The sequence below is a fragment of the Pelodiscus sinensis genome, unplaced genomic scaffold (genome assembly GCF_049634645.1).
Source record: "Pelodiscus sinensis isolate JC-2024 unplaced genomic scaffold, ASM4963464v1 ctg44, whole genome shotgun sequence".
NCBI lineage: Eukaryota > Metazoa > Chordata > Testudines > Trionychidae > Pelodiscus > Pelodiscus sinensis.
This window is the reverse complement of record NW_027465914.1, coordinates 681,635-738,316: the sequence shown is the minus strand read 5'-3', so window position 1 is coordinate 738,316 and position 56,682 is coordinate 681,635. Positions and strand designations below refer to the sequence as shown.

At 45.5% G+C, this 56,682-nt stretch overlaps 2 protein-coding genes across 3 annotated transcripts; both read right to left on the bottom strand.

Annotated features, from left to right (window-relative positions):
• Window positions 1–12,437: 12,437 nt before the first annotated feature.
• Window positions 12,438–45,592, bottom strand: LOC142824842 (maestro heat-like repeat-containing protein family member 2B). 2 transcript variants are annotated; one of them, XR_012899410.1, is made up of 14 exons: window positions 45,100–45,592; window positions 44,835–44,930; window positions 43,882–43,986; window positions 39,054–39,177; window positions 37,553–37,662; window positions 35,304–35,456; window positions 33,914–34,068; window positions 32,214–32,376; window positions 31,574–31,770; window positions 26,754–26,891; window positions 26,495–26,545; window positions 22,637–22,702; window positions 19,148–20,541; window positions 12,438–19,049 (listed from the first exon to the last, which is right to left on the bottom strand). XR_012899410.1 is itself a non-coding variant. In XM_075916630.1 (13 exons), the coding sequence occupies exons 1-13, from the start codon at window positions 45,142–45,144 to the stop codon at window positions 20,520–20,522; spliced, it is 1,425 nt and encodes a 474-aa protein (XP_075772745.1). In that variant the 5' UTR covers window positions 45,145–45,592; the 3' UTR covers window positions 12,438–20,519. The 2 variants fall into 2 exon arrangements, 1 of the variants encoding a protein (XP_075772745.1); XM_075916630.1 differs by having other exon boundaries at window positions 12,438–20,541.
• Window positions 45,593–45,690: 98 nt separating this feature from the next.
• LOC142824849 (maestro heat-like repeat-containing protein family member 2B) lies at window positions 45,691–51,923 on the bottom strand. Its single transcript, XM_075916637.1, has 6 exons — window positions 49,973–51,923; window positions 49,516–49,635; window positions 49,134–49,256; window positions 47,826–47,978; window positions 46,189–46,311; window positions 45,691–45,774 (listed from the first exon to the last, which is right to left on the bottom strand). Exons 1-6 carry the CDS (start codon window positions 50,186–50,188, stop codon window positions 45,691–45,693), a joined length of 819 nt encoding a protein of 272 aa, XP_075772752.1. The 5' UTR covers window positions 50,189–51,923.
• Window positions 51,924–56,682: the final 4,759 nt, after the last annotated feature.

Here is a 56,682-nt window from a genome sequence, read left to right as displayed (position 1 = left end):
GTCTGAACTGTTTCCCTTTTATGACAGAGTACTGTGATTTTCTAGGGATCTAGTAATTGAAGTATAGTCAAGGATCTGGATCTTATACTTGCCGACAAATTGATTCTTTAAGGTATAAGAGAACACAACTGGAGATGAACCCTGAATCTAAAGTTTCTTTTTATTTTCAGGATTATCTGCACAGGTTCTTTCCATCTATTAATAAAGTAGGTGGTTGGGACTTAGAAGAGAAAATTAAAGAGATGCAGAAATTTTTCCACCTGACTGTAACAGGAAAATTAAATTCACAAACAGAAGAAATGATGGCACGGCCAAGGTGTGGAGTCCCCGATGTATTAGATTACAGCACATTTCCAGGAACTCCAAGATGGAGGAAGAATGTATTGACTTACAGCTTGGTTATATGCCACTTTTGTGCATTTTGTTTTGTTTTAATGCTGGCATATTATTCCATGCCTTAAATGACAATAATTTCTTTTCTTTTGCTGCTGAAAGGATTCTGAATTATACACCTGATCTGCCTCGTTCTATGGTGGTGAAAGCGATCAAAAAGGCATTTCAGGTATGGAGTGATGTGACTCCACTGAGATTTCAAAACGTTGCCAGGGGAGAAGCGGATATCCTAATTCGTTTTGCACATGGTGGTGAGGCTACTGCTATGTTTTTAAGAATCCATGAATTACATTTATTTAAAGTTGAAGCTATACTTTAAAAGCTTACATGTTTTCATACCCAAAGGCTGAAGAGAGAACAATTATTTTCATTCTGAGTTCATCCGATCTTTATCATGTCCTGCAGTTTTATATTTGTGTATCAGTTTAACTAATCAACCATCACAAAATCCCTTGGAAGTTCAAACTGTAAAATGAGGAAAATAGTGTCAACGTATATGTGATTGTAAAAGTACTCCTCTGCTAAGATCATTATTCCTATATATGAGCAAACAAGGAGTCTTCACACTTGTGAACGGTTTAAACACCTTGGTCATATGCCTCAAAACATTTTTTTTGCCTCATTAGAGACAAACACAAATACAACAGAGCTTCTTTCCACTGTAGTCCAACGCAAGGGGGACTATTTTGGATTACAGTTTTATTTTAGGCTTCTAAGAAGTCTGAAAGGGGGAGAATGTGTGTGTATACGCACACATGCACATACTTTAGTTCCTCTCTCACTACAACTACAGGGCACCCCTCTTTCACAAAAGCCTATGCAACTGAAGCACCGATTAGCATATTGTCATGCTTCATTTGCATAATTCATTAGTGGCCATTTTTGCGCAAGAGTCTTTGTGCAAAAAAGAGCCCTCTACACAGCTCCTTTTTGCACAAAAACACACTCTTGCGCAAGAGCTATTCTTTCTGAAAAAATTGAGAAGAATGGCTCTTGTGAAAGAGGGTGTTTTTGCCCAAAAAGGAGCTGTGTAGAGGGCTACTTTTTGTGCAAAAGCCTCTTGTGCAAAAATGTCCCCTGATTAATTATGCAAATGAAGCAGGGAAATATGCTAATCTGCACTTTGTTTGCATAGGCTTTTGTGCTAAAGAGATGCAGTGTAGACATACAAGTGTTAGTCCTCCTCTTAAGTGCTGTTTACACTAGATTTTTATTTTGATAAAGCTATGTCCCTCGGTCGGCCGTGTGAAAAATCCTGACCCTTGAGAGTCATCTATACTAGCCAGTGTAGACTAGTGCTAGGTCAAGAGGAGACTTCTCCCATTGACCTAGCTACCCCTTCTTGGGGAGGTGATGTACCTCCACCAAGGAGAGAACTCCTATTACTGTGGGCGCTACTTATGCTGAAGTGCTACAGTGGTGCAGCTGTAGCATTCTGAGTGTAGCCAAACCCTTAAAGATTCATTCCCAAACATCCAATAGTACAATAATGTTGTAGGCAGAAGAGGAGAGTCAACCTTTTCCATCCAACCTCCACTCCAGCTGAAGATCCAGACACCTCAGCCACTCTTACGGGAGATTCTAACAGAAGACACATTAAATTAGTTTACCAAATGAGAGGCTCAGTTTTTCAAAGCAGTGGTTCCCTAAAATCATTCACTTGAAGTAGCACAGGTAGTGCAGGTAGCATAATCTATCCTTATTATTGCCCAATGCTCTCAATTCTAGGACCTTGCCTTCAGATGCTTATAACTTTGCAAAACTTAAGCCAGACATTTTCTCACTTGGTTTCAGCCTCAGGCTGAAATTTTGGAAAGTTTCAGAGAAGATGATTCAGCCATTACTGAGAAAATGCCCTCCATAAGACAGAAGTCCATGGGAAAAAATAGTTTGCAATCATGGAATTAAAAACCGTACCATAATGTGCACACACATGGGAGCTGAGTTCATTGAACAGGCAATCTTAAGTGTGACATTTCCTACCTTTTGAATGTTTGACTTTGCAACCTTAACATTATTTTAGTCTCATTTTAATATATTATTATCTACAATGAATAAAAGCAAATTCTAAACTTCAAGATATGTAACTGTGTTTAAAATGAATCATTGTGTTAATTGATGACATATTAATTTCCTTTCCTATGCAGCACACGGCGACCAATCTCCCTTTGATGGAAGGGGAGGAGTACTGGCTCATGCCTTTGCACCAAGCCCAGGGATAGGAGGAGATGCTCATTTTGATGAAGCTGAGAAATGGTCACAAAATCATATAGGTAAAGTATTTCCTGTGCCCGTCGCAACAAATTCAGCATTTTCTTCCTATAACTGTTTGTCCCTCTCTCTTATATATAATGTAACATACTTACCTTTGCCTGCCAGAGCATATATATAAGGTCTGTATTCTGTGGAGCTCAAATCACTTTACAAAAGTGGGAGAGCAATATTATCCTGGTGTTTTTGTAAGTTAGACACAACTTTAAGTGATTGTCAAAAGTGATCTCCATTAACAAAAGGAGAGTCAGGAATAGATTGCAGGTTTCCTGACTTCCCATTCATGGCCTCTGAAAAATTCTTACTAAAACATGGGAGAGCAGATAAACTTAAATTAAACCTATAGGATTTCATCACAATGAAAAGATGTGAATTCTTCTGCTTGTGATTCTCCGTTCCATTGTATGTTAACAATTCTTTTCCTCTTTTTATTATATGAAAAATTTAGGAACAAATTTGTTCCTTGTTGCTGCTCATGAATTTGGCCATTCTTTGGGACTGGGTCATTCAAATGTTCAAGGTGCTCTGACGTACCCTATTTATCGCTACTGGGATCCAAACACCTTCGTCCTTCCAGATGACGACAGACAAGGAATTCAGCAATTATATGGTAATTTCAGTGTCAGATGTTAATTTTGATATAAAAAAATACCAAAAAGGGATAGATTTTGTCATACTTTAAGTACCTTACTCAGACAGCCAAACTGATTTGAATGGTCTACTCTCTGAGCAAGGTACTACTCAGTGAGAGTACCTAAACTTAGATCAAGCCAACATGATATACTTTATCCCTTCCGCCTATTCTTTCTGGAGTCTAAGAGCAAGCTGTCCATATCGCAAAACCACCTAATGGAGTTATAGACCGGGACTGACAAAGGGTCCCCTACACACCAGTGCTTTGCAGAAATCAATGATGGCATGCTGCTAACCTAACTGCCAGTGAGTAGTACCTTGCTCTACCAAAGAGGATATTGAAAGCAGTATGGCTGCTTGCTGAATGTGAGATTGTGCAATGTGGCTGTGTCTAGACTGGCCAGTTTTTCCGCAAAAACAGCTGCTTTTGCGGAAAAACTTGCTAGCTGTCTACACTGGCTGCTTGAATTTCTGCAAGAACACTGACGATCTCATGTAAGATTGTCATTGTTCTTGCGGAAATACTATGCTGCTCCAGTTTGGGCAAAAGCCCTCTTGCGCAAATCATTTGCGCAAGAGGGCCAGTGTAGACAGCACAGTACTGTTTTGCACAAAAAAGCCCTGATGGCTAAAATGGCGATCGGGGCTTTTTTGCGCAAAAGCGCGTCTAGATTGGCACAGATGCTTTTCCGCAAAAAGTGCTTTTGCGGAAAAGCGTCCACGCCAATCTAGATGCTCTTTTCTGAAAATGCTTTTAACAGAAAACTTTTCCATTAAAAGCATTTCCGGAAATCATGCCAGTCTAGACGTAGCCTGTAAGTATGGCAGAATCTGGCCCTCACATCACTGTTCTCGGAGTCAGGACCTACTCATTCTAAGTTACAGTGGCAAAACTATGCTCTAAAACTATGGCACTTGTGTGTGAACATTTGCTTCCATCAGACACTTCACAAAGGGACAGCAATCATGGTACATATTTCTCTGAATTTTGTCTCAAACAAATACCTTATTATTTCCGTATTTCTATTCCACAGGCAGAAAAAGAGAAAACTTCTAAAGAACCATGGTGTTTTTAAAGAGAATGAAGAAGTCAGCAAGTGTACTTTTCTTTCACACCAGAAATGTTTCATTTTATTTCTTTAAATGGCAAATGTTTGAAGATCAATTTCTGCTCCTATACATTTAGGCTACGTCTAGACAGCAGTTCTATTTTGGGATATCAAAAGTATCCACAAATAGCTATTTCGCATCTTTAAATGCACCCATTACTTCGGAATATATTCCGGTGTCCCTGTAGCCCTCGTTCCATGAAGGTTAAGGGACTTGCTGGAATAGCGCTTTATTCTGAAATTTCAAAATAATCTATTTCAAAATTAGATTGAAATAAGATATGCAATTTGCGTAGCTCAAATTGCGTAGCTTATTTTGACCTACGGGTGCAGTGGAGATGCACCTTTACTGAGATTTGAAAACCTCTTTAAATGTATTCAGTAGTTTCTATGAAAATAAAAATTCTCCCAGCACTATTCTGCCATCCTACATTCCTGTCTGTCAAACGCTGGTGGTTTGCATTTCACTGGGGGGCTCGGTGACTACTATATGGTCAATGCATGCAGGACAAAAATTGTCAGGTGGGTGCTTGAAGTGCATCTAACATCACGACTTAGGCTCTCTGTTCCCAGCCCATTCCCTTCTCCTCCTTACTGCATATACATACCCAGACTCTGAGTACCCTCCACAAGGCCCAGAGAAAGCATGTAAGGCAGTGAGTGGTTCACAAAGTGTGGTCTGCAACCATCTTGCAGGTAAGCTGCAGGCTCTGGGTTCACACACCCCTATACTGGGGAGCCTACACTGGTGCTCCAGCTCTGCAGCTCCCCTCTTGGGGGAGGATCCTCATGGGCCAGATCTAGCTCATGGGGACAGGAAGCAGCTCCATGCACTCCCACTCCTCCTCCTCTGAGCAGGGGGATTGGCAGTCCAAGAAACTGTTCACCTGAAAGCTTTCCCTGCTGCTTCCATTGGCCAGATTCATGGTGCCTGAGAGCGACAGGAGGTACAGAGCCAGGTAAGTGTCGTCCCCTCCGCCCCACCTTCATATCCAAACTTCACACTCCCATTCCCGTCAGGCACCATTACTTTTTACCCTGCAAGGTAAAGTAAGGGCTGGCAGAGCCTTGAGAAGATTGGATGGGTGGCTCACGGACTGGTGGTGTTATCGAGTTAACATCAAGTCAACTCAGAGATGGTCTAGACAGTATGTGGACTGAAAGTAGGAGAAGTAGCAATCAGCTTAATCTGCAGCAAGGGAGATTTAGGTTCAATATTAGGAGAAACTTTCTAAGTAACTATAAAAACAGTTAAGCTACGGAGTAGGCTTCAAAGGGAGGTTCTGGAATCTCCATCACTGGAGGTTTTTAAGAACCAGTTAGACAAAAGTGTGTAGGAATACTTGGTCCTGCCTCAGCACAGGGAGCTGGACTAGGGGGTCTTTCTAGGTCACTTCCACCCTGCATTTCTATGATTCTCTGTAGAGCTTAACTGGTGATCATCACAGCGAAACTGACCCTCCAGCCTTCACCCAGCTCCCGTCCAACGTGAATTATTAACAAATGAGCTGGTCCCTGATATAGAGAAGTCATAAGACCAGTGAGCCTAGCAGCCCTGTCAGTGATATCTCAGGACAGCCATTCCCTCATAGAACAGTGGGGGAAGCTAGGGGATCCAATCGTTCCTCCCTGATAAAGGTCTGCAAAGCACAAACAGGGACTTAGCTTAAAAAAGCAGAGATGCCTTCCCTCAATCACTATTACAGGCACCTATCCTAAGTCTGTAAGTAAACACATGGGCTACGTCTACATTGGCCCCTTTTCTGGAAGGGGCATGTTAATTTCAGAGGTCGTAATAGGGAAATCCGCGGGGGATTTAAATATCCCCCGCGGCATTTAAATAAAAATGTCCGCTGCTTTTTTCCAGCTTTTAGAAAAGACGGAAAAGAGCGTCTACACTGGCCCCGATCCTCCGGAAAAAGCGCCCTTTTTTGAATAAGTAGGAATAAGATCCTCCGGAAAAGGGTGCTTTTTCCGGAGGATCGGGGCCAGTGTAGACGCTCTTTTCCGGCTTTTCTAAAAGCCGGAAAAAAGCGGCGGACATTTTTATTTAAATGCCGCGGGGGATATTTAAATCCCCCGCGGATTTCCCTATTACGACCTCTGAAATTAACATGCCCCTTCCGGAAAAGGGGCCAATGTAGACGAGCCCATGCAGTTCTCAGATAGCCTTCTGACCCAGAAAGAGGCTAGACAAGAGGGAGGGTAACACACCTGAACAGTCAATGCCACTTACAGCCCAGAATTCATCAGCAACACTGAATTCCCAGAAAGACAAAGTGAAGATGATAAAAAAAACCAGACCCCATATCACTAGCTATAGGGTTTAGATCTAGCTTGGTGTGTATCACAGAAGAGTGGTTAGAGACCCCCAAGAGGCACTGGACTGAGGGTCTTCTACCATCTTAGTGGAGAAAGGGCAAGGGAGAAACCCTGCATACTGGTTACTTACAGTGGATCTTCTGGAAACCTCAACTTCTCTGAGGATATGTCTTCGCAGCAAAGTTATTTTGAAAAAACAGCCATTATTTCAAAATAACTTCACTAGCATCTACACAGCCAAACTGCTATTTTGAAATTCATTTGAAATAGCGGAGCACTTATTCCAAATTTGGTAAACCTCATTCCATGAGGAATAAAGCCAAATTCAAAATAGCTATTTCATAATAAGTGCTGTGTAGACACATCGAAATAGGGGGCCTCCAGCCTTCCCAGGGTGCCCTGGTGGCCACTCCAGTCTCAACCAAGATCACTCCTCTCCTTCCTCCCTCCCCGGAGCCTTTAGGGGTTGACTCTGGCCACAGTGTCTGTGCCAGTTCCAAGCCTGCCAGGCCAGAGCCAGCAGTCACTACCCCTGACCCAGTGGCCCCAAAACATGAGCCAGCAAAGACTGGCAGCCAGCCCTCCACCACTCGCCAGGAGCAGTCTGCCAGCTCCCAGGAGCCTGACAGGGGCTGGAGAAGGCGGGCGCCTTCCTGGTCCAGGGTGGAGATCATGGACCTTATTCAGGTTTGGGGGGATTGCCCCCAATGTCCATGATCTCTGCACTAGAGAGAGGAATGCGGCCATCAATGGCAGGATAGCTGCCAGCCTGGCCCTAAAGGCCACATGTGAACCCAGGAGCAAGTTTGCATGAAAATCAAGTTGGTCTGGAGAGCACCCCAACCCTGAGCCTTGACCTTCTCCTCCCCTTTCTTCCTCCCCCCAAGTTTTCCCCCTTCCCTCTCCCCCCCTCTCTTCTCCCCTCTCCCACCTCCTTTCCCCAGTCTCACCAGAGTTTCATTCTCCCCCCTCTCCCCCGGGGTTTTGTTAAATAAAGATAGTTTGTGTTCATGAAAATACGTGTATTTTATTTGACATCAGGAAGGGGGCAGAGGGAGAGGTAAGTGGAAGGACGTGAGGGAGGAATGAGGCACAAGCCCCCAGTGGGGCAGACCAGAGAGGCTCTGAGGGCTCCTCAGGATGGAAGCTCTCCCGCAGGGCCTCCTGGATACTGACAGCCCCCTGATGGACCTCTCAGATGGCAGCCTGCAGAAAGTTCAGACAGGTCCGCAGCAACGCGTCCACGAAAAGCACCAGAGTGCCCAGGGGCAGCTCTGGCTTCATGTCGCAGAGTGCTGTGATGTCCCGAGTGAAGGCAACCAGAGCACACAGAGACAAAATGGTTTCCTGTCCCTCATGGAGGTAGGCAAGCAAGCAGGGAAACCTGAGAACTGGCTGTCCAGGGGGGTGCCTTTAAGCACAGGCCTCAGACAGCCTCAGGCAGCAGCCACACAAAGTAACTCCTGACCTGATGCCCTGCCGGACCTGGTTCTGTCCGGCCTTAAATGCGATTCACCGTACACTCAGTGTGGACGCGCTATTTCGAAATAGCAAAACGCTATTTCAAAATGCATTTTGTGTGTAGACGCGCTATTTCGAAATAAGATAGTTTGAAATAATGCTGTAGTGTAGACATACTCTGAAAGAAGAAATCAGGCCCCTGAGTAATTGAAACAGATACTTCAAAGAGTTTAATTGGAAACATGTGCACAGTAAATACAAACACTATATTATTTACAGGGGAGGGTTATTTACAGGTGACTGTTTGTGAGACACAGCATGGCCAGCACCTGAGAAATAAACTTAAAGAGTCATCAGCATTTGTACAATGCCCCTTAATAAATATAATAATATGGGTTGGGATTAAGCTGCTGGATATGGAATGGAAAACAATCTCCAAAACAGGAAACACCACAAGATTAGGGGAACTCCTATTACCTAATATAGTGAATTATCAGAAAGTGTCAATTCAACAGGGGAAAACACTGATCCCCTTCCCATATTCAGCCATCACAGGAAGATTCTCTCCCCATTGAGAACCACAGACAATGATATCCCAGACCCCCTCAGCCTTTTACCCTCCTTTGCTAACTGTTGTCTGGTGACTCCTCATAGGCCCAGAACCCAGGAGGGCAAGAGTAAAGTGCTGAGAGAGACTAGAAACCTAACTATTCAGGAAACTTTTTCTATGAGGTGGAGGATCATAGCCTCTAAATTTGGAGGACGAATGATATCTGCTGAGTACCTTCTTTGAAGGGCAGAGTGTTCTGAACTCCCAATAACATCAGAGGGAGTTTGAGGACACTCAGCAACTTATGGGACTGGACAATACAAGCACAGTTAAAGGCCCTGGATATCTAAAGGAAATCACCAAAATCCACAGTTAGATGCTTAAATGCCAATTAAAGCCACCCTTAGTGAATTCCCCCGGCATGTGTAATCCCCTAAGTAGTATAAGGGCCCTACCATCAATCAAACGTTAGCCCTGCCCCCTGACCCCGGAAGTCCCGCCCCCTGACCGCCAGAATTCCCTTCTCCCCTGTCACCGGAAGGCCGGCCACTGGATGGTAGTACATCCGGGTCAAGAGGGACAGCTGACCGGGTGTCATGTGACCCCCGTTAGGCCCGTCCCCTGTCACCGGAAGTCCCGCCCTTTGGGGTAATTCATCCGGGGTCAAGAGGGGCAGGTGACCGGAAGTAAGGAGTGTCATGTGACCCCTCTAAGGACTCGCCCCGCCTCCCTCAACCAATCAGGAAGGGGTTTTCCCCTGTAGGACCGCCCCGCGAACCGCTTTAACCAAGCGGGGGGGCAGTTCTGGGACCCGATGACCCGCCCAGCAGTGGGTCGTGTGACCCCTCTAAGAACTTGTCCCGCCTCCCTCTACCAATCAGGAGGGGGTTTTTCCCTGTAGGACCGCCCCGCGAACCCCTTTGACCAAACGGGGGGCAGTTTTGGGACCGGATGACCCGCCCAGCAGTGGGTTGTGTGACCCCTCTAAGAACTCGCCCCACCTCCCTCTACCAATCAGGAGGGGTTTTTTCCCTGTATGACCGCCCCACGAATCGCTTTGACCAATCCGGGGAGTGCAGTTCCGGGACCCGTTGACCAGACCTGAGGCGGGTCGTGTGACCCCTCTAAGAGCTTCCCGTGACACCCTTTGCCAATCAGAGCATAGCACTTCCCCGTAAGTTCTAGCGCCACACAAAAGAGGCCATCTTGTTCCAAGAGCGCGTGTTTCAGAGAGCGTGCAAACGCTGAGCGGAAACATGGCTTCTTTCACCAACTTTGTTTTGGTGCCGAGAAGAAAGCGCTACATCAGCGACAGTTCCGAGGAGGAAGGAGAAGTTGAAGGGAGCCCTTTGGCCCAGCCGCTGATGGATACACCAATATCTGACGCCGAAACCCAACCGCTCACGATGCAGCCAGACAAGCTAGATGGCCTGGAGGAAGAAGGTGCCCATGGCTCTCAGGAGTCGGACAAGACGCTTGGAAAAGAAGCCAAATAGGTAAATGAAAGATCGAAGTTGGGGCATCATGGGGTTAGGAAACCGGGATTTTGTAAACTTTAAAAAAAAAATGACCAGAGCGTCTTACATTATTTCTTTCTGGCAATCTTTTGACAGCTTGACGATGCCTTTCTAGCTGACCGTCAGACCCGGGACAGCATTGCATCGGACGAGGAAGACGAACCGGGCCCACCTTGTTTTTGCTCAACACTGATACAAAGCATTGAAGAGAACGCCAAGGATGACGGCCATGAAGAATTCAGGAGGTGGCTGTGCATTGACCTAGTTGAGCCAGTGCCACATCATAAGCGTAAAAAAGTTATGCGCTCTATTGTACGCGTTGGTGTTTATACCGTCCTTAGTCACTGTCTTAGGGAAAAGCTTTTTGAGGATTGTGAGGGTTGTGTCATAAATGCGCCAGCCCAGCAGTACCATGACTGTTTGACTTGGACTCCAGAGGGTATAAACTGCAAGCTCCGGGGCCTATGTGCTGAACTGTGTTTGGAAAGCTTATTAAATACTGTTATTGCCGTAGGTCCGTGGTCCCCAACACGGTGCCCGCGGGCGCCATGGCGCCCGCAGGGGCATTTGCATGCACCTGCCAGGTGCTTGGGGTTGACCTGGCCCTGGGTACATAGCGTGTGGCGCTTGCGCGGGGGGGGGGGGGGCGCGCTGGCCCCGGGCGCGCGGTGCTTGAGGGTGGGGGTGCCGGCCCCGGGCGCGCGGTGCTTGGCGGAGATGAGCATTATTATGGGGTTCTGGATGTGAAAAAGTTGTTCGGAGCGAAAAATTATTGTGAGTTTTGCCACACAGTGTACAGTCATGACCACTCTTGCAGGTATTGTTGCCGCCTCTGCTTGAGCGGAACGTGCTCAGACAGCGTGGGCGTGCCGCTGCGGTGTCCTAGCTGTAGACTATTTTGTCGAGCCAAAGAGTGCTTAGTCAGACACATAGACTGCGCATCGAAAAAACAAGTTGAATGCCTGTCTAAAACTTTGTGTGATGTGTGTCAGTCTTACATGGACAAGCGGCACCGCTGTAAAGGGCGACGCTGTAAGCAGTGTAAGGGCTTGCTTGTTGGCAACATTGACAATCATTTCTGTTTTATGGACAGCCTTAGAAAGCCCGAAGCCTCAGAAAAGTATATTTTTTATGATTTCGAATGCACGCAGGAGACGGGGTTGCACACTCCCAATTACATTTTTGCTCTGGCCCTAAAGCCAGAAAAATCCTGGGAATTTAAGGGTAGCAAGTGTCTTTCTATGTTCATTAAGACCTTTATTGGCAAAGAGTTCCGTGACTACACATTCATAGCGCACAATTCCAAAGGTTACGATGCGTACTTTGTCGTGAGACAGCTACTGAAGGAAAAGATGTGCCTAGAGCTGATCACTCAGGGTAGTAAACTAATGTGTGTGAAAGTTAAGGCCCTGGACATTCGTTTTATAGACTCTTTAAACTTCTTGCCCATGAAGCTTAGCAAGCTACTGCAGGCGATGGGGTTTGAAGGGTGCAAAGGGTATTTTCCACATTTTTTTCACACCAAAATTACGTGGGGCCTATGCCTGGTGTGGGACACTATGGTGTAGACAGTATGATGCCCAGGGAAAAAGCAGAGTTTCTCGACTGGTATCGGGACCACAGCTATGAGACGTTTGACTTGCAGAAAGAGCTCGCGTATTACTGTCAACAGGATGTTAACATTTTGAGACAGGCTTGTATTCTATATAGAAAAGAGATTATGAACATGACAGAGATGGGGGATGTAGCAGAGAGAGGCCCTGGTAAATTCACTGAGATAAACCTGTATATCGATCCTTTCCAGTACATCACGCTGGCCTCCATCTGCATGGCGATGTACAGGTTTATGCTTTTGGAGCCTAACACGGTAGCTCTTCTCCCTCCAGACAATTACCACCGGCAGAAAAAGAGATATTCGACCCCATCTATTCAGTGGCTGCTGTATACCTCTTACAAAGAAAATATACAAATACGGCATGCTTTACAGGGTGGGGCACTACAGGTAGGCCCCTACTTTTTAGACGGTTATGCCAATGTTGACGGGGTACGCACGGCCTTTGAGTTTAACGGGTGTTTTTTCCATGGCTGTGTCACCTGTTATTGTGAAAAAGCACAAAACCCTATGACAGGGACAACTTTTGGGTTTCTTTATTACAAGACGCAGCTTAAGACTGACTATCTAAAATGACTTGGTTTTGTAGTGAGGACTCTCTGGGAGCACGAGTGGGAGGTGATGAAAGAAACAGACAGGGAGCTTGCAGGCTTTTTAAACCGAGCCCAGTTACCCCAGCCTCTCAGGCCTAGGGATGCTCTTTTCGGGGGGAGGACAAACGCTATCCGCCTATATTACAAGCCTAACCCCGGGGAAGAAATCCACTATTATGATTTTACCCTTTCGTAAACAAAACCAAAGAATACCCTATTGGACACCCCGATATAGTTTATGACAACTTTGGACCCCTTGCAAATTATTTTGGAATTGCAAAAGTTAAGGTGTACCCCCCGCGAGGCCTCTTTTTCCCATTGTTACCTGTCAGAGTGGGTGGCAAGCTTATGTTCCCGCTATGCCAAACATGTGCGGAAACCGAGCAGCGGGAGACGTGCACCCATACTGATGAGGAGAGAGCTATCCTGGGGACATGGTGCACGGTGGAATTGACTGTGGCCATAGCAAAGGGGTATACAGTGGCTAAAATCTGTGAAATCTGGCATTTCAGTGACAAATCTGACAAACTCTTGTCAGAGTATATCAAATTACACCTCCGTCAGGAACAAGAGGCTTCAGGGTATCCCGGCTGGTGCACAGACGAACAAAAACAAAATAAGTACGTTAACGATTTTTACCAAAAAGAAGGCGTGCGTTTACGCCAACACGAGATCAGGTCGAACCCAGCTAAACGCCAAATTGCTAAACTATTTTTAAATTCTCTGTGGGGTAAATTCGGCCAAAGAACAAACCTACCCAACACCAGCATCGTAAGAGACCCTGATGAACTCTTTCGGTACCTGTTTTCCCCCAATTACGAGGTTTCATCCTGCGAGTTTATCGACAATGAAACAGCATGCGTGTCTTGGAAGCACGCAAAAGACCGGTACTCTGTCTCTGGCAATACCAATGTTTTCATAGCCTGTTTCACCACCGCTTATGCCCACTTAGAATTATACAGTCTCCTAGATGGGTTGCAAGAGCGGTGCCTATACCATGACACTGACTCAGTGATATTTGTGAAAAGGGAAGGTGACTGGAATCCCCCTCTGGGGGATTATTTAGGGGACCTCACGAGCGAGATCCCGTCAGATCAACACATCACTGAGTTTGTGTCGGCAGGCCCGAAAACCTACGGGTATAAGCTGTCGGGAGGAAAGGCCTGTATGAAAGTCAAAGGAATTACCCTAAACGTAGCAAACTGTGAAAAGATCAACTTTGACAGTTTGAAAGATCTAGTCCTGGACTATTGCACGGGTCTGCAAGAAAACACCTCAAAAAAGATAGAGGTGCAACAGCCCTCGATTGTAAGAAACAAAAATCAGTGGCAAATAGAGACAAAAACCCTTAAAAAACACAAAGGTGTTTATAACAAGAGGGTCCTAGGAGAAGGGTTTAAAACCCGGCCCTTCGGCTTTTGAAAAATGGATACGAGGTGGAAACACCCCTTTTCTGCAATTCTCGCAGGGCCTAGCAACTGTGGGAAAAGTTACTTTATAAAAAACGTATTGGATAATGCCAAACACACACTGTCTGTTATGCCTGAGAATATTTTGTGGTGTTACAGTTGTTGGCAACCTCTGTATAAAGAACTGCTCTGTAAATATCCCTTTACTAATTTTGTGGAGGGTCTGCCTAATGCTTTTGACGATGACCATTTGTTTCCTACTAATAAAGTGAATCTGATTATCGTGGATGATCTGATGAACTCTGCTTGTGAAAGCGATGAAATTGAGAAAGCCTTTACCAAGTACGTGCACCACAGGAAATTGAGCATTATGTATATCGTTCAGAACGTATTTTGTCAGGGGAAAAAGAGCCGTACGATTAACCTAAACACTAAGTACATGGTTCTGTTCAAAAACCCCAGGGATAAACTGCAAATCGCTACGCTTGCTCGGCAAATTTACCCCGGCAAGGCTCAATTCTTTCTAGAAGCTTTTGAGGATGCTACCAAAAGACCTTATGGCTACCTGGTGGTGGATTTAAATGCGTCCACGCCAGAAGCTTATAGACTAAGAACTGGTCTTTTCCCTCCAGACTGGCCGGTGGCTTCTACTTTGAAAAGAACAACCGCCGGGTATAAAAAGAGATGATTTATCGGCAGACCCTTTTTAACAGCTGGGGGTTGCCGACCGAAAACATGTCTAGCTGCGTGAAGAGAAACCTGGCTCTTTTAAAATTACTTAGCAAATCACCCCCGCAGCAAAGGAAGGCTATACTGTGTTCGGCCTCTGACGATTTAGTAGCGGCCATCTCAGAACTAGCACTCAATACCTTAAAAGGAAACGTGCCTTTGACGCAGAATCAAGTGAGCGTGCTGAAAAAGAAACGCACGCTTATAAAAACATTGTCTAATAAAAGGGTCTCGCTTAAAAGAAAGAAGCATCTGGTGAAGCAGTCTGGGGGGTTTATCGGCCCTTTGTTAAGTTTTGCTGTCCCTCTGATAACGGGGCTTTTGAATAACCGATAATGGAGTATGCAGAAAAAATGTACCTGGTGCCCAGCCATCAGCTGGAGCAATTAAGGGCTCCCCCTCCAGTGGAGGAAAATATCAGAACAACTGCAACTCGCTTACTGGATGCTGAAATGAAGTCTGTTCTTCAAAGGACTGACTTAGCCGAATACGAAAAGGCTAAACTCTACAGCGCTGTGCTTCAGAGATACCTAACGTACGTGAAGCAAAGTGATGCAGATAAAAGGAAAATAAGTCTGTTTCTACCAGAACAGAGTGACACCGCCAAACCTCCAGAAACAGAAAACACCTCAGACTCTGTGGTTCAGGAGGTGTTGGATAACGTGAATAAGCGTTATAAGAAAAACGCCTCAGTGTTGCTAAATAAGCTGGGCCAGGATAAAACTATCGCTTCCTGGAATGATAAAGGTGCATTTGTGTACAAAGGCTCGGTGGTGAATGGTTCTAACATGCTTGACTTAGTCAGAGCCGTCACCCAGACGCGTTCTGTCCCTAGCAGACATGTACCTAAAGGATGGGATGTGTTTATCAATGCCATGGCAGAACTAAACGTTCCATCTTCCATCATGGGCAGTGCAGACAACAGAGTTCTTTTGGAACGCCTGAAGGCCTCAGCCACTGACGCTGGGATGGATCGAGAAACACCAACTCCTTTTTTGCCTTCTAAAAAACAAAAATTGGCTAAACTGTCTGACTGGCTCAGTGTGTGAAGTTTGTCATGTTCTAAAAATAATTTTTGAACTTGATCACATTTTGCTTTAAATAAAACACTTCTCTATATATAGAATATCTATTTAATATATATATATTATGTCTAGGTATTTTTTCTGAATTGTTCATTGTTTTTAAGAAGAAAAATTAAGAAAAACAACCATCAGTTGCCTTTAAACCCCTCACCTGGGGTGCTTTACTGCGTGTCAATTTAATTTTCACATCCACCCCGTTCAACAAAAGTTTTTCTTGAAAAAACAGGTCGCTGTGTAGATGACCCAACAACTCCATTGTCCTGCTCTGGGACGTCAGCCTTGCACACCTCACAAATCCTAGATTCTCACCATCCAGCTGTTTTTTCGTGTTGTCCAGGAGTGTCTTTGTAAAACAGTCAGGCGGAAAATTGCTTACTAGGCGGTCTCCCAATGTAACGTCCAATTGACTGAAAATAGAGGCCACTGGGTAATTCACCAGGCCTACCGCGGCATCCCTGGGGAGTGCAGTCCCATCGCCTTTTACTATCTTGCAACAAAGGTAGAGTAGGATGTTGTTTAAATCCATATAATCTATGCCATTCCCTGCTATAAAAAAGTCGATGGGGGCAGTTTCTGTCACGGCTGACAGAGGCGGCACCTCGATGTAGATGCTTTTCTCAATGCTGGTCTGAGTAGGGGCTATCTGAAACAAGTCTAGTTCAGATTTGGTGCACTCTTCCGACCCGCAGTGAACGAAAGCCATGTTGACTAAAATATATCTCTTTTACCAGGTACAGAGCGTGTCCTCTTTCTCCCTGGCTTCCTCTTGGACTTTTGCTTATGGCCTGTCCTGCGTGTCAAGGCTCTTCTTTTAAAGGGTTTCGGGGGTCCTGTGCGTCGCGGATATGACGCATTTCTCTTTCTCTTCCTCCTTTTAATATACATCAGCCCTGACCCTTCCTGTTTAGCCGGATTCCCCACCTTCTCCAAGACAGCCTGGGAAACGTGGCCTACCACATCTCTGGCTATGTTTTGAGCGGCTGTTTTTATGTGGGGTTTAATAATCTCTAGCCCTCTTCGCAAAAGCGGTACAGCTTTTCAAAAAAGGCTACGGAATATACCGCCCACGCCGGCCCCGTACATCACAGGGGCTCCATGATATCCAGGAAGGGCATATCCAGCCTGGGCTTTGTAATAGTTGCTGTAGACTTTGGAGTCACCGTAATTTTTTACGATCGCCATAATAGTGTTTTGCTTTTTAGAAACCTCGCTCTTTCCGGGAACGCAGGTGCAGCTTCACAATCACCTTGCCAAAGCAAAATGAAACGCATCTGTTTTGATCCGTCTTTATTTCAATGGTGATGGTGTCGATGTGGTGTTGACTGATGGGTACGTAATGAGGCTTATCGTAGGTGATGGTAACAAACTCATTGTTATTTCCTCTGACAGGGACGCAGCGTAACAGGGGGACAGAAAAGTCCCCCACAAACTGGTGTTCTACAATATCCGTGTATAGATACAAGGAGTTGAAACCCCCTGTGATGTCTGCTGAGAAGGGACTCTTCTGGACACTGTGCCCGGGGGCCAAACCCAGAATGTTAGCTAGCTCCCCGAGGGTAGAAAACGTAGCAGTAGCATCGGTGGATTTAAGTCTACATTTTCTACTCACAGGGTCATAATTCATGATAACATCAGGCGGTCCAGAATGACGTGCCACAATGCTATTCATATGTTCCAATAATTCGGGTATAGTTGAGTAATAACCTCGCCGTAGGATATAACTCCATGGTTTATCTCCAAAGGTGATTTGGAAAGGGGTGTCCTCAGTAATGTTGTTCCAGCTGTTTGGATATTGTATTTCCGCTAACCCCACTTCCTAGGCCCCCGGGAGATCCAACGACTTTATTAGCTGTATTGTAAAGGCCGAGCTGGTGTTTTGGGGAAAAACCCCAGAGCTGGCGTTGCTGGGCAGAGTGATGTAGAAGCCCCCGTCCTCCATTTCTCTCCTTGCAGGTGGGATTGTTTTTATTCTCGCTTAAACGTTACAGAGTTGAGAAGCTTCTACCCAACTGTTAAATTTGTTGGGCCACCCCAGCCATTTCACCAATAGCTGCTTTTTTCTTCCTTTCCCTTTCTCTGCTAGAACTTTTTCAATCCTGTAAATCCTGTCTTGTTTGGGGTTCACCTTTTGTAATTCTTCAGGGTAAAACGACCCCGTCACTGTCTCACCCTCGTAATCTTTTAATCGGTAGACAGGTCTCTCACCCCTGGTTAAGGCTTCATCCACTATGAATATCTCATCGGTAAATGTTTGTTCATAACCATTTTTAAAGGCACCTTTGGTTTTAGAGAGTCTCACGTGGTCCCCTTTTCTAAAAGGAACAACAGCCTGTTTTATTTTAACATCATCTCCATAAACAGTTTTCCAGACCTTCAGAGAATTTGCGGGGTTCACATCAGCAGGTCTGGTCCGTATAGTTCTGTGAAAGCTCCAGCTGTAACTCTTTATAAACTCAGATAATATGTCAATGTAGCGAAAGGTATTGTGGGCTGTAAAATATCTCCACATCCTAGATTTTAAAGTTCTGTTAAATCGCTCCACAACCCCCGCTTTGACTTCATTGTTAGGAACAAAATGGTGGACACCATGCCGCTTTAACAATCCACTTAAAGGTTTGTTTAAAAATTCTTTTCCCCGATCCGTTTGTAATTTTTGAGGCACGCGACCTTCGCTGAAAATAGCTTTAAAGGCCTTGGCTACCTCCTTGCCCGTCTTGTCCTTTAGGCCTAAGGCCCAGGCATATTTTGATAAAATGTCTATCACTGTTAAAATATACTTAAAACTGCTGTTGCGTTTGGAGAACCCGTGCATATCCACCAAATCTGCTTGCCATTGTGCATCCACGTCTGAGACAATGGTCTTGTCTCTTTTAAAATGTATTTGAGCAGGCTTGTGCAAAGAGTAAGCGTCTTGGTCCGAAAGCCATGATGTTACCTGTCTTCTGTTCAAAGTTTTACTGTGCTTTTTGACTGCTTGAAACAGAGGGTTCACCCCACCAAAGCTGCCAGCTTCCCTGGGGGTGTAATATATTTTCTCTAACAGAGCAATCTGCGTAGACATGACTGTTATTTGTGTTAGTAAAAGATGCTGTAAGTATGGAAGGAACACATTCACACCAGCACATTTCATACAAGTTTTATTAAGCATCTGGATTAACACACCCTTTTACAGCCATCTGCAAATGGGCACCATGACACCCCCACCACTATCGCTATTAGGGAGTCCGAGTTAATTCATTCTTGCACGTTTGTTCTCGAGATCCATGTGTCAGATATGAGCAAAAAAAGCGGGCACAAGATAGATTTACTCCCACAGGATTACCGATGTGCAATTTCTCAAAGGTTTCTAGAAAGTCATCGTCGACCTGGCAAGAGATTGTCAAAAAAGAGAATAAGCTACAGCTGCTGGTTTTTAGATTCACAAAACACCCATGATGCCCCCCACCTCGATTTTTTCATTTACCTGTTTGACTTCTTTTCCGTTCACCTTGTCCGACTCCTGGGAGAGATGGGCAGCATCCTCCACAGGGACAGATAACGAGAGGCCGTCTAGCTCGTCAGGCTGCCGTGGGAGGAGTTGGGTTTCGGGATCAGATTCTGGTGTATCCAATAGCAGAGGGGGCAAAGGGCCCCTTTTCGCCTCTCCCTCGTCCTCGGAACTGTTGCTGATGTGGCACTTTCTTCTCATGTGGTGGAAGGCCCTCGTCACCAAAACAAACTCCAAACTTCTGGTGGGGGTGGTGAAGGAGTCCATGTTTCCGCTCAGCGTTTGCACACTCTCTGAAACATGCGCTCTTGGAACAAGATGGCCTCTTTTGTGTGGCGCTAGAACTTATGGGGAAGTGCTATGCTCTGATTGACAGAGGGTGTCACGGGAAGCTCTTAGAGGGGTCACACGACCAGCTTCTGGTCTGGTCAACGGGTCCCGGAACTGCACCCCCCGAATGGTCAAAGCGATTTGTGGGGCGGTCCTACAGGGAAAAAAACCCTCCTGATTGGTAGAGGGAGGCAGGGTGAGTTCTTAGAGGGGTCACACAACCCACTGCTGGGCGGGTCATCCGGTCCCAGAACTGCCCCCTGATTGGTCAAAGCAGTTCACGAGGCGGTCCTACAGGGAAAAACCCCCTCCTGATTGGTGGAGGGAGGCGGGGCGAGTTCTTAGAGGGATCACACGACCCACTTCTGGGCGGGTCATCCGGTCCCGGAACTTCCCCCCGATTGGTCAAAGCGGTTCGCGGGGCGGTCCTACGGGGAAAGCCCTTCCTGATTGGTAGAGGGAGGCGGGGCAAGTCCTTAGAGGGGTCACATGACACCCCTTACTTCCGGTCACCTGCCCCTCTTGACCCCGGATGTATTACCCCCAAGGGCGGGACTTCCGGTGACAGGGGACGGGCCTAACGGGGGTCACATGACATCCTTTTTTTGCTTCCGGTCACCTGTCCCTCTCGACCCGGATGTACTACCCTCCAGGGGCGGGACTGCCGGTGACAAGGGAGAAGGAACTTCCGGGGAGTCGGGGGGGGGGGGACTTCCAGGGTCAGGTGGCGGGGCTAATGTTTGATTGATGGTAGGGCCCTTATACTACTCTCCTACCCCATAGCAGAGCTGGCCGCATACCACCAATGTCTAGCTTCCCACCGAAGTATATGAGGTGCAAGCTGGAAACAAGCTGGCACAGACAGAGCACATTGTCCTCCAGCAATCCCTCTCTTGTTCCCATTCAAGGTAGCAGGAGCTCTTTGATCTAGTTGTCTGTGCTTCATTCCCCGAGCACTCATCCAGGTCAGATGTCTCTTAGGACCTGAGTTGCCACCAGCTGGACAATGGGACTTGGGTCATTCTGTAGGACCTGGAGAGCTGGAATTACAGAGAATATGACTCACTTTTCATATAGTCACCTATGCCTGCAGTAGCTGGAGATTTAGTACCAGTGAGTACCAAGCTACAGCAGCTCTCTGTCCAAACAAAGCTTTAGGTTCCTCCATTGGGATCCTTCCAAGCTCCAAACTGAGATGGAGGAGGGGGGAGAGGGGAGACCCTGACCCTACCAGAAACTCATCCAATTGGAAGGTGCTCCATTGACTCAATAGCTTCTGCTTTTAAGTTATTTTACATCTCCTGACAGAAATAAATCTGATGGTGTGGAGTTTGGGGTAGCAAAAAGTGGCTCCCAGGGAGCCGATGGAGCCCAAAGAGTGGATCACACAGGTTGGGAAGAGGCATTGCCAGGATAGCCAGGAGATGCACTGACTTATATCACACTGGCTGCAGTTTCCTCCAGGTACGTCTACACCGCAAAGTTAATTCAAAATAACAGCTGTTATTTTGAATTAACTTTAATAGCATCTATACATGCAAACCGCTATTTCGAAATTAATTCGAAATAGCAGAGCGCTTAATTCAAATTTGGTAAACCTCATTCTACGAGGAGTAACACCAAATTTGAAATAGCTATTTCAAATTAAGTGCTGTGTAGACAATTAATTCAAAATAGGGGGCCTCCAGCCCTTCCCAGGGAGCCCTGGTGGCCACTCTGGGCACAACCAGGAAAACTTGCTCTCCTCTCCCTCTGGCCCCAGAGCCATTAAAGGGATAGACCCTGGCCCGTGCCAGATCCAAGCCTACCAGCCAAGAGCCAGCAGTGGCCACCGGGGCCCCTGAGCCAGTAGCCACAAAACGTGAGCCAGCAAGGCACTGGCAGCCAACCCTCCACTGCTCCTCAGGAGCAGTCTGCCAGCACCCAGGAGCCTGACAGGGGCTGGAGAAGGCGGGTGCCTTCCTGGTCCAGGGTGGAGATCATGGACCTTATTCAGGTTTGGGAGGGATGCCCCAGCATCCATGATCTCCGCACTAGACAGAGGAACACGGCCGTCAATGGCAGGATAGCTGCCAGCCTGGCCACCAAAGGCCACATGCGAACCCAGGAGCAGGTTTGCATGACAATCAAGTTGGTGCGGTGAGACCCCCAACCTTGGGCCCTGATCTTCCCTTCTCCTTTCTTCCCTTTGCTTCTCCCTTCCAACTTCCTCCTCCCAGGTTTCACCCTCCCCTCTCCCACCCACTCTATTCCTCTCTCCCACCTCCTTTTCCCAGTCTCCCCAGAGGTTCACCCTGTTGTTCAATAAACCCAGTTTCTATTTTTGAACATACATGTGTTTTATTTGACATCAGGAAGGGAGGCTAGGGAGGAGTAAGTAGATGGACGTGAGGGAGGAATGGGGCACGAGCCCCCGGTGGGGAGGACCGGGGTGGTTCTGAGGGCTCCTCGGGGTGGACACTCTCCTGCAGGGCCTCCTGGATCCTGACAGCCCCCCGATGGACTCCCCGGACGGTAGCCTGCAGCAAGTGCAGCTGGGCTGATGGCAACAACCCTACGAGACGCACCGGTGTGCCCAGGGGCAGCTCTGGCTCCATGTGGCCGAGTGCTGTGGTGTCCCGAGTGCAGGCACTCAGGGCACTCCAAGACAGGACTGCTTTGTTGTCCCTCATCGGGGTAGACAAGCGAGCGGGGAACCCTGAGAACTGTCTGTTCGGGGTGGGGGTAGGGTCCCGTGAAGCACGGAGCTCAGTTAGCCTGAGGCAGCAGCCCCACACACTATGTCCTAACCTGATGCCCTGCCAGCACTGGTTCCGGCCAGCCTGAACTTCGGTTCAGGGTCCACTCAGTGTGGACGCGCTATTTCAAAATAACAAAATGCTATTTTGAAATAGGTTTTGTGTATAGATGCATAATTCGAATTAGCTTAATTCAAATGAACAATTTCGAATTAAGTTAACTTGAATTAACGCTGTAGTGTAGACGTACCTCTTTCAGAGCAGACTAAAGCTGAATCTGTCCTTTGATGTGTGGCTGATGCACTTCACACCTGTGGTATCAGTTACTGCTTGCTTGTCAGCTAAATTTCTTTATAACTCACTAATGAATAGGATTTCACCTGTATTTGTTACTTACAGGTCAACAGATGTTCCATGTCCAGCCATTTCATATTTTTGGTGTCCGTATGTTCCAGGATGATGCCTAAATAAGCAGTGTAAAATAAACATCAATAAAAAACCTTCTCTTGTTAAGTGCAAGGTGATAACATTGGCCCTTTGGCTTCTATTGTGGGTCTAAGGTGAGCTGTAGGCAAGACAATACTAGAAAAGTTTAGCGTCCACACTGAAGAGAATAAGAGAAAAAAATTAAGAATGTTTACATAAAACCTCATTTGCTTTAAACAATCTATGTTCCTCTTGCCACTGCTGTCAGTTATTGGAGATATACTAGGATAGTGTATTAATCTAGTGGTGTGAACAAAGGGGCTGGGGCCAGGAATAAGTGCGTACTAAGCAAGGATCTCACCTGGATAAATTAATTAGGCCACACTGCTTGCCTGGCTTGCATGGGTGTGCTAAGGAAAGGATGGCACAGGGCCAAAGGGGAGGAATCTAGTGCTTCCTGGGCAAGGCAATCAGGAACCTGCAACAGCAGGCACTGTGTGGCGGTGGCCTGCCTACCTCCCAGTGATGAAGCACCAGTCAGGAACAGTGAACAACACTGAGCTTAGGTCTATAGTTTGAGTCCACACTAACTCTGACTACTAAAAATAGAGTGCAGGTAAGATGACAGAAGCAGTCGGAGGAGCTAGCCACCTTGAGAACAGACTTTTGGGTTTGGATGGGATCATCCTTGGAATAGTTAACCCCTCCTGCTACTCCTGCCACAGCTACTCTATTTTTAGCACACTAGTTTGATCGGAGAATAAACATACCCTACGTGACAGTGTGCCAGCCTCTGCTACTAAATGACTGCGCCATCTCAAAGCATTCTATTGCAAATTACAAATTCCTCCTAACACCACACTGGAGAAGTAGGAGAACATTAACATCTCCATTTATGCATGAGAAGTCACAGCACGGAGAGATTAATAGTAGCTCAGTGCTGCACACAGGGACTTTTTCTGTCTACCTCAAAGGGAATACCAAAAGGGACACGGCACACTTTCTCTCACCAGCTAACTTGGCTGCAACATTGGCATGATTTTGCGCAAAAGCAGCTGCCTGTCTACACTGGCGGGGAGTTCTTGCGCAAGAACACTGACATTCTAATGTATAAAATCAGTGCTTCTTGCTCAAAAACTATGATGCTCCCGCTCAGGAAAAAGCCCTCCTGTGCAACTGTTCTTGCGCAAGAGGGCAGTGTAGACAGGCCACATTAATTTCTTGTGCAAGAAAGCCCAATGGCTAAAATGGCCATCGGAGCTTTCTTGCGCAAGAGAGCGTCTACACTGGCACGGATGATTTTGCACAAAAGCGCCTCTTAGCGCAACAGCACATGCCAGTGTAGACGCTCTCTTGTGCAAATATTCTAACGCAAAAACTCTTGCGTTAAAAGTATGGGTATGTCTACACTACAAAGTTAATTCGAACTAACAGCCGTTAGTTCAAATTAACTTTAATAGCGGCTATACATATAAACTGCTAGTTCGAATTTCAATCGAACTAGCGTAGCGCTTAATTCGAACTAGGTAAACCTCATTCTACGAGGACTAACGCCTCGTTCGAATTAGGTAGTTCAAATTAAGGGCTGTGTAGCCACTAAATTCAAACTAGTGGGAGGCTAACCTTAATCGGGTTGCCCTGATGGCCACTCTGGGCCAAGCCAGGGAAACTTTTCTGCCCCTCTCCTAGCCCCAGAGCCCTTAAAGGGGCACGGTCTGGCTACAGTGCCTGTGCCAGTTGCAAGCCTGCCAGCACCCAGCCAGCAGACCCTGCACCTGGCATGGCATGAGCCAGCCACCCGCTGCCACCCAGCCCTCCGCCTCTTCCCAGGACCAGGCTGGCGGCTCCTAGGAGCCTGCCCAGGGCCACAAGAGGCAGGTGCCCACCTGGTCTAGTGCGGAGATCGTGGACATTATCGAGGTTTGGGGGGGAGGCCTCCAGCGTCCATGACCTCCACACTAGGCACAGGAATGCAGCCGTCTAGGGCAGGATAGCTGCAGCCTGGCCACCAAAGGCCACATCCAAAACCAGGAGCAGGTTTGCATGAAAATCAAGTTGTTCCAGTGAGACCCCCGACCCTGAGCCTTGCGCTTAGAACATAAGAACATAAGAATGGCCGTACTGAGTCAGACCAAAGGTCCATCTAGTCCAGTAGCCTGTCTGCCGACAGCGGCCAACACCAGGTACCCCAGAGGGGATGGACCGAAGACAATGACCAAGCGATTTGTCTCGTGCCATCCATCTTCAGCCTTCCACAAACAGAGTCCAGGGACACCATTCCTACCCCCTGGCTAATAGCACTCCACGGAACCAACCTCCATGAATTTATCTAACTTCTCTTTAAACTCTGTTATAGTTCTAGGCTTCACAGCCTCCTGTGGCAAGGAGTTCCACAGGTTGACTATAAGAAGAACTTTGTGTGAAGAAGAACTTTCTTTTATTAGTTTTAAACCTGATGTCCATTCATTTCATTTGGTGTCCTCTAGTCCTTATATTATGGGAACTAATGAAGAACTTTTCTTTATGCACCCTCTCCATACCATTCATGATTTTATAGACCTCTATCATATCACCCCTCAGTCTCCTCTTTTCTAAGCTGAAAAGTCCCAGTCTCTTTAGCCTCTCTTCATATGGGACCTGTTCCAAACCCCTAATCATTGTACTTGCCCTTTTCTGAACCCTTTCCAAGGCCATATCTTTTTTGAGGTGAGAAGACCACATCTGTACACAGTTCTGAAGATATGGCGTACCATAGTTTTATACTTCCCCTCCTCCTTCTTCCCCTGGCTTCCCCCTTCCAGCTCCCTCCTCCCAGGTTTCCACCTCCCCTCTCCCACCCTCTTTCTTCCCCTCTCCCACCTCCTTTTCCCAGTCCCCCAGAGGTTAACTCACCCCTCCCGCGTCCCCAGTTTTGTTAAATAAAGAGAGTTTCTATTTTTGAACACGTGTCCTTTATTTTTTACATCAGGAAGAGGGGGCTCGGGAAGGGTAAGTGGAAGGAGGTGAGGGAGGAATGGGGCACGAGCCCCCGATGGGGAGGACTGGGGTGGCTCTGTGGGCTCCTCGGGGTGGAAGCTTTCCTGTAGGGCCTCCTGGATCCTGACAGCCCCCTGATTGACCTCCCCCGGATGGCAGCCTGCGGCAAGTGCAGCCGGGCTGATGGTCGAGTGCTGTAATGTGCCGAGTGTGGGCATTCAGGGCACTCCAAGACAGGACTGCTTTGTTGTCCCCATCGAGTTAGACAAGCAAGCGGGGAATCCTGAGAACTGTCTGTCCGGGGTGGGGGTCGGGTCCTTTTAAGCACAGCCCTCGGCTAGCCTGAGGAAGCAGCTCCAAACCTTAAGTCCTAACCTGATGCCCTGACGGCACTGGTTCTGGCCAGCCTTAACTTCGGTTCAGGGTCCACTCAATGTGGACATGCTATTTCGAATTAGCAAAATGCTAATTCGAATTAGTTTTTAGGTCTAGATGCACTCATTCAAATTAGCTTATTTTGAATTAACTAATTCGAATTAAGTTAATTTGAATTAGTGCTGTAGGTTAGACATAACTTATTTGCGCAAAATCTTGCCAATGTAGACGTAGCCTATCTATATCTTTCTCACTCTCTCTTAACCAGCAATTAGAATAGGCAGCTAGGCCAGGCTAGTATAGGCCCCAAAAATAACAAAGAGAAAATGATTAAGAAAGGTGTAATGAAGTTCCTTGTGAGATTTCCTTACAAAGGACACATTCTACTATCTAAAATGAATTCCTATGAACTGAACTGTACAACTCCTCAGAGAAAGGTAAACAACAGATAACAGCCTAATGGTGGAACTGCTCATACCTGAGGCTCTGTATGATCTCCACTGTTATTAGTCCAGATCTTTGCAGAACACTGGAAGACAAAAGGAACCACTTATGGGGCAGACTGTGCACTTCAAAAGCTTAGCTGCTATGACCATACAACTATAAAACGTACGCATGGAAGCTCTGTGTTTCTCACCCAGGACACCCCGCACAAAGCTATACCTGAAAGTTCCCTGTCAGTCACTCTATTTGTTGCCGATCCCTGAGGATGAAATGCTGTCTCCTAGATCTCTTACCTCACCAGCAAACACACCCCCTCGTGGTGAGTCTGCGGATTTTCAAGAAGCATCCAAGTTCTCTGCTTCCAGAGTGTTCTTATCAGCTTCTCATTCACAGCCTTGAAAAGCACAGCCTCTAATGCTTCAATAGAAAGCCTGGGGGAAAAGAGGCACAGAACTGTAGTAACCAATAGAAAGGCACAGCCTAAGCAGTCAGGAAACCCCAGTTACTTGTCAGGGCTGTTGTTCATTGACAGTTCATCCATTGACAGTATCCTGGGGACCACTGTTTTTGGAAGGACTTAATCCCAGGAGGTATTTCAGTCTCATACATCTCATATTACTAGTGTTGCTATGGACAACATTTTGCAGTCACTTTCTCCTATCTGCAAGGCGTATGGGCACTAGCACAGTACAGTAATATGGAAAAAATTCACAATCAGACCCCAAAAGCTGGGACACAGAGAGATTAGTGATCACTAATGGATATTTTGGGGCCTTATCTCCAGCGAGATGTGACAGGGTGCTGAGAGCTTGTACTTGGGGTCAGCACTCTGGTAACTACTACTACTAATTAGCTTCCCCAGAGAAAGCCTAATTGGATAGAAATGTACCTGATTGCCTGGCTAGAGTGGGGCTATAGAATCAACAAACCTATTATCCCATTAATAAGGAATCTGCCTAAAGGGACACACAGAGGAGTGTTTGAGGGAAACAGAGAGCAAAATGCTAGGAGAGCCTTTCAAAGGGAGTTCTCTGAATGGAAACACTTTCCCTCCATCTGGAGGAGGGACTAGAAAGCTGAGATATAATGTAACGGTGCTATGCATGGACAGGTGGATTAAAACACTGGAAATAGTCTACACATCGGTAGGTACAGACAAGAAAGTCTCAACACGGGCTGTGTTCACGGAACACCTGTGTTTGTGGAAGACCTTCCCACCCTGTCCCAGCTGGGGGGGCTCATCCAGGATTTCCTTTTATCTATGCAAACTGAGAACGTGGCTGAGAAGATGTAGAAGTCTGGGTACTGGAGAGAACACTGCAAAAGGGTTCTAGAGCAGCAAAGAGAGGTGTAGGACATGGGTTCTCAACCTCTCTTTCTGAGGTCCCCTCCAATATGGTCCCTTCCAGTTCTAGGAGATAGGCAATCTCCATTAATTTAATTTAATACTCCACAGCCCGGTTCCAAGCCTCTGTCATGCTAGGCACTGGGGCTTAGGACTTCCAGCTCCAGTCTGTAACCCCACAGGACATTGGGGCTCAGGATTTACTGCAAGGTGCTGGGCCTCAATGCTCCAGCCCATCTGGGCTCAGAGCTTCAGCATTCTGCCCTGAGCTGCCGCTAGTCTAATGCCAGCCCTGCTTCTTAGCCCTTGAAATAAACCCAGTTGAAAATTGCAGGAGTAGAAGGCCCTGCAGACCTTCCAACAATCCCACCATGCAGAAAACCAGTCCTTGTTTGCCTGCTAGGCTTAGCAGCAAAAGAACCAGCAGGAATTTATATGGGAACAAGCCCAGGGATGGCAACGACTCCTCCGAAGTTTGGAGAGTTTATGACAGGAAATGGAAACCAGCCACAGAAGGTAGCGTTCTGCAAAGTGGGGCCTGAAAATAACCCTGATGTAGTTTTGGCTACCCTTAAAAGAGCAGCAGGTGGACCTGCGAGACACAGAGCAATGTGTGCCCTTCAACTGACACCACACAGCAGTGCGGATGGGAGGAGCTGCTGGTGCAGGACACTGGTTCCCAGGCATGACAGGGCCATGCGCCTCTCTGTTGGTCACAATGGCTCTTGGGAGCAGAGCCCTGTGGATGTGCAGAACCCAATGTCTATCTGCAGATCTCCGTGTCCAGGGGTAGATGTTTGTATTCGCGCAGGGCTCTAACCATTTTTTGCCTGTATTCTAACTCATTATCACTGACATCTCTGTTCTTTGATAATATACCAGTTCTTGTTTTCCCTATAAATACATCTAAGTGTTGTATGTTTTCCAGAGCTGAGTTCTAAAGTATAAGTGTAAGCAGGGGCTGAACTACTGCTTGCAATCAGCCAGCGAAAAGGAGAGAATACACCACATTTTGGGGGTGGGCATGCTCACTCAAATTGTTTAGCCCTGTAAGATAATTAACTGTTGATATGTAAATACAGGCCTGTATGATAATTAACTGCTTCATGCTGGGATGGGGAAGGAATCTGGGGTGTGGTTATATAAATCCAATTCAGCCAGGGCTGATGGAGGACTGGTTGTCAGAATGGAATGTGATGTATTGTAACTAATTTGGCTGTTGTGGGGTCACAAACCATGCTACCCCTAAATGTAGGAACTGTAAAATATGACACCAGTGCTTGCAGGAGAGACACCATCATTGTAAGGGGTCTCAGATAAACAAGCCTCCCCCTTCCAGAGCTGAGTGAACTGAGTTGGGGACAAAGGGCTTGAGCCAGCCTGCTTCATGCCTGCCAGGTGTCAGCTGTAAGGCTGGTTCAACCTGTCTCTCCCCCCCCCCCCCGCCCCCCGCCTTCTAAGGGTAGACCTAAAGCAGACTCCATTAGGAGTCTTTTTGTTATTCCAGTGGAAGCTAGAAACTTTTTGCCAGCCTAGGTGGTAGCTAAAGAGTTGAAATCACTAAGAGGTGAAGTCACTGGTTTGGCCTGGAGCCAGACCCATTGCGGTCAGCAGAGGGGCTGGTGGGAGAGACCAGAGGGTGGCCAGCAGGGCAGCTGGAGAGGAGCAGTGGCAGGCAGCCAGCAGAGCGGCTGGTGGAGCAGCAGACCACAAGAGCAGCACGAAGGTGGCATGGCCTCAGGCTCAATGGGTGGAGTCATCAGGGTGATGTGTCTGGGACTGTACTGACAGAGCTGTAAGTGGGGCGTTTGAAGTGGGGTATGGAGAAAGTTTGGGTAAGTGAATGGGAACCTTAAATTGTTGGACTAGTGAGCCTGAGGGGCAAAGGACATTGCTCAATCCATTTGAGCTGGGATGGTTACTCGTGGGTTGGTTATGAACTCTGGCTGTGGTATTTTCCCAAGCTAATGCCATGTGACCTCTCTCTCTCTCTTTCATTAAAAGTTTCTTTTCTACACTCAGACTCTGTGCTTGCAAGTGGGGAAGCATTGCCTCTCAGAGGCGTCCAGAGGTGTGTGAATTTCCCAAGCTACTGAGTGGGGGCTCAAGACTGTTGTGTGTGAGATGGATGAAAAGGGAGTGTGTTTGTGTGTGTGTGGGGGGGGGTTATTTGTTGTGTGCTGAGCTTCTGTTTCTCTGTTTGGTTTAGTTTGGTGTTTGTCTGTTTGTTTGTTTGTTTGTTTGTTTGTTTGTTTGTTTGTTTGTTTGTTTGTTTGAAGGAGCTTCTAAAAGGTTTGAAATCTAGAAGCCTATGCTAATTGGCTGAGCCTCAGTCGGGGGAGGGGCTACCAGAGCTATATAAGCCTGTGAGTCCGCGAACAGGGAGCTTGGAGAGGGACTTTGGAGTGGGAGTTTAGAGGGCACTAGTGACTTCTGATCTTCTTTAAACCTAACTTTTATAATAATCTATATTCCAGAGATTTAATAAGCCCAGTTTTTACTTAAATTTATTCATAAAAAAATGGAGACAGAAGCCCAGCAGCAGAGTGGAGGCTATCCTGTTTATTACGTCGAGTGTAACATGTATGATTACCTGCCCTGTGGGCGAATGGCGTATGTGTGCACCTGTTGCAAGGAGCACCTGGCCCTCAGAGACCGAGTTCGGGCTTTGGAGGCCAGGGTGGCTGAACTGGAGGAGCTAACAGAGGTAGAGAGCTATGTTGATGAGACTTTCCAGGACACTGTAGTACTGTCCCACCTCCAGTCTGAGAGTCCCAGTGCTCTTAAGGAGAATGAAAGTCTCAAGGGAACAGAGAATTTAATGGAAGCAGAGGGAAACCATCCCGTAGTTGGGACCCTCCTTCCCGAGGATGTTGCGGTATCCTCTCGCACCAACGATACCTCTGAGGGGGAGGGAATGCCAGATGTTAGGAAGAGGCAGGTGTTAGTAGTGAGTGATTCGATCGTTAGAAACATAGATAGTTGGGTTTGTGATGACCGGGAGAACTGTATGGTCACTTGACTGCCTGGTGCAAAGGTTGTGGATCTCTCGAGGTATCTAGATAGACTTATGTCTAGTGCTGGGGAGGAGCCGGTGGTTGTGGTACATGTAGGTATCAATGACATAGGGAAGGGTAGGAGAGATGTCCTGGAGGCCAAATTTAGGTTGCTAGGAAAGAGACTGAAATCCAGGACCTCTATGGTGGCATTCTTGGAAATGCTTCCAGTTCCACGCGCAGGACCAGGTAGGCAGGCAAAGCTTCAGAGTCTCAATGCGTGGATGAGACGATGGTGTAGGGAAGAGGGGTTTGGATTTATCAGGAACTGGGGACACTTTTGGGAGAGGGGGAGCCTATACAGGAAGGATGGGCTCCACCTAAACCAGGGTGGAACCAGACTACTGGCACTAAACATTAAAAGGCCGTAGAGCAGTTTTTAAACTAAGAGATGGGGGAACGCTGATTGGTGCGGAGATGCACGTACATCGCAGGGAGACTTCTCTTAGAGGAGAATCCATTGATAGAGATTCTCTAAGCTGTAGTCAGAAAGAGAGGACAAAGAGACTGAGGCCTGAGGAGGCCTAGATAGTAGTGTTTGTGTTGCCAGAGGTTGGTGGTTTCAGGGAACTGACCTATAGCAAGCACAAACAAGACTTTCTCATATTAAAAGCAGGTGATGGTAAGGTGCCTCATAACCCTGAGAACTCCTGGGGAGTGTCACACAAATGGACTGAGATTCTCTTTGTTTTGCTCCCTTTCTTCTAATTACCTGCAAGGGTTGCCCTCACATAGTTGTTGTCCTTTTCTGAATAACCTCCTTCGGCTGCTCATCCTGGGCAAAGGCATCTTTTGTCCTAGGGTTTGGCTGATCTGCTGCAGGAGAACAGTAAACAACTCCGGGAACAGCTCCTGCACAGTTTTGCTCAGCTGCAATGCTGACACCACTTCAAAGATGGCACATGTTGCCTGAAAGGAGAGCATGGTAAAAGAAGAGGTCTCTTCCTAACACTATCACACTCTCTCCCCTTCTGATACCTGCTGGACTAAATTCTCACTCCTGTCACTAACTTGATGAATGACCGAGAGCAATTCACTCCATGTGTGCCTTAGCGTCCCATAGCTGTAAAAATGTGTACGACCTATCAAAGCATGTTGTGAGTTGTACAAAACATCTGCAAAGCACTGTAAGAAATCTGATTCAAAGACTTTCTAATTGCCAGATAGTATTAAGTGAATCAGCCACATGCTCTAAATCTGCCATCTGTTGTTCCACAGAAAGCACAGCTGGAATCCAGGAAACAGTACTTCAGAAAAGAAGTGCCCATATGACAATATTATACCACTCATCTAGCTTTCCATCAGCATGTTTGTCACAAGGCAGAGAAATACATGTCTGTCGTCTAACTTACTATGAGAGGTTCAGCAGCTGCTAAATGCAGGTCTGTTTCTGTCTCTGAGGTCATCCTTCCTTCTTGACTTGTTGGAGTCTTTATTTTTTCTATTAGGACCTTCAGGACTTGAGGGGCGAGCAAGGGATCTGTCCCCAGAGATCTCCACAGCTCAGTGGTGTCACTGCAATTTAACATAAGTTATATGTGACCCCTGGAGACTTTTGTGGCTCTGACTATATGCATCATATTCAAGTAAAGAACAAATTTTCTCCTTGACTATGATCAGGGCTCACCAACCGCGCTGTCCGGCGATCTGTGCATGCACAGATCGTTCTGCGCATGCACAGGTCGCCCGAACCTGGCTCTTCCAGGTTACAATCTACACGCCATGGGTGAGTAGATTGTATTATTTGTCAAGCCCTCCCTATGATGAGCAAGTTCAGAGTGCTGTCCTCCTTATATGGTCCTCATGTTTTACATATTGAGTTTCTAGTTACAGAACTAAGTTAAGTTACATTTCAGGTTACATTTCTACAGTGCATGACTGTTTTGGGATCCTGGAGGTATCCCGAAATAGCTACCCCACATTTACACAAGCAGCCCGTTATTTTGAAATATTTTTCAAAATAATGGGCACACTATTTTGCCATCCCAAGAAACTTTGTTGCATGAGGGATAAGGGATGGCTTGAAATAGCACATTATTTCGACATTTGGTGCTGTGTAGAAGCGCCACATTTCAAAATAGGCTATGCAAAATATGATACGCAATTTGCGGAGTGCAAATTGTGCATCTTATTTCAAGTTTAGGGTGCTGTATAGACACAACCCTAGTCTTACTGCACCATAACCATTAATGCTAGACTTCAGAAGGAAAGGACACAGAGCTCTAATCACAGTTCCTGTTTTCCTACTTCTCAGTAGATATGGAATCATGAGCATATGATGCCCAAAGATCAGGGCCTGGGAGACAAGTTGAAGAAAGAAAAATGATCTTCCTACTAACTGGATGTACAACTATGAGAACAAATATTTGTGGCTAGCCCATGACCTCTTCACAAATGGCATTCCCTGGCCTCTATTTGCCAGAATGGGCATGTTCTGTTCACTCCCTATGGGGCACCTGGCATTGGCCACTGTCTGAAGACAGGATCCTGGGCTAGATGGACATTTGGTCTGACCCACTACAGCCGTTCTTATGTTCTTAGATTCCAGCACTGATGACTGATAATTCAGCTAGGGATGTTTGAATGAAATGATAGATATGCTTACCGCCCTGTCTTTAAGTACCAAGAATGACAACTCCATTCCAGCAGCCATGCCCTTGCTGATACCAAAAGCCTGGTGCCCTATCCTTGCTAATCAGCCAGGAATTTGGATTTGAAGCTTTCATGCTACCAGAAAATGAACAGTCACTGGCAATTTCCAGGGTGATGTTAGTTCAGGGGTCTGGAGAGGCAAAAATCCACTCCAGTGATGCCAGTAAAGGGAAGTCTTTAGGATGCCAAAGCAACTATTAATTAATGGAAACAGAATGACACTTAATTTCTCCCTGCACCCACCTTGACATGGTCTTGGACCTTTCTGCAGAAAGACCCAAGCTATTAACCTTTAGGAATGATCTCAAACTGTCTGTGGCTTAAATGAAGCCTTACATCTTCCAGTGAAGCCGTGGGATCCATGGTTACCAAAATGAACACTGTAAGGAGCAGTATATACCTGTCCATCGGCAGATGTTTGATGAGGAGGCTGAAGATCACTGCCTCTAGGTGATGGTGAGCAAGAATGGACACTGACTCCACCAGGAACTGCCTCAAGCTACCCTGCTCGATGGTAGGCATATGTATATATATTATACTCAGGATATCTGGCACCTGGACAGAATAAAACCAGAAAAAATGTCCTTTTTCCATTCTCTCCATTCATTCTGCAGAACCAAAACGTTTATTTAGTCGTTTAGCAATTTGCTGTTCTTGTAGAAAATCCTCCCTTCAAAAAACAAGTATTTAGACATGGCTGCATAGATTTAACCCACAAAAATTATACATATCACTGCCCATACCTGGCTGTAACACCGGGTTAAAACATGCTGAGGCCCTAAGCTATGTCAAGTTAAAGAGGCCTCACTGCATTTCCAAAACAACATGTATTATTCTAACAGAAATGACAATGAAAATAGAAATAATAAAGTTATCTATCTATCTATCTATCTATCTATCTATCTATCTATCTATCTATCTATCTATCTATCTATCTATCTATCTATCTATCTATCTGTACATAGGCAAAGAGGCAAGTAAAAACTAGCAATTTTGGGGTATTTTTAGAGACCCCTCATTATCTGAGGCCCTAAGATGTTGTTCACTTAGCTTGTCTCTTGGGGCCGGATATTCTCTTTTTGCATTTTACTCGGAGTCTAATTTTTCCAAGCCTTTCATGGCTGGAAACTGTGACAACAAGATAGACAAATAATCAAGCATCTTCCTTTTCACTTGGGGTACGGCTACACTAGCTTGTTAGTTCGAGCTAGGTAGGGTAATGAGGGCAAGCAGAGTTGCAAATGAAGCCCAGGATTTAAATATCCCGGGCTTCGTTTGCATGTTCCCGGGTGCTGCCATTTTAAAATCCCCCTTAATCCGAACACAGTGCCTGCGGCTACACAAGGCATGGAGTAGGTAGTTCTAATTAAAGATCCTAATTCCATGAGGGGTAACGGTAGTTCGAATTAGGATCTTTAATTTGAACTACCTAGTCCATGCCGCATGTAGCTGCGGGCATGGAGTTCGGACTAAGGGGGATTTAAAAATGGTGGCGCCAGGGAACATGCAAAGGAAGCCCGGGATATTTAAATCTCGGGCTTCATTTGCAACTCCGCTTGCCCTCATTACCCTACCCAGCTCGAACTAACGAGCTAGTGCAGATGTATCGTTAGATTATCTCTGTCTTCTGCTGTTGATTCCCTCATTGCCTGACTCAGGATAGGAACACAGATGGAATTACCTTCCAATCCCAGGGGGAGAAACAGCAAGACTTGTATTCACTGCAAATGATGGCAAAAACCTGAAAGCCTGCAGGTTAGCCAGAAAAACCTCTCCAGCTTCTATTTTACCTCATCCAGCATGGCACTTCCACACTCCTTCAGGATGATTTTCATCCACAGACCGGCTGCTGTGGCACAGGAGGGGCTAGCAGACAGCATACCATCCAGTATGGCCTCAATAAAATCTGTGGCTTGGTCAGAGGGAAAGTACTTACTAACCACCTGTGGACAGATCAAAAACAGGAAAGATTGCAATGATAGTCGGCTCCAGTACTTTTAAGAAAGGAGGCCTAAGAGCTGTATAGGAAAATAATGTATTCATCAGCAAATTGCTAATTGGGCTCATATCTGGCAAGGCAGTTGCAATTAAAATTTTCTCTGTAATCTTTCTAGCTACCACATCTCTATTCTACACTAATAATATCAGGTTAGATCTTAGGTTATACAGTTAGCACAACATTGTATGGGACAAACAGGATGTAAATTTCCAGTTTATATTCTATGATGTACATGACATCTTTTCACAAAATATAAAAATATGCAAAGAGATGCATGCACACAAATATAGGTTCAGGTAAACACACAAGGTGACAAGACTGGTTTCTCAGCTTGATGTCCCGCTCACATATTTTCCCCCTGGATGGATGGATGGATGGATGGATGGATGGATGGATGTGCGCGCGCACATGCATGGGCATGTTCATGCAACTGTCTGGAATCTGTTTTTTACATGGCATTCATAGCATATATCTATGAAAAGCATGTTACTGATTACCCACGAATGCCTCACTCCCATAGCTCGCTCCAAGTGTGGAAAGACATCACAAAAGCATAAAACAATCATAGAATCATAGAATACTAGGACTGGAAGGGACCTTGAGAGGTCATCGAGTCCAATCCCCTGCCCTCATGGCAGGACCAAATACTGTCTAAACCATCCCTGATAGACATTTATCTAACCTACTCCTAAATATCTCCAGAGATGGAGATTCCACAACCTCCCTGGGCAATTTATTCCAGTGTTTGACTACCCTGACAATTAGGAACTTTTTCCTAATGTCCAATCTAAACCTCCCTTGCTGCAGTTTAAGCCCATTGCTTCTTGTTCTATCCCCATAGGCCAAGATGAACAAGTTTTCTCCCTCCTCCTTATGGCACCCTTTTAGATATCTGAAAACTGCTATCCCCCTCGATCTTCTCTTTTCTAAACTAAACAAACCTAATTCCTTCAGCCTTCCCTCATAGGTCATGTTCTCTAGACCTTTAATCATTCTCGTTGCTCTTCTCTGGACCCTCTACAATTTCTCCACATCTTTCTTGAAATGCGGTGCTCAGAACTGAACACAATACTCCAATTGAGGCCTAACCAGTGCAGAGTAGAGCGGAAGAATGACTTCTCATGTCTTGCTCACAACACCCCTGTTAATGCATCCCAGAATCATGTTTGCTTTCTTTGCAACGGCATCACACTGCTGACTCATATTCAACTTGTGGTCCACTATAACCCCTAGATACCTTTCTGCCGTACTCCTTCCCAGACAGTCGCTTCCCATTCTGTATGTATGAATCTGATTGTTCCTTCCTAAGTGGAGAACTTGGCATTTGTCTTAAACTTCATCATATTTACCTCAGACCATTTCTCCAATTTGTCCAAGTCATTTTGAATTATGACCCTATCCTGCAGATTAGTCGCAACCCCTCCCAGCTTGGTATCGTCTGCAAACTTAATAAGCGTACTTTCTATACCAATATCTAAATCGTTGATGAAGATATTGAACAAAGCCAGTCCCAAAACAGACCCCTGTGGAACCCCACTTGTTATGCCTTTCCAGCAGGATTGTGAACCATTAATAACTACTCTCTGAGTATGGTTATCCAGCCAGTTATGCACCCACCTTATAGTAGCCCCATCTAAGTTGTATTTACCTAGTTTATTGATAAGAATATCATGCGAGACTGTATCAAATGCCTTACTAAAGTCTAGGTATACCACATCCACCACTTCTCCCTTATCCACAAGACTCGTTAGCCTATCAAAGAAAACTATCAGATTGGTTTGACATGATTTGTTCTTTACAAATCCAGGCTGGCTGTTCCCTAGCACCTTGCCACTTTCCAAGTGTTTACAGACGATTTCCTTAATTACTTGCTCCATTATCTTCCCAGGCACAGAAGTTAAACTAACTGGTCTGTAGTTTCCTGGGTTGTTCTTATTTCCCTTTTTATAGATGGGCACTATATTTGCCCTTTTCCAGTCCTCTGGACAAGGGAAAATGAATGGTGCACAACCATTAGGACAGTCACCTAGTGTCTGTTACCTTAGCCATTTTGCAAGAGGTTTGAAACAGAGCCTCAGGGTCTGGAGTTGTTAGTGCCTCACGGAGACATCTCAGCTCCTCGTCTGCTGATCCCAGGTTTGTGCACTGACCTAGGATAGAGAAAAGGAGAAAAAGTATGGCAACATTTAATAAAACTGAACCTCTGATCCATAGATAATCATACAGGAGGATCTATGGGGTATGTTATTACCAGCTGTGTGTGAAATTTTGGCCCCACTAAAGCCAATGACGAAATTCTTGTTGACTTTAATGGAGTCAGAATTTTACCGTCAGGCTATGTCTAGACTACATCCCTTTTTCGGAAAAGGGATGTAAATTAGATGTATCGCAATTCCTAATGAAGCGGGGATTTAAATCTCCCCCGCTTCATTAGCATAAAAATGGCTGCAGCTTTTTTCGGCACGGAGCTTTGCCGGAGAAAAGCGCCAGTCTAGATGCTGATCTTGCGGAAAATTAAGCCTTTTCCGAAAGATCCCTTATCCCTCCGAAAAAGGGATGTAGTCTAGACGTAGCCCCTATGTCTGAAAGTTAACAGTAATGGCATGTGATTCATTCTGATTCATACAGGGTTAAACAGGCACTGTATTCTGTGTGGAGCCTTTTTCTCTGTATATCTGGTTTCAGTAGCCACTCTGCTCTCAGTATTTAAATCTAATCTCATAGTCAAGCAGAACTCATGTAGATTGATCTGAGGTTCTGATTTGGAGGAGAATTCCTCCACTGAACTCTCATTGTAAAAGAGATGGGGCTGACCAAAAGCTTAGGTAGGAAACCCAGGCTCTTCGCTCACTTCTAAATCATGAACTGTCTCTTTAAAGGAAAGCTGTCCTGCTCTGTCATCTCCCTCTCCCCACCCTACTCTGCAGAGGGGGGGCATATGGGCATATGGCGGGGGAGAGAGTGTGTGTGAGACAATGTGTGTGTGTGTGTGTGTGTATGTGAGAGAGAGAGAGAGAGAGAGGGACATGCTGGCTGCCAGAGAAATCTTAGAAACAGTGCACTGCCTCTTTAGATAGGCACTCCGTTACTCACCTGGAGCAGCACTATTGTATGTGTCCCTCTCCCCAAACTCTGCTCTGCAGAGATGATGACAGGGGCAAAGGGGTCACCCTGACTTCTGCACGCCTCCCTGCTCACCTCCCCTCCACACATCACTAGCAGCAGATAGGATGGAGCAAGTCGGAGAGGGGCAGCTGAACACATGCTGCTGGCATGCTTGCTAATCAGCTGAGTGCTCCAGACAGAAATTCTGGGGAGAAGGGCAGATCTGGCCTGTGTGCTATATTTTGCCCACCCTCTAATATTTGCAGATTATTTATTATTTGTGCAGTTCTCTTCCAGCAATGTACTTACAAGGCCCCAATTATTCTGTTATATAAGTGTCGCTAACAAGACAGAAAGAATTACAGATGGAAAAAAGGGTCATTACAACAATGAAAGAAAGTGAAGGGTTACTTACACCTGCTCATGGTCTCCTCACCTTGTATATTGAGAAGACAGTTGATACAGTCAACCACCAACTGACGCGATGTTGTTACTGAAGCACAGGTATATGGTGCTAATAGCCCAATCAGATATCCAAACTGATGAAAAGTTTCCTGAGGCTAATTTAAAAAGAATGAAGAATGAAAGTTCTCCGGCTATACTGGACATTATTTGCCTTCCTTATTGTGAACTCCATTACTGTACCTGGGTACGGCACATTGGAAAACATAATCCTTATTGTACATGCAAATTGATGGGGTCTAAATTAGCTGTAGCACTCAAGAAAAATCTCAGAGTCATTGTGGATAGTCCTCTAAAAACATCTGTTCAACACGCAGCTGCAGTTAAAAATGCTAATGGTATGTTAGGAACCACTAGGAAAAGGGATGAATAATAATATGATAAATAATAAGAAATTAGCAGTAGGGATATATTACCGACCACCTGACCAGGACAGCGATACTGACATTGAAATGCTGAGGGAGATTAGAGAGGCTACCAAAATAAAGAACTCTATAATAATGGGGGATTTTAATTACCGCCATATTGACTGGATACATGTCACCTCAGGAAGAGAAGCAGAGATAAAATTTCTCAATGGCTTAAATGACTGCTTCTTGGAACCCACAAGGGGAGAGGCAATTCTCGATTTAGTCCTGAGTGGAGTGCAGGATCAGGTCCAGGATATAACCGTTACCGGACCGCTTGGGAATAGTGACCATAATATAATAACATTCAACATTCCTGTGGTGGGAAGAACACCTCAGCAGTCCAGCACCCTGGCATTTAATTTCAAAAAGGGGAATTACACAAAAATGAGGAGGTTAGTGAAACAGAAATTAAAAGGCACAGTGACTAGAGCAAAGTCCCTGAAAGCTGCATGAAAACTTTTTAAAGACACCATAACAGGGGCCCAACTTAAATGTATACCCCAAATTAAAAAACATAGCAAGAGACCTAAAAAAGAGTCACCGCGGCTTAACCACCATGTAAAAGAAGCAGTGAGGGACAAAAAGGTATCTTTTCATAAGTGGAAGTCCAGTCCTAGTGAGATAAATAGAAAGGAACATAAACACTGTCAAATCAAGTGTAAAAATGTAATAAGAAAAGCAAAAAAAGATTTTGAGGAACAGCTAGCCAAAAACTCAAAAAGAAATAACAAAATGTTTTTTAAGTACATTAGAAGCAGGAAGCCTGCTAAAAAAACTGAGGGTCCCCTAGATGATTGAGCTATAAAAGAAGCAATCAAGGACGATAAAGCCATTGCGAAGAAACTAAATGATTTCTTTGCTTCAGTCTTCACGGCTGAGGACGTTGGGGAGATTCCTGAATCTGCACCGTCCTTTGTGGGTGATGAATCTGAGGAACTGTCCCGGATTGAAGTGTCTTTAGAGGAGGTTTTGGAACAAATAGAAAAACTTAATGTTAACAAATCTCCGGGACCAGATGGCATTCATCCAAGGGTTCTAAAAGAACTCAAATGGGAAATTGGTGAGCTATTATCTGTAGTTTGTAACCTATCCTTTAAATCGGCTTCCGTACCTAATGACTGGAAGGTAGCTAACGTGACACCAATATTTAAAAAGGGCTCTAGAGGCGATCCTGGAAATTACAGACCGGTAAGTCTAACTTCAGTACCGGGCAAATTAGTAGAAACAATAGTAAAGAATAAAATTGTGAAGCATGTAGAAGAGCATAATTTATTGGACAAAAGTCAACATGGTTTCTGTAAAAGGAAATCCTGTCTTACTAATCTGTTAGAGTTCTTTGAAGGGGTCAACAAACATGCAGACAAGGGGGATCCAGTAGATATAGTATACTTGGATTTTCAGAAAGCCTTTGACAAGGTCCCTCACCAAAGGCTCTTGTGTAAATTACATGGCCAAGGGATAAGAGGGAAGGTCCTTTCTTGGATTGCGAACTGGTTAAATGACAGGAAACAAAGGGTAGGAATAAATGGTAAATTTTCAGATTGGACAGGGGTAACTAGTGGTGTACCCCAAAGGTCAGTCCTGGGACCAATCCTTTTCAACTTATTTATAAATGATCTGGAGAAAGGGGTAAGCAGTGAGGTGGTAAAGTTTGCAGATGATACAAAACTGTTTAGGATAGTCAAGACAGAAGCAGACTGTGAGGGACTCCAAAAAGATCTCACCAAACTGAGTGATTGGGCAACAAAATGGCAAATGAAATTTAATGTGGATAAATGTAAAGTAATGCACATCGGGAAAAATAACCCCAACTATACATACAGTATGATGGGGGCTAATTTGGCTACGACAAATCAGGAAAGGGATCTTGGAGTTATTGTGGACAGTTCTCTGAAAACTTCCACGCAGTGTGCAGCAGCGGTCAAAAAGGAAAATAGAATGCTGGGAATTATTAAGAAAGGGATAGAAAATAAGACCCAGAATATCTTACTACCCCTGTATAAAACTATGGTACGCCCACATCTTGAATACTGTGTACAGATGTGGTCTCCTCACCTCAAAAAAGATATTTTGGCCTTGGAAAGGGTTCAGAAAAGGGCAACTAAAATGATTAGGGGTTTGGAACGGGTCCCATATGAGGAGAGGTTAAAGCGACTGGGACTTTTCAGTTTAGAAAAGAGGAGACTGAGGGGGGATATGATAGAGGTCTATAAAATCATGAGTGGTGTAGAGAGGGCCGATAAAGAAAAGTTATTTATTAGTTCCCTAAATAGAAGAACTAGAGGACACCAAATGAAATTAATGGGTAGCAGGTTTAAAACTAATAAAAGAAGTTCTTCTTCACACAGCGTGTAGTCAACCTGTGGAACTCCTTGCCAGATCAGGCTGTGAAGGCTAGGACTATAATAGAGTTTAAAGAGAAGCTAGATAATTTCATGGAGGCTAGGTGCATGAAAGGCTATTAGCCAAGGGATAAAATGGTGTCCTTGGCCTCTGTTTGTCAGAGGCTGGAGAGGGATGGCAGGAGACAAATCGCTTGATCACTGTCTTCGGTCCACCCTCTCTGGGGCACCTGGTGCTGGCCACTGTCGGTAGTCAGGATACTGGGCTAGATGGACCTTTGGTCTGACCCAGTACGGCCGTTTTTATGTTCTTATGTTCTTATGTTCTTATCATGCCACTGTTTCAAATCCATGGTACACCCACACCTTGAATACTGCAAGCAATTGTAGTCCTCCAACTTATATAAAGTTAGGTTATAATTGGAAAAAGTTCAGAGAAAAGCAACAAAAATGATGTGGGATATGGGATAACTCGTACAAGGAGAAGTTAAAAGGACTGGGACCATTCATCTTAGAAAAGAGATGCTTACAGGGGGGTATGATAGAGCCATATAAGATGATCAGAGATGCATGATATGGGTGTCCCTATATCTCTGACTGCCTGGGGCTGGGACTGGACAACAGGGGAGAGATCACTCAACAATTGCCTTGTTCTGTTTGTTCCCTCTGATGCATATAACACCCACCACTGCCAGAAGACAGGATACATGAACCATTTGTCTGGGGGATCCAGAATGGCCATTCATGTTTTATGTTCTTATCTGATTAAATAGAAATAGAAATTCAACTTTAACAGCCTGAGAGTATAAGAAGGCATCTATGACACTGACACAGCCAACCTATGTGTGACCCACAATAACTTAACAAGCGGCACTGCAATTGTATCAAGACAAGTCACTTATATGTTATTTCAAAGGGTGTGTCTAGACTACTGAGTTTTGTCGACAAAACTATACCTGCGTCTACACTACCGCTGAGTTCTGTCGACATAACGTCGACAGAACTCAGCAGTTTTGTCGACGCTGGTAAACCTCATTTTACGAGGCATAACACCTTCTGTCGACAGATTTCTGTCGACAGAAGGTGTTATTGCATGTAGGGTTGTGTCTAGACTACAGGGTTTTGTTGACAAAGCAGACGGTATCACCCATTTACCAGTGTATGCATAGGAAATAGAAAATTAACTTCAAAACAAAGCACGACAGGAGATCTGCATGACCTATTCTTTCTCAGGGAGAGATCCTGCTTAGACAATTTCTGTGAGGAGGCTTGCCAACCGGCTAGAATAGCTATAAAAGACAAGTTATGGGACTGATCTTCTCTCTCCAGTCTGCTTAAACTTTGAACAGGGGACGTGTAAGCCATAGGACATAGATCTTCCAAATAATTATTTGGAATAGTCTGGGAAATGCATGGAAAAACTAACAGCCTTTGCATCTAAACTGGCTTTGGATGTTGACCGGTTAGCATGATTCCAGAGAGACTTTTACAAGCCAGCCGTTTATTCCACCATGGTTGTGATCCTGAACTATGAAAAGTGAAAGTCATTTTAACAAATATCTATCACTTAACCATTTGTAACTCTCTTCTTTTTCCTTTTAACAACAAATCTGATATTCGGTTATTAAGGATTGGCTGATATTTAGGGAAGACCTGTGATTCATATTAACCTAAGGATAAGTGTCTAGTCCTTTGTGATTGGTGATTATATTAGACTTAGTTGTCTAGATGGGAACCAAGATCTGGAATGCCTAAAGGGTACTATTGTTTGGTATTTTGTTAACCAGAGTAGAAGCTCTTTTCTTACTGGTTTGGTGAATCTAATTATAAAATCACTCGTCTGGGGAACTGCCTGCCCTGTTTCTTACAGTCTGGCCTGAGTGCTGTCACAGCACTCTTATGGAAACCTTTCTCTTATGGAAGCAGAGGGATCTTAGTCACTTTGAGGCCCCAGCTGCAGGCCTAGTAGAATTTCTCATGCATTCACGTTGAATGTCAGATTTGATTTAAGTGGGAAAGTCAGCTCAAGGAAGAGTAGAACTATACTCACTGTGCTATTAACTATCTCCTGATAGGCAGTTAGCAGCCAGACACTGGCCTGCAAGGCCCTTTCTCTCTCCCACTCCTTCTCTGAACTGAGCCAGGTCTCTAGTAGCTGTTGGCAAAGCAGGAGAATGGACAAAGTTAGTACCAAAAAACCCTTCCAAACGTTTCTTTTAAATAGGTTTGATTGTCACTAAAATCCCTCTCCAAAGCATTTAACTTCCATATAGCAAAAGATTTATATGTCTCCAAAAAGAGACCCTTGTATATACAAGTCCCAGGGACCAGATTCACCTCTGGTGTACGTAACTCCATCAAAGCCAAAGGAGTTACATGAGAGATGAGTCTGGCTCTGTGTATGTGAGGGCTTCTGTAGACTGTCTGATGGCAGCTGTCTAGCACATTGCATGCAGTTTGGGGTCCGGTGCTGTGTTCTCTTTCCTGGACAGCTTCTCCCATGCTGAGTGGCAAATGACAGAGAGGAGCAGAGAAGTCTCCCCAGCCCAGCTCCTTTTATAACTTTATTTTCATACCAACGTTGCACCTAACTCCCCTCCCCTCAGCTCTTCAAACTATTCTGTTTATGTCTGAAGAGCAGGAAGTCTTTGGTGAATGAGTTTCCATACACAGAGCTTAACTCAATACTAATTCATTCCTTTTACAAGAGGTGACCAGTTCTCACTGGTCCTCTTGAATTTGGTTACTGCACTGATGATTTTCTTTCCTGTCCATGTAGTGTTAACTATACTGGAAAAACTAGATCTCAGTCCACCACTGGCATAAAATGGAACAGCTCCCATGGATTTCAATGGGACACATTCCCACTTACTTCAGGAAAAAATTGATGCTTTCTCCCTAAAATTCACCCGCTGCGGAAAATTCCTCCACAACAGAAGCTTGAGCATCATCCCTGCTATAACACAAGAAACAATTATCACCCTGGTCCTATGGGCTACTCACATGAAACATTTCCTGGAACCAGTCTGGGGTTGGTTCTTCCTCAAGCAGGATCTTCATTAGCTCACTAAGGGCTTCGAAGGAGCACTCATACATCAACTGAAACCAGAAGAGAAGGAGTGAGGCTCAACACCAGATAATTTCTGCAGGAGGTGGAGGTGAAGTTAGCCATGACTTTGCAGGGAGGCCATGTGTGGCTGCTATCACCCAGTGCTTGCTGGGCAGAGATCTCAGTGGAGTCTGCCAGAGGGGAATTGGTGTCATATACCTCTATGTGCAGAGTATCCTCTAGTTTCTTGCCTTCCTCTTTCATCTTCTCCAAGGGAGGAAGGGGAAATACACTTTTAAAACACAGATCAAGGATCTCACGGTTTTCCTCCAGGGTCAGAGATGGTTTGAGTTTGCTGTCAGAAGACAGAAAGAGAAGTCACGTGTTAGATTCAATACCATAGCCAAGTAAAACATGGGTTAAATGAATAAAGATTATCCCAATCTAGAACCCCAAATGCAAACAGCCCTTCACTTTGCAGCTGTGCACCTCTTTGTACCTCTGTTAATTATTTGCTCATCTAGAAGTAAAGCTAAAACTTCAATTCCCTTTTTAGAGGAATCCACCAGCTTCCTTCCCCCTGCCAGCTAGCCAGACACCTCCATCCCCACCTGAACTCTTCTCCGTAGTATGGCATGCCCCACAACCTCCACTCTTGTGCCTTTCAAGCACAAATCTCCAAACAGACATGACGCATTCAAACCCTCAAAACAAAAACACCATGTGAGCATCAGCCTGCTCCCAACCCGACACTCATGAATTAACAAATGAGAAGACATCACAGTGCCAAGAAATATGGCATAGAATATCCTACCACAGTTGTCCAATCGCAAACATTGCCTCGTAACGAACTGGAGACACCAGGGAATCCAATGGTTCCTTTTTAATGAAGTCCTGAAATGCATGAACAGAGACATAAAAATAGGAAGTGGGTTTGAAAGGCAGAGAAGCCTCCCCCTCACCTTCTGAAACAGGCCTTTATACCAGACCTGTAAGAAACAGACACTGTTTCAGTGGCTCTCTGCCTCAGAAATGGACCGTAGAGACATCTGCTATACACAGGTCAGCAAGCTGTATCCTGGTAACTCATCAGACACTATCCATTCCTTCCAGTTACAGCCCACAATATGCCAGCATCCCGGCCAAGCACAGTGGACCCAGCATTCTGGGTGCCAGGCAGGTAAATCATGACACTGCAGTAGTATAGCTACAGCCAATGGAAAGAATAACATCTACCCGGACAATCAGTCTCATTACATAATAACAAAATCCCTTGTAGCTCAGGCTTCAAAGTTCCTAATCACTCACCATCATGTAATCAAGGAGCTCCAGTTTGTAAGAGAATTCAAATGCCTGGGAGTCTCCAGTCTTCAAAACTGCACAGCTAATCTCTGTTGCATTCTGGATGAGGGTTGATTTCAGGTCCATGTCCTACATTTCCAGGAAAAACAAGAGGATGTGGGTGAGAAACTGAGAGAATCAGATTCCAGAAGAGTAGAAATTAGATCTAGTCTCAGGAGAAGTGTCTGCAGACCCCAGAAGACAGAGAACCTCAGCTCTACACCCATCTCAGAAAAAGAAAAGGCCCAGGTTGATCAAGTAAACCCAGGTCCATTTACACAGAGTAGTCATGACTCCTGCTTGATGTGGGAGGGAAAACAAATTTTATGCAATTTAAACAAGAAACTTGTGCCTAGTAAATGCACAAGATACGAGGGCAGATTATTTAGAATTTAACTTGTTCGCAACATTGATCCCCAACACCTGAAAAACAAAATGTAAAACCGCTACTAGCAATTTCTATTGTGCCACATTATGCACATTCTACAAATATCCTGGTTAATGAACATGAAGTAGAGAGAAATCACTATTACTGACTCTTCCAAAAAAGTAGGAAATGTGCCCAGTCTGGGTGTGTTGCAGTGGACAATATCAGGGGCCATAGTTCTTAATATTTGTATTTGTGAACTACTGGAAAATGTCAACTTGGTTCATTTGTGATCAACTTTTTTTGACAATGAGAGTCTCAGTTAGGCTAAGTCTAGACTGCAAAGTCTGAAAAAGATACGCAAAGTATAAATCTTTCTCTGCTTTTCTTTCAAAAAAGGCTTTTTCGAAATTTGGAAAAACCTGCTCTTTCAAGCCATCCCTTCCTTCCTCATAAATCAAGGTTTACAGGGATGGTGAAAGAACGCATCCACTTTTCCAAAAAGTGGATGCGGTATTGCTTTTCTGGGATACCTCTGGGATCCCGGAAAAGTACTGCAGCCTAGACATAGCCTTAGACAGAGTAGAATGGAATGGCAAAGTGATGTGGAGAGATTAGAACTATGCACTGAGACCAGAATCAGGGCTGGCAAGTGGACAGCCATATATCTAAGGAGCAGAAATAATGAGCAGGCAGACAAATAGGAAGACAGATATGGGGAAAGGGAAGTAGATAGTCCAAGAAACAGTGATAGCAAATAAACTAAATACAAGCACTATTCCAAAAAGTCCCTTAACCCTCGTGGAACAAGGTTCACAGGGATGTTGGGATAGTGAGCCCGTTAGATTTCAAAATAACGGGCGCACTCAAAAGATGCGGAATAGCTATTTCGGGATACTTCTGATACCCTGAAATAGGTTCACAGTGTAAACATAGCCTTAGAGTGTTATACTGCACAGCCTGAGTGTGACTGCATCTGAAATACTATGTAACTGTGACCTAGAGAATTTCAGAAGAACACAGAAAAACTAGAGAAAATACAAACAACAGCAACAAATAAGATATTTGTTACAGCTCACACTCCATCCATGAAGGTTTTAGATTTGATGCACATGACAAACGGTTGTTCAAAGGAGATTTTTAGAAAAATAAGCCCTCTCTTAGTAAACTCAGGTCCAGTGGAGGCACTGATCTAACTTCAGAGTAATATCCCCAACACTTATGCAAAAACTCTTACTTGGCAACCGGTTCTATAATGGTGTAGGATGTTCTCTGTGATGTCTGCCTCCACCCGAGACAGAAGTTGCTCTTTTGGAGCATGCATAGCCACTTTGCTGTATGTCAGCATCAGCGTGCTGCGGGTCTTGGCTCTTTTCCCATGATGGTAGTCCTGGACAATTGGAAATGTCACAAGAGACAATTACTTCTGATTCATTTTGCCTTGACATTCTGATCTGTTGCTGACTGAGGAATTGCTTTTGGCAGCGATAATAGCTTGTACTTGAAAAATGTATTTAAGCCAAACCATAACTGCGTGAGGCACAGAGGTATTGGTGTCTCAAACATACTGATTGGATAATTCTGACACAGAGAGCCCAAAGTTTTGACCCTACCCCAGTGAAATAAATGGGAGATTTGTCATTGACACTGATAGGCACAGAATTAGGTGCTAAATGATATGCCTAGATCTGCACAGTGAGTAAACAGCAAATCTGGCAATGGTGGCCAAGAGACCTAATATGCTGTTTTATCCTCTGGATAAATGGTTCTCAACCAAAGGTACGCAGAAGTTTTCGAGGGGGACAGATCAGATCATTTCGATATTTGCCTAGTTTTAGAGCAGGCTACCTAAAAAGCACTAGCAAAGTTACAAACTAAAATTTCATACACACAATGACCTATTTACACTGCTCTATATACTGCACATTGAAATGTAAGGAACATATTTATATTTAAATTAATTTATTTTAATTGGTATGGCATATAAAAATGGGAAATTAAGCAATTTTTCAGTAATAGTGTGTTGTGACACTTTTTTGTATTTTTATGCCTGATTTTCTAAGAAAGAAGGTTTAAAATGAGGTGAAACTTGGGGCACACTAGACAAATCAGATTTCTAAAATGGGTATATTAGTGCGGAAAGTTTTAGAACCGCTGCTCTAGAGCACAGGGTCCATAACAGTTGTCCAGAGAGCAGGTTGGTTAGTCACATGTTGCTTGCAACACCTCCTCCTTTACAGCTACTAACCTGGATTTAAAAAACAGCTACAAATACATTCAACACTTTTCCATATAATTAACTGGTATAGTTCCTACACACTGTGCATAGGAGAGGCATTCAAGCCATGAAACATCACATGCTAAAAATCAGTTGAGAGAGCCACGGATCCAGACTGTGCTCCTCTCTGCTTAAATGTAAGCATCACACAGAGCACATCCATTGGGGGACAGGGTTAGCTGACCAATGAGACTCTACCGGGGGCAGGAGATACTGTCTCTAGTTTAGAGGGAGAGGAAGTTTGAGAGAACCCCCTGGCTCCTTTACCTTCAGGCAACCAATAAACCCAGAAATCGTAAGTTTGTTCATTGCTGCCCCAAACTCCTGAAGTGTGTTCAAGATGAGGTCCAAGTGGCTCTCGGCAGAGAATGCAAGGATGGAAATGACTCCCTGTTACTCAAGAAAAATATTGGTTAGTGAATCTGACCAGGTGCCCAATAGACCCCACAAGTCAATTCCTTTCACCCAAAGTAGTGTAAAGTGCCAATTAGGCCTGAGACCCATGGGAGGGGGAGCAAAGGGTGGGTGAAATAGCAACAAAGAGGACATGAAGCAAAATGGCATCTGTCCCGGGAAAACTGAGAGCTGAGTTGCCCAGGGGACATTCAGAGGGTACATGATAAGGTAGGGAGAGGGGCAGGGTCCTTACCAGTCTATCAGGGACTTCCATGTAATCTGTTTTCTTCAGAAACTTCTGAATCTGTGATTTAATATGGACCGGGTCCTGACAAACTGCCAAGCAAATTCCTAGTGCCTTATACAGGAAACACTGAAAGAAAGAGGCCAGCATTGAGATATCAAGAATACCACATGCTTGTCAGTATAGAACCAACCCAGCAACACACACTGACACAGGAAAAAACAACCGAGCCAAGACCAAGCATCCCTGCTGCAGGCACATCCCATCATCTTCCGCCACCCAGTTAGGGAACAATTCAGTACCAATAGCTGCTCCAAGCAAATGCCAGCAGGGGAAGAGCAGGGAACAAGCAAACACAAATTTTATACACAAAAAAACCAATGAAGCAGAGAGAAGTCTCATGCAGCCCTCCAACAAGAATTCCAAGAGCAATTAACTAGAAACTAAACCTTAACAGAGAACAAACCTTCTCTTTGGAGGGGCTGGCATAGCCGGCCATCTGCTGGCTCAACTCAAAGCTTAGCTGGCTGCTCCAGGCATTGTCATTTATCTGCTCCAGAGATGTTCTGAGGAACTGTGTGTAAAACAAGAGCTGGTTTATTGAAAGAATTTTTGGTTGGGGCTTGAGAGTTTTTTCCCTTCCTTGTTCTCTGTTGTAACCATTCCAATATTCAGGTGTCATAGGAAGATTATTTCCCTATTGAGAACTATGAGCATTGACAACCCAGACTTCCTCTGCCGGTTGTTCTTTAACCTTTGCCTTATGATTCTGCTCAGAATCATCACACCTATGATTCTGCTCAGTCTCCAAACTCAGATGCACAGCAAATTGGAGAATGAGATCTGACCATTGATTTTATAGCAGACAGAGGATAGGTCTAGTGAACTTTGATCAATGGGCCATCATTAACAAAGAGCCAAGCACCTTCTCTGAAGTGCTACAGACTCTTCATAACACTTTCTGCGGGTATGCAGGGTTGTGAGGTATCTCACTACCACCTGCCCTTAGCATGAGGAAGCATTCTCTATGCCTGCCAGGTGTCAGCTCCTGACTCTGCCAGACACAGGAAATGCAAGCACACCCTTCTCACCCGGACCCAGCTTTGCTGTCCTGCAGATAAGCAATAGGCATGCTTCAATCATCACACCCTCTACATATTCCCAGAAGGTCCAGCCCCTGTTCCACTGGACACTCCCAGAATTCACAGGTTTACTACTTACCACCTTACTATTTTCACCTCAGCATCACTGATCCATTTAACACACCGCTCTTAGGTGCATATACAGTGAAAATAAGTAGAGTTTCATTCACAAAGAATGGAAATTTGAGAAGCAGCAAGCAGAATTAATGTAAACAAAGATTATGTAAAAGTAAAATCACCACACACTTCCTAAAGGTTAAACTTAGATAACCAAACATTCCTCTGTCTCACAAAGGATAGCTCTCCCAGCTTGAAGCACCCAGACCAAATGTGATCCTCCTAAGTCAAGCAAGTTGGCAGCTTATTCCCTAGATGAAGGATAACTGGTACAGGATACCTCTGGACCTCCCAAAATAGTTTCAAGCATCTCACTAGTAAACAGGTATCCCCTATTGTTTGGTTTTCTTGGATAGAGTCGCCTCTGGAGACTTTGCAATCACTTAATTAGAATTTTCTCAGTCGATTAACATCCATTGTGAATAATTACTCAGTCTACATATAGCCAGACAAAGTTGCTTTTCACCTTCTGGTGACCAGCCTCAACTCATAGACCTCAAAAGCATAAATTTTCAGTATACATCCAGAAGTAGTATTCCCTCTAAGGCTACGTCTAGACTGCAAGCCTCTTTCGAAAGAGAACATCTAGACTGCAACCACTTATTTCAAAAAAGCGAGCCGTTTTTTTGAAAGAGAGCACCCAGGCAATCTGGATGCTCTCTTTCGAAAAAACTCCATTTGCATTCAATAAAGCCTTTTTTCGAAAAAGCCCCATTTGCATTCAATAACACCTCTTTTCAAAAAAAAGCCTTATTCCTTGTAAAATGAGGTTTACCGTGGTCGAAAAAACGGCTGCATTCTTTCAATTTAATTTCAAAAGAATGCAGTGACAGTCTATATGCAGAGGAAGTTTTTCAAGAAAAGGCCACTTTTATCGAAAAAACCCTGTAGTCTAGACACACCCTGAGATTTCCGATCCATGAACGGAATGAGTTTTGTCTTGTGCGCTGCTGTGGCACCTACCAGTTATTAACATACATATATATACTGTATATATATATGCAGTCTTTTTCTTTCTTCAGACTGCCATCATATTCTCTCAAATCATAACTTTTTAAAAAGTGTGCAGAAAAGAAATGTCTGTTCTTTTTAAAGTTTGCAAAACATTATGGTGATACTTAAAATAGTGTGCATTCTAACCTACTTGAAAAAGCACATTTGTACAATTTAAAAAAAACCTCTTAAAACCCCCAAAGTAGTTGAAATTTTAAAAATTCAGGTTTTTTCAAAGAGCTGTAGTTGTGAAGACTCTTTAAGATGTGAAGCAAGTGCAACTAAGAGACGTGGTGATAGCTGCACGTATTTTCAGAGAATCATAAAAAATAGCTCTGCTACACATGAATTGCCTTATTTGGGTCAATCATGAATTAAGTTGGATGCCCAGTGATGATATTTAAATGTATTCATTGGTTATTGTGTTGCTCATACAAAGCATTTAATATAGTGAGGACATCATTCATAGCATATTCTGAAAGGCACTTCACTTTGGTCTAATGAGTGAGTGGCAGCTGGTTACCATAATTTATGTCTTCAATTTGACCTGTAAAGCCATCAAACCAGAAAGAAGGAACAGAGTCTGAGGGACTCTTGATCCCTACCAAGAGAAGCCAATCCCTCAGGGCCCAACAGAACTGACGAAACTGGGTTTCTGTGCCCAAAGTATCCAGTACAAGCCAATTCAGGAGCCAAGCTTGAGTAGCTCAGCAGAGCCCATACGTCTCAACATGAGGAAATTAAACCCAAGATGCTTGCCAGATCCCACTGCAGTATCCAAACTCCACTGAAGGGATAGCAGAGGACTGAGGTATTTGTGATGTTACTTGTTTGTGATGAAGGTGATAGGTCCTGCCTCAGCTTATTACTGGAAAGTTAGGAGGGCGGCCAAAGCCACCCAAACAGTCGCTGCTGGCAGCCACCACTGGCCACGCGGCTCGAGCCCCGGCCGTCCAAGCAGCTACCCCTGGCCATCTGGCCCCACCAACGGGGCCATGGTGGCCTGTCCACTCCAGCTGGAACTGGAGCAGTGAAAGCCTCACCATGCCCTGGCTCCAGCCGGAGCAAACAGGGGCAGGGCAGCCTGCTTGCCATCATGCAGCCCTGCTAAACTGCCTCTGTCACCACTCACCTTCCGATCCAGCAGGACAGTGAGAGGAGAGTGCTGCTGCGTGGCTCTGCAGGCGAGGTGTGTGGGCTTAAAATTTGTTGTGCGTGGCCATGCAGACACGCAGCTTGTAAGGCCTGTCCAGAAGGCCTTATATATTATCCATCCAGACATTTTGCAATGATTATGATGATCAGTGTGGCCAGCAGAGGCTTTACATGATACTCTTTGATGAACTGAAATGTAGAGATCAGCTCTAGAGGATCCTGGCAATTCTATGCACCCCGCAACCTCTGTCAGTTTCCAAAGTCATACCCTCAACTCCCATTGAAGTCAGCAGGAGATCCAAATTTTGAACAGCAGCCAGGTTATACTGGAAACCTCACAAGAGAGCCTTCATGGAGACATATATAGGTCCCTGCTGACCTACCGTCCATCCAGTTCCTTCATGCCAGCCTACTCTGACAGTGGGGAGGGGTGGGATTTGGAAAGGACATGACCACACATCTCGAACAGCAGTTACAAAAAGGTAGGTAACTGGTTTGTTTCTTTTTCGAGGGCTTGCTCATGTCTATTCCGATAGATGACACCCAAGCAGTTCCCATGGAGGAGGGAGCCAGAATTAATTGAAACATCACATCACCCCTTACCTGTTGGGTGATGGTGTGGTGTGACATGACGGTGCAAATAGAGGAACACGTTGCTGCCCTGCAAATATCCTCAATGGGAATCTGTAGGAGGAACGCTGCCAAAGATGCCTGTGCTCTGGTGGAGTGAGCTGATGGCGCTGGAATTTTGGCAAAGTAATAACAGGAAATATCCACAATGAAATATACTGGGATGAGATGAGAAGTCCCTTCATTCCTTCAGCCATGACAATAAAGAGCTGTGGTGATTTACAAAATGGCTTTGTGCATTCAGCGTAGAAGGCTAGGGTAGGGTCTGTCTGACACATGGTTGGCATGATGTTTTGGGAAGAAAACCAAGAGGAAAATGTCCTGGTTTAGATGGAAGAGGGAGACAACCTTGGGTAGGAACACCAGATGCGGACAGAGCTGCACTTTGTCCTTACAAATGACAGTGTATGGAAACTCATAGGTAAAGGCCCGGAGCTCTGAGACCTAACTAGCCAAGGTTATAGCCACCACAAAGACCACCTTCCAAGAGAGGCAAGCTAGAGGGCAGATTGCTAGGAGCTCAGACAGCAGTCCCATAAGTCTAGAGAGGACCAGGTTAAGGTCCCACTGTGAAATGGGGATGTCTGACCTGGGGATACAGCCTCTCCAAACCCTTAAGGAAACATCCCAGCATAGCATTGCTGAACAGAGATCTTTCCCCAGCCCCAGGATGGAAGGCAAATAACCACTACGTGGACGTTAATGGATGACAGTGTCAGTCCCTGGCACTGGTTAAGGTATAAAAAGTAGTCAAGCACAAGGGAGATGGAGGTTTCTTGTAGGGGGATGTACTTTCGGAGGGACCAAACTGAAAATCACTTCCAGATTGTTAGGTATGTTGCCCAAGGGGAGGGTTGCCTCCTGCCCAACAGAACCTTTCTAATGGAGTCTGAGCACTGTAGCTCGAGCTGGTTTAACCATGGAGTTTCTGCACCATGAAATGGAGGTGCCCCGGGTGAGGGTGCTGTAACTGGTGATGGTCCTCGGTGATGAAATCAGGATATGGAGCAGAAGGATTATCGGTCTGTCTACAAATTGGTTCACCAGGCTGCTGAGCCTATGCTGCTGCAGCTACACTGCTGCTCTGAGGATGAGTTCCGCCTTGTCCTGCCAGATCTTGAGGAGAACCTTGTGTACTAGAGGAAAGAGCAGAGACATGTACACCAGGTGACTGGACCACGATATCTTGATTGCATCTGCTACCGATCCACAACTGTGGGTCTGGAAGGAACAGAACTGGATGCACTTATTGTTGCTCCTTGTGGCAACCAGGCCCATTTAGGGATAACACCAATTTTGGAAGACAGAAAGGACAATACAACGTACAACTACAGCAAGAGATGCCTTGCAAAACATGAAATCAAATTCTCCAAAGACCATCACTGGCGGTAGGAAGGACCTGGACGGCTGATCAGTTCAGGAGGGATCAACATACATTGCTCACCCTGAAAGCGCCACTCTAGAAGTTTCCAAATCTGATCCAACAGTACTGCTAGTAAAAAAAAAAAAATCTATGTCTATACTGGCATGATTTTCCGGAAATGCTTTTAACAGAAAAGTTTTCCGTTAAAAGCATCTTTGGAAAAGAACGTCTAGATTGGCACGGACGCTTTTCCACAAAATCACTTTTTGTGGAAAAGTGTCTGTGGCAAATCTAGACACGCTTTTCCGCAAAAAAGCCCCAATCACCATTTTCGCGATTGGGGCTTTTTTGCGGAAAACAAATCTCTGCTGTCTACACTGGCCCTTTTGCGCAAAAGTTTTTCGGAAAAAGACTTTTGCCCGAACGGGAGCAGCATAGTATTTCGGCAAAAGACCTGACAATCTTACATGAGATCGTCAGTGCTTTTGCGGAAATTCAAGCGGCCAGTGTAGACAGCGGGCAAGTTTTTCCGCAAAAGCAGATGATTTTGCGGAAAAACTTGCCAGTCTAGACACAGCCCTAGTGATTATGTGCATGGAACATGCACACACGTATTGGAATGGACAGGAGCAAGCACTTGAAGAAGAATGGAAAATTCTGGTGAGTAATCCAGAATTTCCCCAGACCTTCTCAGGCTTATCTGTCACTAAGGGTATGTCTACACTACAGCGCTAATTCGAACTAAGCTAATTCGAACTAGCGCATCTAGAACTAAAAACTAGTTCGAATTAGCATTTTGCTAATTCGAACTAGCGCGTCCACACTGATTTGATGCAGGGGGGCATTTAAGGGCAGCTGAAACTGGTTCTGGCAGGGCATCAGGTCAGTAGTTGTTTTCTGTGGCTGCTGTCTGAGGCTATCTGAGGCTCGAGCTTAAAGGGACCCCCCTGGACAGCCGGTTCTCAGCTTTTCCTGCTTCCTTGCCAACCTCGCTGAGGGACAGCAAAGCGTTGGTCTATGTGCCCGTCTGTGTCGGTGCTTCCCTTCGGGGGGGCCGCCGCAGGTGGCAACATGGAGCCACAGCTCGCCCTGCACCTTCTGGTGCACTTTCTGGACTTGCTGCTGCAAGCCTGCCACCAATGGCTCGAGGCTGCCTGGCACCACATGGTGCACATCAGCCCCCTGCCTCTCCGCCTGGCCGCCCTGGGGGCCGTGGAGGAGCTGCGGCGGCACCCCGGCACCGGCGTGCCCCGCCGTGTCTGGCGTCTGGACACCAGCACCGACTGGTGGGACCGCATCGTCCTGGAGCGCTGGGAGGACCGACAGTGGACCCAGAACTTCAGGATGGGAGAGGGGAGGGGGAACCTGGGACAAGGGAGCTGGAAGGGGAGGGAAGGGAGGAAGGGAAAGGAAAGCTCAGTGGTGGGAGTCCGGCTGCCTCTCCCGTCTCGCCACACTGCGGGAAATGGTTGTGGAAGGGGGGCAGGAGGGACAGGGGTGTGGAGGAAGCAGGAGCGGAAGCAGGAGCGGGAGCATGAGGGGGAGCAGGGGGAGCAGGGGGAGAAGGGGGAACAGGGGGAGCAGGAGGAGCAGGGGGAGGAGGAAATAGGAAGCGGTCGAGCAGGCTCTGGAGGTGGCCTCGCAGGGCACGGCCCTGCTCCTCCAAGGCCTCCAGACTCCTCCGGTGCAGCCTCAGGTCCTCCTGGACCCAGTGGTCCTGGGTGCAGAGCTGGTTGTCCATGAACTGGAGGTGCCGCCTTTGGTACTCCTCCTCGT

Coding starts and splice junctions, on each gene's coding strand:
- LOC142824842 (XM_075916630.1), bottom strand. CDS start 45,144: ATGAAAGAGGAAGGCAAGAAACTAGAGGATACTCTGCACATAGAG. Junction 31,771..32,213: donor CAGCTGCTGAACCTCTCATA/GTAAGTTAGACG, acceptor CTCTCCTTTCAG/GCAACATGTGCCATCTTTGA. Junction 20,542..22,636: donor CATGGAACATCTGTTGACCT/GTAAGTAACAAA, acceptor CTGTAATTCCAG/CTCTCCAGGTCCTACAGAAT.
- LOC142824849 (XM_075916637.1), bottom strand. CDS start 50,188: ATGACACCTGAATATTGGAATGGTTACAACAGAGAACAAGGAAGGGAA. Junction 49,257..49,515: donor TGGAAGTCCCTGATAGACTG/GTAAGGACCCTG, acceptor CTTGAGTAACAG/GGAGTCATTTCCATCCTTGC. Junction 47,979..49,133: donor GGTTTATTGGTTGCCTGAAG/GTAAAGGAGCCA, acceptor CCAATTGTCCAG/GACTACCATCATGGGAAAAG.